Here is a 69,926-nt window from a genome sequence, read left to right on the forward strand (position 1 = left end):
AGGAGACAAAACCTCAAAGAATATGCAAAATGGGAAACTAAGATAGTAAATGACCCAATTATGCACTATAAAGCATAGGAACGAGGTTAATTCGGGGACTAAATATGCTCAAATATGAGTCACGTCAAACATCCCCAAACCGAACCTTTGCTCGTCCCGAGTAAAGAGGTGACAAAAACTAGGACCCTTATTCAAACTATCCTACTAATATAGCCGATGTGAGACAATTAGCGGGTCTCACTCCGCCCCTTCAACTTACAACAAGACAACCATGAGGTAGGATGCCTTCTTGCAAGGCAAGGTGGGGCTTGCCAAAATGGCGATACATCCAAGAATTAAAGCACACAAAACAAGTAATGGATGCATCTAGAAAAATCAATAGCCACCTTCCTCATCTAAGTGGCGGAAATTATCTACAAGGGAAGCAATCTAAGGGTACACATTCCATCATACATACGGTTTTTTCAAACTACTAAGCCTAGAAGGATACCAATAAATCACCTCAAAGTTGTGTCAAGCTAGGGTACCTTTGTCCTCAATTGTTAAATGCTTTCGTCAAGAGTAGACTGCCTATGGTGTTAGAAACACTAGAGGATCACGGAATTCCCCTTCTTGCCTAGACAAGAAGAAGGGTCGTCCCCTTTCTACCATGCACAAAAGTGGATTCGATGGAAAAGGGATCAATAAATTTTGAGTTTCATGTGGGATTTTGCTTTTGTTGTTGTTATTCCCCCCAATTTCTTGTGGCATTTGACATTTGAGAACACTTTATTTTTGCCATTTCTTTTGATGTTTGACATTTCAACACTTGACAATTTCAACTTTTTCTTGCATTTTCTTTTGAACATATTCAAAGCTACCCCATTTGTAGTGAGGGTGCTTATATTTGAAGCATAGGAGTTTTCATTTTTGTTACTCCTCTTTTCTTTTGATGCAATTGCAAACTTTTTGACTTTTCATTTCAATTCTTGAACTCTAATTTTGAACAATTTTTGTGCCCATTCCCTTTTGTTGACTAAATGTGGTAGAATGTGGAAGAGGGTTGCATGGTTTCAAGGGTCACCTTGGAATAAACGGTAGCCAAGGAGTTATCACACCACAAGGTACTCTTGACTAGGCCTTAATCCATGGGTCAAAGGATACTAGCATGACACATCCTAGGGTGTTTTACAAGTATTCTAACAAGCAAAGTCTTAAGAAGAAAAAGTATCTACAAGGGCCTTATATAAACTTGTCAAGCTTCCCAAATAGATGTTTTCACAAATAATTTCCTAAATGCAACTATATAACATGATGCAACTAACATTTATACAGCCTAATGCATATGCTTCTACCAACTAGTATGCTAAATAATCTAAATGCAATCCTATAATCACATTGTTTCATACCGCATCAATCAAAATAAAGCCACATAGTCATTAAGATAAAGAAGAAAAAGAAGATTGGAAAGATCATACCATGCGGTCTTCAATATCCTCATGTCTCGGATGTGGCGTAGTCGATCAATGTGAAAAAGGATATACAAACAAGCAAACAAGTATATACAATATATACAATTCTACACTAAAAAGGAATGAACATGTTTTTGGGTTTTTCAATTTTTCAAATTTTTATGGGTTTTTTTTTTGTTTATGAAATAAAAAGACATGTTTTTGTATTTTTCAAAATTTTTCAATTTTTATCATTTTTGTTTTATAAGTCATGTTAGAATTTCCCATCCCCACACTAGTATGGGCATTGTCCTCAATGACCAATACGATAGGAAATTATGCAAGCTATATGAGAATGCATGATTTCTACACTAAATGCAAACTATATGATATATAAACAGGTGAATGCATTCTAAACTATACTATATGATGCATGAATTTTTGTTTGGTTGGAGAGCATAATTTCAATTAACTCCCAATGCGTGTGCTTAAACTTCCCCAAACCAAATAAGACACTATTGTTAGTGTAAAAATTTGGGGGAGTTCATGCACAAAATGCTATGCATGAAACTAAACTTGTCATTTTGGATTTTACATGTGGGAACAATAAAAGACACCTCAATGGGACCGAGGTAGGAGTCCTTTGAGTGTTGCTAGGACTCAAAAAATTGATCAAGATAAAAATATTTGAAAATAAGAGAAATGAACAAAGCTAAAGGAGGTGTAGGAAACTCACAATGGATTGTGGCATCCTCCAAAAAGCTTGCTAGTCCTCAATTGTTGCCCATAGCGACATCACTATCATCATCATCATCATCACTAACTTCCTCACTAGTATCATCATCATCTACCTCCATAGACCCGGAGGCTTCACCATCATTACTTGAGCTTTGAACCTATTCTCCCTCATCTTCCTCTTCTTCTTCATCTTCTTCATCACTCTCAACAACAATCTCCTCACCACCCATGCTAGCATCCCTAGGAGCATTAGGAAAGAATACTTCCCTATCCGCCCAACTAAGCAAAGGACATGATGGGTCAAGAAGTCCTTGCCTAGCTAGGTGTAAGAGGGGCGGATATTGAGCTCTATAGGCATTGACTCGATCTTCATAAGCTTGCTTATGCATGTGTTTCATTAATTGAGTCAAGTAATCGTTACCTACCGCAACACCTTCGGGTCGGAATTCTTGGTAGGTGAACGGGTAGGGTGGAGTCACAATAGAGGAGGAGGGCTCGGCAATGGCCTCCCTATGTTGTTGCATTATCAACTCGGCTTCATCGGAGAGTGGAAGAAGATAGTTTGGGCTTCGGACATTGAGTCGGCAAATTTTGTTTGGTAGAATGAAGGACTTGGCATCTTTTGTAAGCCACTCAAATTTGTTGTCAATGTTATCATTCTTGACCCAATGGAATTTGTGAACCATAGTGGCTAGATCAATGAGGTGGCCTACCTTAACCGGCTTGTAAGTCCCATCTTTGTTGAAATCCTGGTTGAAGTGCTTTGCCAACCATGTTACCAATCCCCCATTTACTATAAAGGCCGCACCTTCCTTACCATGGTCGATTGTAAGCCACCTTTCGATTAAGAGTTGAAGAATATTGTATTTCTTGGTGAACTTCTTATCGACATTCAAGGTTGACTCAAGATAGATGAAATCAAGTTCGGTGAAATGATTAGTCCCCTTCCTAGCAATTAGAGTATTTCCCATAACCTTGTGCCACACCCTTATGCCCGGATGGTGAACATAAAGGGCACGACACTCATGGAATGATTCGAATTTTCTTCCGGTGATAGCTTTCTACAAAGGGGCGGGATCATATTTTGAAGGTTTCTTCTCATAAGTCGAGTCATTATCAAGAGCGAATACCTTGCCAGACTCATTAAAGGACATCTTTCTATCCACATTTTCAAGGCGGAATTCAATATTCCTTCGAGTCTCCACCTTTGTGACTTTTAATGAACTTAGAAATTCCAAGGTGAGGGAGGGTAGGTCAATTCTTGCATATCAAATAATGTAAGCAATCCCATAGACTCAAAAAAGTTATTGGTCCTTTCAAGGACACCCAATTTAGTCAAAGCATCTTGGCAAATAAACTTGGTGGGCAAAATCGATTTCTTAGCAAGAGACACAAAAATTTTCCTATGGGAGTCGGATGTGAAAGTTACCTCCGGATATTCTTGTAGTTGATCAATAACCGGAATAGGATTAGTAGCTTCCACCATAGGAGTAGGAGTTTCTTGAATTTCCACTCTTACTTGTTGAACCACCAAAGCTTTGGAAGCTTGAAGAGCTTGTTGCCTCTTTGAGAGAGTTTGTTTTGAAGGTGCCTTGTTTCCACCTTTAGTCCTAGCCATTGTTCTTCTCCTTGTATGTATCAACAACCAATGATTTGCTTGAATTCTTCTAGTATCCTCAAGCTTCAATGAATCCCAAACCGATTTAGGATTTTTTAAATTTGCCTTGTAACCCTAGAAAATCGATTCAACTTTGAGGATTTTGATGTTTGAATGGCTTTTTGTTGATAAAGGAGTAATTTGATTGAGTTTTGAGGAAGTTTGGGTTTGATTTAGGTGAATTTGGTTGAGGAAATTGAGTTTTATGGATGGAGGGATTGAGGGTTTTGAATGTGTGTTTGTGTTTTGAAAGAATGAAATGAAATGCAAAAGGAGGATTTAAATCCCGTGTTTTTGCAATTCATCAGTAGGAAACGAGCGGCAGGCACGGGACGCTCGGATTGTAGTTCAGTCGGCATTGGAATATGAAACCCGTGTTGAGACGAGCGTCTTCTGGAGGAGACGAGTGGATTCTGGCTTGAGACGAACGGATTGTTCTGGGGACGCTCGTATTCATAGTCAGAGTGAAATCCCAAATTTTGATGTAACCAGGACGAGCGGATTCTCACTGAGACGAGCGTCTTTTGTCTGAGATGAGCGGATGCTTGAAGAGACGCTCGGATCTAGTCAGTACCAAATTTTCCTTTTCAGCTTTGTCAAGACGAGCGTCTTACTGTCAGGACACGCAGATCACTTCCAAGACGAGCGGGTTCTCATGGGGACGCTCGGATTACTCCTGTACCTCACGGGTTCAGTTCCACCTGTGGGGATCTTCAAGTCATTTCTTCTTCATTTCTTTGTTCTTCATTGTGGGTGCACTACTAAGGCTCGGATAGCCTAGGCAATTGTTATCTCCACACTAGTCCAAACACTACACATCAAGAAACATTTAAGTCCCTCCCTCACTTTCTCTCAAAATGATAATCTTGATCAAAATGTAGAAATGTAAATCCAAAATTTGACAAAAAATGCAATACAAGAATAAAATGCGTGTTAAGGGGTTAGAATATTTACAAATGGTGGTTTAGGGAGGACTCCACCAAACTCTCATTCATGGATGAGATGTCAAGGGGGCATAGCCAAGGTGTTGTTGATGTTGCTCAACACCTTGCAGAAGTAGTCGAAGGATTGTTTATTGTCATTATAAAGATCTTCAATAGACCTTTTCACATTGTGTTCTTCATGGTGGTGATTTGGGTCAAGATGGTCACCAAAGCCTTGGTCTTGGGTCATAGCATTACCAATATAAGGATTGACTAACCCTTCAAATTCATCATCCCATAGACCGCATATTCCATCTACTTGTTCCCCAATAATGTTATCATGAGTTGTTGAGAATAACTCTTCTTCCTTCTTGTCATGGCCAATAAGGCCTTCTTCATTACTTGTTATGATGGATGGTGAGCTATTCAAGCTCTCATTCTTGTTGAAACTTCCTTGCTCTTTGGATGGAGCATCTTGGGTGTGATACTACAAATGTTTTGAGTTATTATTGTGATACCTTGTGATAAGATTGGTGTGGTTGATAATCGTAAATGGATAATTGTGTTATCATAAGTTGGATGGTGATCAGTTAAGTGGATGTTTATAAGTGTTGCGGTAGTAGTTATGGGCGAGCTTCGGGACGAAGTTCATTTTAAAGGGGGAAGACTGTAATACCCCGTATTTTGATAATAATTTATGAGAATAATTTATGTAATTTAATAATTAATTAAAGAGCATTTTTAATAATAATTGCAAATAAAACGTTAATTAAATAATAAATTAAGTATCCAGGTCGGGAATTGGGCTTAGCTAATAATTGAGCTTTGGGCCGTGTAATATGGATAAGTGGACCGAAAATTATTAATGAAGCAAGTCGGGAATTGTTTCGGGATTTAATAATAATATTAATAAAGAGAATCAAAATAAGTAAAGGTAATAATAATTATAATATTAATAATCCTAGTAATATTAGTGTATGATAATAATAAAATTAGTAAAGGGAGTATATGGTAATCCTACTTTTGGAAAGACTAATATAATGTGTAATAATTATAATTATATAATGGTAATAATAATTGAATAATAATAATAATAAGGTTATAATAATAGTTTTCTAATTGGTATCTAATGCACCTTAAGCATATACTATAAATACAAAGTAATTGTGAAGGAAATAATTCATAAATAGAAGAAGGAAGAGATCTAAAAGAAAGAAGAAAAGAATTAAGGAAGAGAAAAGCAAAGGAATTAACTTTTATTATCGCCTCAAGGTAATACTTTAAACCGTCTCAAGTATACACCTTGCTTTGCTATAACTCGTAAACTAGGCCACCGTAGGACGAGCCGTGACCGTGACTGTGACCATGGACCACCAGGGATTGACCATGACCGACCGTTGACCACCAGGGAACTCGGGAAAGGGGCTTTTCAGGCGGGTTTTGGGTTGTGTTCGTGGTGTTTGTTTAGGGTGTAACCGTATAATTAAAACAGAAATTTGGACCCATAAACGGACCTGAATTGACCTGGGCTTGGGTGGGTTGCGACCTAGACCGTGAGGCGACCACCGTGGTGGTGTCGTAGTGGTCGGAGTTGGTGGTTCGTGTGGTGTTTGGTCGGAAAACGCGAAAATAGGAAAAGGTTATGGGTTTGTGATTGCTGTTAATTAAGACGATGTTTGTGGTTGTTCTGGGTGTGTCGAAGGGGAGTCAACAAAATCACTGGAACCGCTGTGAGGCGGTGGTAGAAATGGTGGTGGCTAGTGGTAGCGTGGGGACTTGTGGTGGTCGTGGTTGTTGTGTATAGTATAGGCTGTGATGTCGGGTTGTGTGGGTGTCGGGTATTGGGTACGGTTGTGTGTGTAATACCCGCCCTTTTAGAGACCCTTTGACCAGCGTTGACTGACCTTGGGAGCGGGAATAGTTCTTAGAAGTGCGTGCCAAAACTATCTTGGGTTACGTGTTATGTGTGGTACTCGATAGAGTAGAGGCTACTCGATCGAGTAGCGTGGTTACTCGATCGAGTAGGGGGTCACTCGATCAAGTATGTTGGGTACTCGATCGAGTATCGAGTTTTCAGCGAGGGTTTTTAATCGCGTTTTGTTAAAACCGCAAATCATTTCCGCCTCATTCCTCCTATCCTTTGGTCGCCTCTTTGCCTTCCCTTCACCATAAAACCTCCATGGAAGCCCTTTAAAGGTCCTTGTGCCTTAGGAGAGCGTAGCTTGGGTCGGGTAGCGGTCTTTTGCCGGGTTTCTCCTTGTAGGTATGTTGTCATCATCATCCGTGTCCTGGTCTTTACGATTAGGGTTTGCTTGATAGCAATAGATGTTGTGTTGTGGTTATAGGTTGTGCTTGATTGCTGGATATGTCGTAAGTTGGCATGGACTGGTTGCAGTTGCTTAAAGGTAGGTTCGCCTACTCAGTTTCTGTGGATGGTCTAGTGTGTCGGTTGTTGCGGTTTTATTGTGGTTGTTGTGTGTTGTCGTATTCGTATTGACGGTTGTTGATTGATTGTGGTTGATGGTTGTGATTGCTTGTCTCTGGTTCTCGAGATGCGTTCTCGGCCGAGTGGAGTCACTTGCGGGAGTGGCTTCACGCCCTAGTTTCGCCCTTCGTGGAACCCACCACAGAAGGGGATGTGCACATTAATGGGACAGGGTTATCGCTCGGTATGATGAGCGGGGATTTGGTGGGTACGGCTGCGGTCCCCCACTGGCAGGGCTGGTCCAGTGGACAGTCGGTGACGGAGATTGATCGGTGTGGCTGTGCATGTGTGTGACTGATTGTATTGTGTTGAATTGTTAGGTGTTGTTGGTTTTGTTGTATTTTATCTCAGTACTGACCTTGTGTGGTTGTCTTGTTGTTTTATGTGTCTGCCGTGATCCCTTATGGTGAGCAGTCTGTCTTAGCAGGTGTTGAGGTCGTTGATAGCTGGAGTCCGGGCAGGGATGAGTTGTCACGAGATTTGGTAGTTATAGCGAGTAGCCTTTGAGTTGTATCTTTCTTTTATCGGTTGGTTTTAAATCACTTGTAAAACAATATAATAGTTCTTTTATCGACATTTGATTATTAGTTCCTCGGGCAACCGAGATGGTAATGCCCTTATATGCTAAGGAAGTCCTAGTTAAGGCTCCTCTGGATATGGGGGTGTTACAGTGTGGGGTAGTGTGGTTGTGTCGTGGGTGATTGGTGGTGGTTATAGGACACGGTGGAGGTCGGTGGTGGTCTGTAGTGTGGTAGTGGTTGCCGTAAGTAGTAGTTTAAACGTTGATTTAGTTTAGGTCGGGTTTTCGGTATTGGTGGCGTTTGTTGTTGTGATTGTTGGACGTGAAAGGGAGCCGATTGGGTGTTGCTACTGGTTGATTGGGATGGCTGGCCAGGTAAGTGACGGGGCGGCTATGGTGGTGTCTCACGGTGGTAGTCGGGTTAGTAGGCTGTCGAGAAGTGTTTGTAGACGTGTATGTATGGTGTGGGTTATGACTTAGTTTTTATGTGATTATTATATTGTGGGGGTTGGGTTTTAGTTTTAAGACGGGACATTACTAATTTTTTGCGACGGGTTTTTATTTGGGAGGTTGGGTGACTCGAGTTTATAAGTTAATCGGGTTTTGAATATAATTAATAATTAAATTGAGTGAATTAATATAATGAATTAAATAATTAATAATTATATTATATTATGATATATTTAGGTGACGTTTTGTGAGGAGCTATTTTATTGGATTGCGTGATTGGAGTGCTTGCTCTCGAGGTAGGATAACTACTCAACTTGTCTTACTATTTATTTGTTAAAAGGAATTGTGGAACTGTGTGGTTAATTGTCGTTGGACGAATTATCAGATGTGGATTATATGTCATTGTTTATAATTTGGTTATTGGTTTAGTCATAACGTAATTATTGGATACCTCAGACTCGTTCTGGGATGATTACTATTATTATTAAACATGGCAATTGTGTTGGATACCTCAGTGTTATACTGGGATGGTGGACACCTCAACCTCGGTTGGGATGGTGGATACCTCAACTTCGATTGGGATGGTGGATACTTCAACCTTGGTTGGAATGATGGATACCCCGGGCCAGGGATTGGCGGGATGAATGGGTGTTTCAGGTGATGAGCTCAGTTGTATTGGCATTATATATCATATCATTTCACTTTGACTTCTTGTTGGTTATTCCTACTCAACCTCGTGGTTGACAGTGTATTCGTGAACATTTGTGATGGACCATAATGGGGAGCAGATTTGATAGGTACTAAAGATTAGCTGACTTGGGAGCTATGGGATGCGTAAGGACTTGGTCAATCTACCTAGAAGTCTAGACCACATAGATTATGAGATCATTTTATTTATTTTCGCTGCGAGTTGTAATTATTTTATACTAAGTTCTAGTTGGCTAAGTTGTAATAATATGTAATCACAAAGTTTTAATTAAAGTACTTTGGTATTGTTGTACTTTGTTATTCACTACCTCGGGAAACCGAGATGGTAACAGTCTTATTTATTTGGGAATGTTTAGCTAAAGGCTCCTGAATAAATGGGGGTGTTACATTGGGAATTATCTACTTTCTTCTTCCATATGGGTGGTGATTCTTTACCCATAGCTTGTTCTTTGCATTGAGAGGCCAACTTCTTCCTATCACTTTCTCGGCTATAGTGATCAACCTTGAAACATGGCTCATGTAGTTGGGGAGCTCTCATTGTCTTGTCAAGATTAAAAGTGATTGTCTCATCCCATACTTCAAGTGTGAGCTCTCCATGTTTCATATCAATCACTGCTCCCGCGGTGTGCAAGAAAGGTCTTCCTAGAATGATAGGAATTTTGGAATCCTCCTCCATGTCTACAATAACAAAGTCTACCGGGATGAAGAATTTGCCAATTCTCACGGGCACATCTTCTCATACCCCTAAAGGTATCTTTGTTGACCGATTCGCCATTTGAAGCGTGATATTAGTGCACTTGAGCTCTCCCAATCCTAGCCTCTTGCATACCGAGTATGGCATGACACTTACACTTGCTCCAAGGTCACATAAAGCTTTGTTGATTGTAGTGTCGCCAATGGTGCATGGAATAGAGAAACTTCCCGGATCTTAGAGTTTTGGAGGTGAACTTCCTTGAAGAATAGCACTACTCACTTTAGTGAAAGCAATAGTCTCTAGCTTCCGGATGGATTTCTTCTTGGTAAGAATGTCTTTCATGTACTTTGCATAGGCCGGAACATGATTGATTAATTCCGTGAATGGAATTGATACTTCTAAGTTCTTCACAATCTCCATGAACTTTCCAAGTTGTTCATCAAACTTAGGCTTAGCTTGATGACTTGAAAATGGAAGTCTAATTACAATAAGCTCTTTCTCCTTTAGCCTTCTCTTCATTTTTCTTCTTTGAAACTTCTTTGGTGGGTTCTTCTTCCTTAGAGTTCTCCACAACTATTTCCTTGTCACTAACATCCACAATGTCTTCCTCAATTTGCTTCTTTGGCCCTTCATACCTTGTACCACTCCTCAAATGGATGGCACTCACCGACTCATGTCTTGGAGGATTACTTTGAGGTGGTAATTGCCCCTTTTGTCTTTGAGAGCTAGAAGATGCTAATTGAGACATTTGTGTTTCCAACATTTTGGAGTGGGCTAGTATGTTGTTGATGGTGATATCTTTTGCTTGGCTATCTTTTTGCATTTGAGTGAAGAATTATTGTTGGTTCTTTTGCATTTGGAGGACCGCTTTTTGAACATCAAAGCTTTGGTCATTGGATTGATTGTAAGAGAGTTGATTTTGATAACATTGGCTTTGGTTGTAAAAGGGCCTTTGAGCTTGATTTCTCATTGGAGGTGGGGTGTATGTTGGTTGAGGGTTTTGAATATTTTGGCTTTTGTATGAAAGGTTGGGATGGAATTTTGTATTCTAATTGTAATAGTTGGAATAAGGGGTGTCATTCTTGTATGCTTGGAAAGCAATTCAATTGTTCCCCTACATTCACTTTGGTCATGTCCCAAAGTTCCACAACTCTCACATACTCCACTTGGAATTGAGGATGATGCCACCATAGCATTAACATGTTGCTTGGGCGATTTGGAGGCCTCTTCAAGTTTAGCCATGGCCTTCTCAAACTTCAAATTAATGGTGTCAATGTGAGCACTTAGTTGAGCACCTAATTGAGTAATGGAATCTACTTCATGCTTTTCTCCTCTAGTAGCCTTCCGAGGCCTACTATATTGCGAGTTATGAACCGCCATTTCTTCAATTTTGTTCCATGTTTGATTGTCATCAACTTCGGTAAACATACCATTGGATCCCATATTGAGAATGTTTCGGGACTCTTCATATAGACCATTCCAAAATTGTTGTACAAGGAACCACTCGCTAAGTCCATGGTGTGGACAAGAACGACAAGTATCCTTGAATCTCTCCCATGCTTCATACAATGATTCCTCATCCCTTTGTTTGAACCCGGTGATTTGGGCTCTCAACATGTTAGTCTTTTCCAGAGGATAGAATTTCTTGTAGAAAGCAAGTGCCAATTTCTTCCAAGAATAAATACCAAGAGTAGCCTTGTCTAGGCTTTTCAACCATTGTTTCGCGGTACCAATCAAAGAAAAAGGAAATAAGACCCATCGAATTTGGTCTTTAGTAACTCCGGTTTGAGAAATCGCATCACAATAGTCACAAAAAGTCTCCATATGTGAGTGAGGGTCTTCACTAGGCATCCCTCCAAATTGACTTCTCTCAACTAATTGTATGAATGCGGATTTGGCAATGAAATTACCGGTTAATTGTTGTGGTGTAGGAGTACCATTTGGTAGGTTCTCCTCAGTTGGTACGGAATGTGATGAGAATTTAGGCATTGTGGGTTGATTTTGTGGTGGGTTTTGTATTGGGTTGTTCTCTCCTTCTCTTGCAAAAGGGTTGGTAAACTCAATGTTATTTAGTTGAATGTCCACAATTTCTCCAATACCTCTCAAAGTACCTCTAGCAAGTCTTCTATTGTTGGTCAAAGTTCTTTCAATTTCAAGATCAATGGGTAACAAGTTACCTTGTGATCTCCTAGACGTGCAAAATATCAAAGAACTCGAAAACAATTAGAATAACCTTGAGGAGATTGAGTTCCCCAAGGTAAAGAAAGACACAACTAAAAACAATTAAAGAAAATCAAATCAAGTTAACACCGTCCCCGGCAATGACGCCATTTTTGGTCCGGTCATAATCTTCATCGTCAAAAGCTACCAACCAAAACAATATTTATAACTTCACAAACTACTCTTAGTAAAGAGGCAAGTAAAGGTCGGATCCCAAGGGACGGGTATTGATGTAGGATTTTCAATTGTTAATGGTCGTGTCTTAGGGTGTCACGATTTGGGTTGAGACAGGAGATCAACTAAACTAATCAACAATATAAAAACAAAGTAATGTAAACAAGCAAGATGATTAAATGAGGTGTAAACAATTGATTAAAGGCACTAGGGTGTCATGGGTTCATAGGGGATTCATGGGAGTTGATCATACAAACATGTTCTCTACTAGATTCAAGCACTTATTGTTGTGATGGGATCGAGTTGGTGTATAAGCTTACAATCCCTAAGATGGTTTGGGTCCCAGAGCCTAATCGATTAGATTGTACAACACCTACAAGTCGACTTAGTCCTTATTCCTATTCAACTATATGCATGGTTTAATGAGACTCGAGTTGGTGTATAAGCTTACAAGTCTCATTGAAAAGATAGGTGATGGGTAAAAAATGCAAGGATTCATAGGCTCGCATTTCATCAAACATAACATGTGCATAAGTTGAAATCACAACAAGCAAGCAAATTAATTATGAAAACATATTAGATTAAGCATGAATCAATCCCCATGATGGTTTCCCCTAATTCCCCATTAACCCTAGTTAAGGAAACTACTCACTCATTATCAAGTTTAGCATGCTAACAAGGTTGTCAATCATACTAGCAAAGCAAAACATGATGAATAAATAAAAGTGATTAACAATAATTAAACAAGGTTAAGAGAGAATTATACCTATGAAGATGATTCCAAATAACAAAGCAAAGAATAATAGAAGTACTTGATTATTGATGGAAGGTTGTCAATCCTCCAAATAAACCCAAATAATCTTCTAATTACCCAAAATAAATGAAGAACAATAGAGAAATCAAGGAAAGATTAAGTATTGATATTTGTATTAAGACTAGATTAAAAATTAATTACAAGATTAAGGAATGATTAGAACTTGATTAAGAAAGTATTAAGAGAGTATGCTAATCTAAGTAGTACAATGGGGTATTTCTACTAAAGATTAGGTACAAGGATTAGGGTTACTAAGGGCTTAAATGACTATTAAGCCCTTAAGAAAAGTTGAAGAAATGCTCCTCTCGAAGGAAATGAGCATCTCCGTTTTGCTAGTCTTGGCATGATCCGTGCGTCTTGGGAAGTGGCACGGGCTCTCTGGGCTGTGATCCGAGCGGATAGTCTGGAAGACGCTCGGATTCTTTGGCTGCAAGACGAGTGTCTTGGCTGCGGGACGCTCGGATGGTGGTGGTTGGAGACGCTCGGATCATGTGTCATCCGCTCGGATCCACCGGCAGACTGCTTCTCTTCTTTTTTTCCTTCATAATCCGCGAGGATCATTTCGGGGATGCAAGGATCCTTTCTTCATTGTCCATTTCACTTTATTATCTACATAGGCCTTCTAGTATCGTCTTCTCTTTGATGCTTGATCATTAGATGCGAACAATTTAGCTCCATTTCGCCATGTAAATGCAAGGTTAGCACTCCTTTCCTACCAAGGAGACAAATCTCAAAGAATATGCAAAATGGGAAACTAAAGATGGTAAATGACCCAATTATGCACTATAAAGCATAGGAACGAGGTTAATTCGGGGACTAAATGTGCTCAAATATGAGTCACATCACTTGTATAGAAAAAAAACTTCTTGTGGGGGATAACCTTTCCCAGCGTTGACCAGCATGTCATTAAGTAAAAATGACCAGCAGTCAATCACGTTCGATGTGATCATAGTCTTAGCAGACAATGAAATAATGTCATCTTGAGTTAACATATTGTGAAATGAAAACACAACCAAATCCTCCCTGCCTCATTGAAACAAATTATATAGTCAAACAAAAAAACAAACAACGAATAAGCTTTTTAAAAATGGATATAATAACAAAAAAAACCAAGGAAAAACATAAAATGCTTACCCAATTCGTAAGTCATGATCGTGCAAAAAACAGTAATCAAGTACATTCTTCCTCCGCCTTAAAATATGAGCACAAAGCTCCTTGTACTCACACAAAAACTCAGACACTACAACTGATTCAGGATCTGGTGATTCGCACTCTAAATCACACCCTATACCACAATTTCCAAAAAAACGTATGCTCAGGCATAACGTCTGAATGCGGTAGATAAGTATTTATGACAGAGCTATCTTGGATTCTATCAATAACAAGAGCCTCGCTGAAAACTTTGTTAACAACGCCAGCCAAATTACTCAAGTCCAACAGCTTCACCCTCAACATCATTATTCTCAATGCTGACATTATTTGGCACCTCCTCATTCGGTTTCTCAACCGCTACATCAGGAATCTTATTTTTACCTTTCTCTCGAGAATAAACCACTTTATATTTTTCTGGATCGAACGCTACACCCTCATTTCTTTTATCTTTCCCATTTTCATGCTCATTGCAAAAACTTTCGTACAATGGTAGTCTACTTCCCGCCTGTTTCATTTCCTCAGCTTTTTCGCAAATAAAATTGAAATATTTAGTGAACAAAGAATTGTGGCCACTAATAAAAGGAGGAGTCAAAGAAACTAAAGTGGCTGTCGAAGAATCTTCAACTGAAGAAGAACCACACTCATTTCCCATTGCTTCCTTCCGTTGCGTGTACAAATGGAGAAATATCTCAACATCCCTCTTCATCATCAAAAAATAACTACACTACATCTTTACAATAACTACAAATCAGTCTTATTGTTAGTTATAGAAAATAACAAATTCATAAATTACACAAGAATGATTGGAACTTACATCAGCAGCCTTTGCTCGAATAATATCATCAGTATCAAAACAGTCAGGCAGTTCCAGATACTTTTTTCCAGGTTCAGGTTTATTAACAACAACTGCACATACCTCAGCAGCCTTTACTTCTCTTAAGCGTTTCCAGACAGGATAGACATCGTTGATATATTCCCCATTCCTTAACGAACCAGAATTGAGCTCTAAGGTACCCCTTCTAATAAAAAATTTCTCATCCCAATGCTTAATAAGAGGAGTCTCAGAAGACATTGTATTTTCCTTAAAACGCATACGATGAAAGTATGCCACCATAACAACAAGTATGCAACCACGTAAAGTAGACGACCCAGTTCTACACCGCTTAACACCATCGACTAATTTATCAAGCACATAACCACACCAATCCAAATGGTGGACATGTGAAACATTTTGAACCGCTTTAAGAATTGAAAAGTCAATTGCATAATTTGAAGGAGGAGTAAGGACAATGGACATAGCATAAAGGACAAACAACTTTCAAAATTCATCTCCCCCATCATCTCACATACCAGTAATTGCATTACAAACAGCAGGGATAGTAACATAATTTGTCCCTTCTTTTGAGCATTTCAAATCAGCTCTATTACCAACTTCAGACTCCCTGTTACGTTTAGGACCCATTTGTTTTTATCACTGAGCAACAGAATAAAAAAGTATCAGAATAAACAAATTTATGACAACAACTAATACAATAACTGAGTTTTTATAATACAATAACTACGTTAAAATAATACAAATAACCGACATGTAATGTTACAACAACTGCATTTGTAAGAACATCATATATAGAACAACTAATGTACACAACACCCCAATAAGTCACTCTCAGATACAATAAATAGGTTAAAGTAATACAATAACCGACATGTAACGTTACAACAGCTGCATTTGTAAGAATATACAATAACTAAGTTCTCGTATTAAAATAACTGGACTTGACTAAAGCTGACTTTAAAACACTAACCAAGACAATAACTAATTAATATAGTATAACTAAATTACTATATTACAATAACTACATCGATATATTACAATAACTACATCAATATATTAAAATAACAAAAATAATTTCAAAACAAACACATTATCTTCATTAGAATGCACACGAATTCACAAGAAAAGAAGAACATCAACAGTCAAAAATCAGATACAAAAATGAAAAAAAAAAAAAGAAATTACGAAACCCTAGAATTATGCGAAGACAATATGAAATGTAATTTAAAAAAAAAACACAACAAATTAAACTACATATTGAAAATGACTGAATAAATTGAAGAATAAACACAGAAAAACAAGAAATTCAAGCAACTAAACAAATAAACGAAAAAAATAGTAAGAAATTCAACCAACTGAAGAAAATTATTACCTGCTGAGACGAAATTGAAGATGAAGTAGAGTTAGTGTGCACGAAATTGAAGAACGACAAACAACGAAATAGAAGAAATTGAAGAATGAAGAACGAACAGCCAATTGAAGTGAAGATCGCAGTAGAAGGAGAATGATAGAGAGAAACTGTGAAGTGAGAGAAAATGACAAAACTAAAATAAAAATTGAGAAACCGCCTAAATGTTGAACTTACATGTGTTATATACAAATTGTAAGATTAAATCTCAGCCATTCATTTTAGTTTGGACGAGTGGTTCATATAGGTTCAGGTAAGTCCACCTTTTTGGTTGAGTCCCTAAGTCCTATTCTCAGACAATTATTTTTTGAGTGTAACATTAGCTTTATGAGTGTAACTTTAGTCATTAAATGCTTTAGGGGTGTAACTTTAGCATTTTAATAATGTAACTTTAGTTTTTTAAGGTCATTTTGCATTTAAAATTTGAATTTATATAACTTTATTGCATATTGAATTTATGGAATTTTAGTGTTTACGAGTGTAACTTCAGTCGTTTGAGGTGTAACTTTAGTATTTCACAGGTGTAACTTTAGTCGTGGGAGGTGTAACTTTAGTCGTGTGAGGTGTAACTTTAGTGTTTACGGGTGTAACTTTAGTCGTGGAAGGTGTAACTTTAGCTGTGGGAAGTGTAACTTTAGTCGTTTAGTATTTTACAGAGTGTAAAATTACTTGTTCGAGGTGTAACTTTAGTTTTTAGGAGCTGTAACTTTAATCCTAGGAAATGTAACTTTATACTAATAACCCTTCTTTCACCACCAACTCCACGACCACCACCATCCTACGACCTCCTACCAACCACCAAAGCAGCAGCACCACAGTCCCACTACCACCCCCACGACATCACCACCCAAGCCGGGCCCCACCTGACCCCACGACATCATCACCCCACACCACCACCCGAAACCTTCAATAAACCCCAAACAAACATAAAAAGCCAGATCTACTTCCCCCACCACCCAAACACCGCCGCATCTCCACCCACACCACCAGCCGCAACTTCCACGTCCAAAAAGCAACAACCAACAACACCACCAACACTTATTATCTCAGATCTAAAAAAGAAAAGGGGGAGGGAGGCGGGAGAAGAGGGAAAAGACGGAGATGGCGGTGGTGGTGCATGACCAAGCTTCAGATTTGAAAAAAAAAAGGAGAAAATGACGAGGTGGCGGAGGGGAGGCTTGCGGCGGCAAGAGAAGAGGGAGAAAATGAAGATGGCGTGGTGGTGGCGTCGACATGGTAGTGGCGAGGGCGGCGCAGGTGGGCCGGTGGTAGCCTGGTGGGAGGCCGGATTTATGAGAGAAAGGTGAGAGAGAGAGGGTGAGAGAGAGAGAGAGAGAGAGAGAGAGAGAGAGAGAGATATGGGTAAGATGTGAGCGAAGGAGAAATGAGAGAAAGGTGAGAGAAAAGTAGGGTTTGGTTGGTTTTAATCTTAGCCATCCACTTAAATCTAATCTCCACCACTCATCTATTAGATCCAAAGGCTTATATTAGGACTTATGGACTCAACCAAAAAAGGTGGACTTATATGATCTCTTCTCTATATATATATATATATATATATATATATATATATATATATATATATATATATATATATATATATATATATATATATATATATATATATATATATAATATAATATATAACATCGGTATAAAACACCTAACAATATAAGAATTAAGTACTTACAAGCTTCTTCTTAATCAATCTATAACCACCTCTGGAGCCATGAAAGAAGCTCTCTTTCTTTGAAATATTCTCTAGGTCATGCTTACTCATAGTTTTCATAAAATTAATTGTATCGAGTAACATAAGCATATTTCTTTACTTGTTAAGTGATTTCAAATAAAGTGATCCCAATGAGTCGCAGATAAATTACCTTAAACTTGTCAGACTGCCTATAAGTGATAAACTTATACCAATCTTCCTGGCTGACATACCGATACTTCTTTGTTGGTGGTTTCTTTTTCTTCTCCCCGGTCTTCTTGTTGAACAAGTGGTTCCGAGCAACCTTTAACTTCCATGCTCCGAAGGATTCCCCAATCTTTTTTTGTAGGTAACCATCATGTTGTTTGGGGACAGTGTAAGCTGCCTGCATATATGGTGAGCATATTTGGTTAGTTTCAGCTAATAGCACATATCGAATACTAAGATAATTTCATCTAAAGCATTTATTATTGTATATACATACCTTTATTCTCCCCCATAGCTTTTCCTTCAGGTCTTCACTCCACTGATTGATACGCGGCAAACCGAGAGGCACATACTCTCTTACACAATAACCAATCCAACTCGCAAAATTTGCAGCAAAGGTACCATCTGGCAGCCCCGTTAATTCATCCCATTGAAGTTTATTAGGTATCCCTTTCTCTATTCGTTCTAGGGAAACCCTATGGCGCCTTCGCCCAGTATCCGATTCCAAATTATTCTCATCACCTGAATCTTCTTCGCCTGACTTTTTTCCATCTTTTCTTTTCCGCTTTCCACCCATATCTAAACCAGAAATTAATAAACTACTAACTTTAAGCATTAAGTCAACATAGCGGAAGCACCGTGATCGGTCCGTTTCGTGTTCACAATTAAAGGTGTGGTCGTTGGGTCACGTCCGAATCAAAACACAATTTATAACTTCACAAACAACTCTACAATTAGTAAAGAGGCAAGTAAAGGTCGGATCCCAAGGGACGGGTATTGAAATGAGATTTCTATTGAAACTAGTGGTGTCTTGGGGGTGTCACAAATTGGGTTGATGTAGAAGGTCACTAACTAAAATAGCAATGAAAATAAACTAGCAAGACGAATTAAAAGGGGTGTAAACAATTGATTAAAAAGTACTAGGGTGTCATGGGATCATAGGGGAATCATGGGAATTGATCATACAAACATGTTCTCAAATTATAACCAAGCAATTATTGTTGTGATGGATTGAGTTGGGTTATATCTTACAATCCTAGGAAAGTTTGGGTCCCGGAGCCGAATCGATTAGATTGTACAACACCTACAAGTCGACTTAATCTTCCCTACTCAACAACATTCATGGTCTAATGAGACTCTAGTTGGGTTATGTCTTACAAGTCTCATTGAAAAGATAGGAGATGGTAGTAAATGCAAGGATTCATAGGCTTAGCATTTCATCAAATATAACATGTACATGAGTTGAGACCAAAACAAGCAAGCAAATAAAATATGAAAGCATATTAATTTAAGCATGAATCATTCCCCATGTTGGTTTCCCCTAATCACCCATTAACCCTAACTAAGAGACTACTCACTCATTATCATGTTGATCATGCTAGTAAGGTTGTCAATCATACCAACAATATTAAACATGATGAATAAATGAAAGTAATTAACAATAATTAAAAAGGGATTAAGAGAATTATACCTACTAATGATTCCAATAATAAAGCAAAGATAAAAGAAGTACTTGATGCTTGATTGAGAGGTTGTCAATCTCCCAACAATAACCCAAATAATCTTCAATTATCCAAAATAAAGGATGAACAAAAGAGAGATTTAAGGAAATAAAACTTGTATTAGAACTTGATTAATTGTTGATTACAAAACTAAAGAGAGATTTGATTGATATTAACTACTCTAATTATTGATAAGAAGAACATGCTCCTCTAATTAGACTAATGGGGTATTTATATTGGAAATTAGGGAGGATGCATTAGGGTTAACTAAGGGCTAAACTAGTAATTACACTTTTTAGATTGAGCAGGGAGGAGCCAGTATTTTCCGAAGGAAGGGCTTCTTTCTTTCTAACTTGGAGAAGAGGAAATCGCGTTGTAGAGGAATCCGGGCGGATTAGGGTCGGGACGGGCGGTTTCTGGCGATGGAACCCGAGCGGTTTGGAGAGAATCCGGGCGGATTGTGGTGATGGAACCCGGGCGTCTTGGCGGAAAACCGTACGGATTGTGCAGGTGGAGGACGGCCGGATTGAGGACAATCCGCACAGATTGTGCCTCAGCAAGGTTTCTTCTTCTTTTCTTCCCTTTTCTTCATAAATTCCTTGGGGATTTACTTGGGGACTCAAGGATCCTTTCTCAACATTGCTCATCTACTATCATATGTACAAAGGCCTTCTAATCTTGTCTCTCCTTGATGCTTGGTCATTTAATTTGATCAATTTAGTCTCGTTTTGCCATGAAAATGCAAGATTCTTACTCCTTTCCTACGAAGGGATCAAAATCTCAAAGAATATGCAAAACAAAGAACTAAAGATAATAAATGACTCAAATATGCACTAAAAAGCATGGGAACAAGGCTAATTCGGGGGCTAAATATGCGCTAATTATGGTCACATCAAATATCCCCAAACCGAACCTTTGCTCGTCCCGAGTAAAGAGGTGACAAAGACTAGGACCATTATTTTAACTATCCTAATAGCATATCCGATATGAGACAATTAGCGGGTCTCACTCCGCCCCTTCAACTCACAACAAGACAACCATGAGGTAGGATGCCTTCTTGCAAGGCAAGGTGGGTCTTGCCAAAATGGCGACACATCCAAACATTAAGCACACAAAATCACATAATGGATGCATCTACAAAAGAATAGCCACTTCCTCATCAAGTGGCGGAGGCACTAAAGAGGAACAAATTTAAGAGCATGTAATCCTTCACAAATACTAGTTTAACAAATTACTAAGGCTAAGAGGATGGCACTAAATCACCTCCAAATGGTGTTAAACTAGACTACTTTCGTCCTCAATTTCCAAATGCTTTCGTCAAGAGCGATCGGATGGTGGTGGAATGATGATCCCTATGATGCTAGTAGCATATGACATGACAAGTCTCGAATTCTCTACAAAAGTAAAGGTCATGGATCGTTCCAAGCTCGACCAAGTGGCTTAACAAAAAGGCTTTTTGGGAATGAAATGCTCAAATCTTTATACACAATGGGTGGATATGACTAGTATTCAAAATTGTCCTCATTTCAACTTTCACATTTCAAAAATTTAAGATGGGGTTTGTCCCTTCCGGGCTAGTGTCCTTTGCTTTCGCCAATCGCTTATTAGGCAACCGGTTAACCTCTAGACAATAGCTTTTCGGGGTGATAGTCACTCTGTCTCTGGGCGGCCGAATTCGCAATCGTGTGGGGTCCCAATTCAATGGATCCCGCACCAAAGCACATCGAAGTGGTACGCCTCCATCAAAACAACTTAAATTTCTCAACATTCAACAATTCATAACATTTGAGGTTTCCTTGGCATTAAATTACTTCCACATGACAAAATTCTTTGAAATGAGCACTTCAAGCTTATTGATAGAAAATATTTTTGGGTTGCCTTACCACAGGGTCAATCAAGGTCACCTAGACAAGTTAACCAAGTCCACATCGCATCACGGGGTTGGATAGGTGACTCACATGCAAACCCTTGACTAGGCCTTGGGTCGTGGGTCAAAAGACACTAGTATGACACTATCTAGGGTGTTTTACAACCATTCTAGTAGGCAAAGTCTTAAGTTGAACAAGTATTTGTAATGGCTTAGTTGCTCTTGTCAAAGTTCCTAATTAGGCATTTTTCAAAACTTTTATCTAAATGCAACTACATGCCATGATGCAACTAATATAAACATCCTAATGCAAGTGATTCTATCAACTAATATGACATATAAACTACATGCAAGTCCTAAATTCACATTGTTATACCGCATCAATCAAAATAGAGCCACATAGTCATTAACATAAAGAGGAAAAAGGAGATTGGAAAGATCATACCATGCGGTCTTCAATATCCTCATGTCTCGGATCTGGCGTAGTCAATCAATGTGAACAAGGATAGAACAAACATAATATATATACACAAGACTACAAAGGGAAATAAACATGTTTTTGGTTTTTTCAATTTTCAATTTTTTATGATTTTCGAAATTTTTCAATTTTTTTGGATTTTTTTGAATAAGAGTTAAATGTTAGAATTCCCATCCCCACACTAATATGGGCATTGTCCTCAATGGCCAAAATGATGGAAATTATGCAAAGATGATGCATGATTTCTATACTAAATGCAATCTATACTAAGGTACACTACATGATGCATGGTTTTTGTTATGACGGAGAGGATAATTTAGATTACCTCCCGTTGTGTATGCATTAACTTCCCCAAACCGAGTTAGACACTATTGCTAATGTCCAAGGATGGGTGTAGTTCATGCACACACTATGCAATACATGAAACTAATTTGTCATTTTGGATTTTGAAAATGGGAACAATAAAATGAGAACACCTCAATGGTACCGAGGTGTGAGTCCTCTATGGTGCTAGGACTAATCCAACAATGATCAAAATTAATGAAAATACAAGGTAACAAGACACAAACTTCTTTTTATGAAACTTTGAAAGATAAAGAGGAGAGATGAGAAAACTTCACTTAAACTTAGGTGGGTGCCTCTCGCTTGCTCCACCTAGTGATGAAGTAGTCTTCTAGACATCGGCATCATCTCCCTCTATATCGCTATCCCAAATATCCTTTGAAGCATCACTCAAACTTGGGTCCATGAACTCGTCGTCCTCACTCTCAAGCTCCACCGTGTCACCTCCACAAGAATTGCCACTCCCCTCCTCTTGCCTACCGTTCGCCCCTTCATTAGCTCTCTCCGAGTTGGGGAAGAGCAAATCCATTTGAGTCCATGAGGGGAAAGCTCCTTCCTCGCTAATCCGTCCTCTTCGAACCATCTCGTGATATTGAGGATAGAGGGCATAGTAAGTGTCCACGGAGGTCTCGTATTGACGGTAGTGTAGGTCTTGTAAGATTCCCGTGACAAAGTCATCACGGGGGAGGATGAAGGGGTTTGGATGGTTATACGGTTGGTAGGGGAAAGGGTAGGGAGGCACTTTTATCTTCTCATTTTGAGTTTGTTATTCTTGTTGTTGTGGTGGTGGATTTGGGGGTGGTGGTGCTTGCCTTGTTTGACTTGGGATGAGGTAGGATGGCATTGGGGACAAGTTTCCTTTTCTTGGGGAGATCCGTGGTAGATCGGCCATTGGAAGATAAATCGGATCGCTTCCTTTTGTCAACCACTTTATCCGCTTATCGACCCCCTCAAGGGTTATCCAATGGTGATGGACGAGAAGGAGATCTTCATTAATTCTCGTGTTTCCCGTAAGTGGAGTGTACTCATTGTTCTCATTGAACCTTGGGTTGAAGTGCTTTGCAAGTCTAGTAATGAGTCCTCCATTCACTATGTGCTTCATTCCATCATCATCCCCATTTCTAAACTTTGCCCATTCCTCTAGCAAAACTAAAGGTGCATTGAAGTGATACCCATTTGTCCCTTGAATGTTGAGGTAGGATTCCATAAACACAAGGTCTAATTGGTTCACAATGGCCGGATCTCGGCGGGCAAGTAGAGTGCCCGAAAGAAATCGATATGTAAGCCTCAAGATCGGGTTTTGGATATGAAAAGCAAGACATTCCTTGGTATGAATGAAATCCCGGCCCGTCATGGCCCTCCACAAAGGCTCAACACTATACTTTTTGGGTTTCGATGTTCGGGTAGGCGAAACATCGAGTCCAAACACATTCGCGAATTCTACAAGGGTCATCATCCTAGAAACATTCTCCAACCTAAACTCTATGCATATCACTTTGTTCAAGGTTGTAATCTTTAAAAAGCTCAAGAATTCGAGCACAAGAGACCGATAGGTTGGTTCATACATGCGAAAAAGGGTTGAAAGACCGAAAACCTCAAAGAGAGCTTCCACTTGGTGATAAATCCCAAGCTTCTTCAATGTAGTATGACATAAAAACTTAGTGGGAAGAATATTCTTACTTATAAGCCGGTGGAAGACTAATCTTTGCACATCATTGAGGAATTCCACATTTGAGAAGTCATCAAGCCTTGTAAGATCTACAATCTGTTCATGTTCCCTTCTTAAAGTGTTGAGATGGGAGGTAGAGGAACTTCCCATCATTCTTGGTCTTCTTGCACTCCTAAAAGAGGATCTCCTTGGTGCCATTCTTGATTCTTTTGATTTGTGAAAGGGTAAGGATGTTCTTTGTTGATTGAGTGTTGCCCTTTTGGAAACCCTAGAAAATTGGGGCTTTTTGATCTTGTGGGTTAAGAGAATGATTTGGGTATGTATGGGAGTCATAAGGAGGTGGGTTTTATAGTGCAAGTGGAAGGAATAGTGATGTGTCACTATATGTGTGGTGGGGTGTAATTTAATTAGGGAAAAGTCGGGTCAAAACAGCGTGGGAAGACGAGCGGATTCGTGCTGAAGACGCTCGGATTGGTGTTCCTCGGGACGGGCAGATTCAGGGCAATACGCCCGGATTCTGTCACAGCGAAAAATTCCTAAAATGTTGACGCCTCAAAGACGGGCGTCCCGAGCTCAAGACGCTCGGATTCTTTTTCACCAAGATGGGCATCTCCTTTTGAAGACGGACGGATTCTTCTACAGAGATTTTCCTTGAAATGCACAGGTAGAAAGACGGGCGTCTTTCTTCAAATCCGGCCGGATTCTGCAAGACGGGCGTTTTTCTTCCTAGAACACTCGGATTCGACCTCAGTCAAAAAATCTTCAAATTCTCAGCGTAGCTGGACGGACGGTTTTTCCTCTGAACGTCCGGATCGCAGCAATATGGCCGGATTCCAGAGGATCCGCACGGATTCGGGCTGTGAATTTCATCCCTTGACTTTTTTTCTCCTCTCTTAGATGCGTCCCCACACTCGAGAGTTTGTTCCTTCCTTCATTAAAAATTCATTAGTAACCCTCCCTCACTTACGCTCATGAAAAGAGTTCATGCTATTTATTAAAACAAATGCAATAAAACAATAAATACAAGTTAGAGGGTTAGTATATTTACAAGTGGTGGTTTAGGGAGGACTCCACCAAACTCTCCCTTAGATGGTCCTTTCAAGGGTGAGGAGCCCCGAGGTAGGTGACCTCGACCTCTCCAACAAACGCTCCTTCATAGTATGGCTTCAACCTTTGACCATTTACCTTGAACTTGCTTCCATCTTCCGCCTTGAGTTCGAAATCTCCATATTTTCCAACTTCGGTTATCACATAGGGACCCATCCATCTAGAGTTCAATTTTCCCGGAAAGAGTCGGTAGCGGGAATTGAATAGAAGGACTTTGTCTCCCTTGTGCAAGGCCTTTTGTCTAATTCTCTTGTCGTGAAGCAATTTCGTTCTTTCTTTGTAAATCTTTGCATTCTCATAGGATTGTAGTCGGAACTCCTCCAACTCTTGGATTTGAATCATCCTCTTTTGACCGCTCAATTTGAGATCAAGATTAAGTGCTCGGATTGCCCAATAAGCTTTGTACTCCAATTCGATTGGCAAATGACAAGCTTTTCCATAGACAAGCTTGTAAGGGGAGGCTCCTATGGGAGTCTTATAGGCCGTCCTATAAGCCCAAAGAGCATCATCAAGCTTTGTGCTCCAATCTTTCCGAGTCTTGTTCACAACTTTCTCAAGGATTTGCTTGATCTCTCTATTTGAAATCTCGACTTGACCGCTTGTTTGAGGATGATATCCCAAGCCGGCTCTATGTTGGACACCATATTTGGTCAAAAGGGATGCAAGCTTCTTCTCATGGAAATGCGTTCCTCCATCACTAATGATTGCTCTAGGAACTCCAAATCTTGGGAAAATTATCTTCTTGAAAAGCTTGGTGACCGTTTTTGCATCATCATTTGGGGTGGCAATTGCCTCCACCCACTTTGAGACATAATCTACGGCCACAAGGATGTACTTATTCCCATTGGATGTCACAAAGGGCCCTTGGTAGTCGATTCCCCAAACATCGAAGATCTCCACCTCTAGAATGCCCCTTTGTGGCATTTCGTTCCTCCACGAGATATTTCCCGTTCTTTGACAAGCGTCGCAATGAATGATGAATTCTCTTGTATCTTGAAACATTGTAGGCCAATAGAAGCCCGATTGGAGAATTTTTGCAACGGTTCTCCTTGCTCCATGGTGCCCACCGTAGGGTGATGAATGACATCCTTCCAAGATTCCTTGGGTTTCCCATTGAGGGATACATCTCCGGTAGAGCCCATCACTACACTCCTTGTAGAGGTTTGGGTCATCCCAAAAGTACCTCTTCACTTCGAATAGGAATCTCTTCCTTTGGTTGTGATTCAAGTTTGGAGGGAGTACCTTTCCAACAATATAATTGGCATAATCGGCAAACCATAGGGTGATGTGCCTTTCAAGTTGTGTTTGAATGGCCATCAAGATATCGTCGGGGAATGAGTCATTGATCGGGGTTTCTCCATTTTCATCATGAAACCGGATCCTTGACAGGTGATCCGCCACTACATTCTCGGCTCCTTTCTTGTCTCTTATTTCTAAGTCAAATTCTTGAAGAAGCAAAATCCATCTCAACAATCTTGGTTTTGCCTCCTTCTTTATCAAGAGATGTCGGAGAGCACGATGATCCGAAAATACAATCACCTTGGATCCAAGCAAGTAGGAACGGAACTTATCCAAAGCATATACAATGGCAAGAAGCTCCTTTTCGGTTGTGTCATAATTCAGTTGGGAGGGATCGAGGGTTTTGCTTATGTAATAGATGGCGTGAAGAGCTCTCCCTACCCATTGGCCGAGAACCGCTCCAACGGCATAGTTGCTAGCGTCGCACATAATCTCGAAAGGTAACTCCCAATTCGGGGGTCGGATGATTGGTGCCGAGATTAGTGCTTCTTTGATCCTATTAAAAGCTTCAACGCACTCATCAGTGAATTGGAATTGGGCATCTTTAAGCAAAAGTTGAGTGAGGGGTTTTGCTATTTTTGAAAAATCCTTTATGAAACGACGATAAAAACCCGCGTGACCGAGGAAACTTCTCACCCCTCTAACATTTACGGGAGGTGGGAGTTTCTCTATCACCTCAACTTTAGCTTTGTCGACCTCGATGCCCTTTTCCGAAATCAAATGACCCAAAACAATTCCTTCATTGACCATGAAGTGACACTTTTCCCAATTTAAAACAAGACTAACATCTTCACACTTTTGCAACACAAGAGAAAGATTATGCAAACATGAGTCAAAGTCCTTTCCATAAACACTAAAATCATCCATAAAAACTTCCATTATGGTCTCTAGGTAATCGGAGAAGACACTCATCATGCATCTTTGGAAAGTGGCGGGGGCATTACTTAAACCAAAAGGCATCCTCTTATATGCAAAAGTGACATAAGGGCATGTGAAGGTGGTCTTATGTTGGTCATCCGGGTGTATGGGGATTTGGAAGAATCCCGAATACCCGTCAAGGTAACAAAAGAATTTGTTGGAGGCTAACCTCTCAAGCATTTGGTCAATGAATGGTAAGAGGAAGTGATCCTTTCTTGTTGCGGAGTTTAATTTCCGGTAGTCAATGCACATACGCCAACCGGTGATCATTCTTGTGGGTATTAGTTCATTCTTTTCATTTGTCACTACCGTAGTACCTCCTTTCTTAGGTACCACTTGGACGGGGCTAACCCACAAAGAATCCGATATGGGATATATGATTCCCGCATCAAGTAATTTCATGACTTCTCCTTTGACAACTTCTTGCATGTGGGGGTTCAATCTTCTTTGAGGTTGAATGGTAGGTCTATGGTCTTCCTCTAGATGAATTCTATGCATGCAAAAGTTGGGACTTATCCCCTTAAGGTCATCTAGACTATAACCTATAGCCTTCTCATGTTGTTTCAACACATCAAGGAATTTTCCCAATTGGTCATCATCAAGTCTATCATTAACAATCACGGGTTTGGTCTTTGATTCATCAAGGTAAGCATATTTTAAATTTGGGGGAAGGGGTTTTAAAGTGGGGGTTTGTACCTTACTTTCCTCATTTGGAGTTTCATTGAGAATTTGCTCCATCTCCATTAGACATTCCATCCTCATAGCATACTCAACTTCATTTTCGACCTCATCATATTCAAGTTCCATGATGGGTTCCTCTTGCTCTTGAGTTTGTAAAATCTCTTCTAGGATGGATTGCTCATCCTCCATGGGTTGACATGCTTCCACTAGAATGTTATGTACTAATTCGGATTGTGCACGAGTAAGTTCCTTGTTAGCTAGAGCGGCCTCAAAAAGATCCACCTCCAATTCCCAATACATATTGTTAGCCTCACTTGCTTCCAAGGATTCCAATGCTTGCATGGGATCCTTGAAGTAAGGTATACTCAAGTGGTCCTCTACAAAACAATCTATAAAATCCATCTCGCACAATATCGAACAACTTGAAAACAATTAGAACAAGCCTTCAGAAGTTTAATTCCCCAAGGCGAAGAAAGACACAACTAATAACAATAAAAAGGAAATCTAAATCAAACAAACACCGTCCCCGGCAACGGCGCCATTTTTTATCGGTCCGTTTCGTGTTCACAATTAAAGGTGTGGTCGTTGGGTCACGTCCGAATCAAAACACAATTTATAACTTCACAAACAACTCTACAATTAGTAAAGAGGCAAGTAAAGGTCGGATCCCAAGGGACGGGTATTGAAATGAGATTTCTATTGAAACTAGTGGTGTCTTGGGGGTGTCACAAATTGGGTTGATGTAGAAGGTCACTAACTAAAATAGCAATGAAAATAAACTAGCAAGACGAATTAAAAGGGGTGTAAACAATTGATTAAAAAGCACTAGGGTGTCATGGGATCATAGGGGAATCATGGGAATTGATCATACAAACATGTTCTCAAATTATAAGCAAGCAATTATTGTTGTGATGGATTGAGTTGGGTTATATCTTACAATCCTAGGAAAGTTTGGGTCCGAATCGATTAGATTGTACAACACCTACAAGTCGACTTAATCTTCCCTACTCAACAACATGCATGGTCTAATGAGACTCGAGTTGGGTTATGTCTTACAAGTCTCATTGAAAATATAGGAGATGGTAGTAAATGCAAGGATTCATAGGCTTAGCATTTCATCAAATATAACATGTGCATGAGTTGAGACCAAAACAAGCAAGCAAATAAAACATAAAAGCATATTAATTTAAGCATGAATCATTCCCCATGTTGGTTTCCCCTAATCACCCATTAACCCTAGCTAAGAGACTACTCACTCATTATTATGTTGATCATGCTAGTAAGGTTGTCAATCATACCAACAATATTAAACATGATGAATAAATGAAAGTAATTAACAATAATTAAAAAGGGATTAAGAGAATTATACCTACTAATGATTCCAATAATAAAGCAAAGATAAAAGAAGTACTTGATGCTTGATTGAGAGGTTGTCAATCTCCCAACAATAACCCAAATAATCTTCAATTACCCAAAATAAAGGATGAACAAAAGAGAGATTTAAGGAAATAAAACTTGTATTATAACTTGATTAATTGTTGATTACAAAACTAAAGAGAGATTTGATTGATATTAACTACTCTAATTATTGATAAGAAGAACATGCTCCTCTAATTAGACTAATGGGGTATTTATAGTGGAAATTAGGGAGGATGCATTAGGGTTAACTAAGGGCTAAACTAGTAATTACACTTTTTAGATTGAGCAAGGAGGAGCCGGTATTTTCCGAAGGAAGGACTTCTTTCTTTTTAACTTGGAGAAGAGGAAATCGCGCTGTAGAGGAATCCGGGCGGATTAGGGTCGGGACGGGCGGTTTCTGGCGATGGAACCCGAGCGGTTTGGAGAGAATCCGGGCGGATTGTGATGATGGAACCCGGGCGTCTTGGCGGAAAACCGCACGGATTGTGCAGGTGGAGGACGGCCGGATTGAGGACAATCCGCACGGATTGTGCCTCAGCAAGGTTTCTTCTTCTTTTCTTCCCTTTTCTTCATAAATTCCTTGGGGATTTCCTTGGGGACTCAAGGATCCTTTCTCAACATTGCTCATCTACTATAATATGTACAAAGGCCTTCTAATCTTGTCTCTCCTTGATGCTTGGTCATTGAATTTGATCAATTTAGTCTCGTTTTGCCATGAAAATGCAAGATTCTTACTCCTTTCCTACCAAGGGATCAAAATCTCAAAGAATATGCAAAACAAAGAACTAAAGATAATGAATGACCCAAATATGCACTAAAAAGCATGGGAACAAGGCTAATTCGGGGGCTAAATATGCGCTAATTATGGTCACATCACACCGTCTAAAATAAATGATCACACAGTATACCTAAAAATATAGGCGTTGTTTAACACACAATATACATAAAATAATAGGTGTTATTTAACACACAAAAAACCTAAGATAATTAGGGGCTAATATCACAACTAAAAAAGAAAATAAAGACATTAAGTTAATGAGACGAAGGAGTAGGGTTTATTATTACTTCTTCAAAGAGGGAAGTTGGGCCCGGTCTGGCGATGACGAAGGGGACGGTAGAGGCAACGGGGATGGCGACGGCGACGGCGACGGAGAATACTAGTGGTTCTAGGGAAACTCAGTGTTCGAGGGTTTTAAGTGAGCGAGGAGAAGGTTTGCATGTGTGTTGGTTGAAGAATGATTTAATTAAAACTAATAAACACGGGTTAAGCCAAACCGCCTTCTTTATTTTGCAATGTGACAACGGTTGATTAAAAACCCGTAGTTGTTTTCATTATAATACAACGGTTGGTGTGTAACCGTTGTCTTTTATCTTTCATTGTGTCCAGTTTTTCCCGCCAAAAAATAAAAGCATCTTCCATATTTTAAAAACTTCTTTCCTTAATTAGTTAATTAATGCAAACTAGTTTTGGAGCCCGTGAAAATCACGGGTTCGTTAATAATTTATTGTTTTAATCGGCTTAAAGATTAGGGTAAATTTATTATTACTCCCTTATATAATTCACTTTTTGAAACTTACTCCCTTATATAAATTTTTTTCGAAACTTACTCCCACTATATGTAACTTTATTCAAATATTTCTCCTACATTAATTCTTTCAGTCACATATAAAAGAATATTTCGTCCAAAATTTGAAATTTGGTACTAACTCTTGTTGCTTACAAATGTATTGTCCTTTACCTTATTACATTACCAATTTAAATTAATCTTCGTCCTCCCAAATTCGTCAAACACCGATAGATAGCTTAAGGGATTTAACAAATTTTGGAGGAAGAAAGTTGATTTAAATTGATCACATAATAAAGCAAAGGGAAATACAATCATAAGCAATAAGAATTAGTATCAAATTTCAAATTTTGGATGAAATACTCTCTTTTTTGTGACCATAATAATTAAATGGGAACAATATTTGATAAAAGTTATATATGGTGGGAGTAAGTTTCAAAACAATTTATATAAAGGAGTAAGTTTCAAAAAGTGGATTATATAAGGGAGTAATAATCAATTTACCCTAAAGATTATGCAATACAAATGTTTTTCTTAACCAACTATAACAACCCGACCTGCCACCGTCGTAATACACCTCACCTAAAGAGGAGATGTTCGCCTTTGCGCCAGTTTTGTCCTCACTTAAGCCCAAAAGCACAACCCCTTGTTACTAAGTGGTGGGTGGAAGCCCTTATAAACATACACCATCCTCATATTTTCCCGATGTGGGACAACTCAATCTCATAACCTCTTGGGGTGTTACAAACTCCCCCACTTAAACAACACAACGTCCCCGTTGTGTCCGGAGGCTGACCGCAGCCAAGCCCAGAATCCTCCCCCGCTAGGTGGGTGACCCGGGTACTCCTGACCATAGGCTCACCACACGGTCGCAGGGTTGCTCTGATACCATTTATAACAACCCGACCCACCACCGTCGTAATACACCTCACCTAAAGAGGAGATGTTCACCTTTGGGCCAGTTTTGTCCTCACTTAAGCCCAAAAGCACAAGGCCTTGTTACTAAGTGGTAGGTGGAAGCCCTTATAAACATATCACCATCCTCATATTTTCCCGATGTGGGACAAATCAATCTCATAACCTCACGGGGTGTTACATCAACATATATTTAAGCGTTAGTTTAATTTCTCTTTATTGATTAAATGAATTAGAGTTTTTACACCTGTAATTATAGATGGATAGTGAAAATAATTGCATATTTGATAAAAAAAAGTTAGGCAACATTTTTAAATTATTTTGTATGTGTTGCAAGCACGAACTAAATTTTCAGTACCTAATAATGGATATTCTTGTATATTACAACAATTTTATATTCCCTCAATTTCAATGGATTTTATACTTTTAAAAATTTTCTTTCATATTTTAAAAATATCTAGAATGCCCTGTAACACCAAATAAGTAAAAAATCAAATATTTGTGTCACAAATTATTTTCGCGTACAATAGATTTATGGAAAATAGTAAGAGAGTGAAGTAAAAGAGTATAACTTTATAATTTAGAACAATTATTGGTAAAACTGAGCAAAATTAGTTATGCATCTTATGAATGACACACATAACAAATATTTAGTTCTATACAGTATGTCACATAGGCGCTTCCACTTTGTTCAACCAAAAATATAAATAAATAAACATTCTTATACATTGTAAAAATAATTAGCTACAACTCAAAAATATCTCCTTAAACAATATTGGAAAAAATGTATAAGCTTATTGACTTACTCGTATAATCTTTTACACACTTTGAGTTATTTGATTTGTGACTAATTGAAGTCTTAACAAAAAAATTAAGGAAAAAAAGGTGTTACGTGCAACATTAGTGCAGCAAAGATAAACTGTGTAGAATTCACAAACTTTTGACAAAAAATCTTCAAGAATTGGCGGATGTAATGTCTTATGTGGCTTCATTGAGATTTATACTACTACTACTACAAGGTAGTATCCCGTGCTTCGCGCGGTCTGTTTGTATATTTTGTTATTGTTAATTGAAGGAAAAATAATATAACTAATCTAGCTATGGCATTTAATATTTTACATCAAAATAAAATAGATTAACTTTTTTCAAATCTTACTTTTACGGGTTTTTTTTTTGGTGGAATGTGAAACTTCTCATTAAAAATTTGGCAAGTTAAGTACAGACACCAAACTATATCAATTTCATCACAACATTACATAACTTAACACAAAATGACATCCTGAACCCATACCATATCCCTACTTGGAACTTTCTCCAGTTTTAACATATGCATTCTCCCACGAAGTACATCATGGATACGCTTTCGAACATTCTCAGGCCGAGGAACCCAGTCACCTATTCTGCACTTGTTACGTCCCTCCCATATGTAATACACCAAACTAGCAAGAGCAGCAAGAATGAGTTTCTTACGTAGCAGGGATCTTCCTCTCCATTTCAGGCTGTTATCTTTAATATCCGTAGTCCAGGAAAAACCAAGCCAGGTTTGCAGCAGCCGTAAGCATCTCAAACTAAAAGGACATTCAAAAAACAAATGCAGGGATGTCTCCTGCATATTCCCACACAGGAAGCATACACCATCATTGATCACACCAAATTTAGCCAACCTATCTTTGGTAAGGAGTCTACCTTGAATGAATAACCAGTTAATGAAATTCACCTTGGGTAGAGCCAGCCTATTCCAGACATAAGGTTGCCAATGAACATTTACCTGAGAACCAGAGAGCCATTTATAAACCAGAGAGATAGAATAGGGGACCTGCAGCCACTAAACAAAACCAGGAGCAAGAATATCCTTGACTTTGTACAGTTGCCTCCAAGTCCAACTAGACTGTATAGAAGGTGAATACTGCCACCAATCATGCTGCTTTATATAAAGATGATGCACCCATCTTACCCAGAAACAATCCTTTTTATTTGCAACCCACCAAATGTACTTCCCAAGGGTGGCTATATTCCAATTATAGCAATTAATAATTCCAAGTCCACCCTGAGCTTTGGGCAAACAACACTTATCCCAAGCAACTGCAGGCACCTTATGGTGCTCATCAGAAACAGACCACAAGTATGCTCTGCAAATGCTCTCAACCTTATGAACCAGCCTACAAGTACTTTTACGGTTTTACTTTAAAGTATTTTTAAAGTATACAACATTTATTTGAGAATAAATAAATAAATGTGTATACCACCTATATATTTTATAAATGGTGTATATAACTTTTATTTGAGAATAAAACAAAATTATCATTCCTATTTTTTCACCTCTTATAACACAAATGTCGTTAATAATCAGTATTTTTTATAGTGATTATCCATATGCACCTCAGCCTTCAGGCTAGGGTGCACATACCTACTCTTTAATCTTTAACACGGTGTGTATACCCACTTGAAATCATGCTATTTCTCATTTTTTTCAATTAAACAAAAGAAATTGTACACAATAGTACTATATATAACTCAATGCTAAGTTATGTTGTAAAACCCTCAATTTGCATGATACGGTTTTCAAATTTTGTTATCATAACTCTATATAGAATCCAATGCTAAGTTATGTTGTAAAACCCTCAATTTACAAGATACGTTTTCAAAATTTTGTTATCATAACTCCATGGTGTAAAAATATTTAAATAGTATTTTGACAATTTGTAATTTGTAAGAATATACTTTTTAGATACATGCAAAAATAATTAAAAAATATATATACATACTCGACTCTTACAAAAAATTGTATGTATTGTATTTTTGCATATATCATATAAGGTTTTGTTGTTTTACTTTATGACACAGTGTTTTTTGGTTGAAAATTTAATTCACTATTTAATTTAACTATTTGCGTGTATTTAAATTAAAGAGTAAAGTTTTAACACATTTTATCGTTTTTAGCAATACACATAATATAATTATTTCTACGGCGAGCACAGATTCATTGAATTCAATATTTTAATAATTCTAATGAAAATCATATTCATACGAAAGCATTTTTCACGATAAATTTTAAAACTTTACTTTCGTAATTCTTCTCAAAATATTTTTAAAATTAACTATATTATTTATTTTCCTTAACCTAATAAATAAATTTATTAAATTGTTGTTGAAGTTAATGCTACATTAATACCTGTAATTAATAACTATGTTGTCATTAATGGTTGTATTTAAGGCTGAATATGCCACATGTCGTATCCACAGCTTCCCAACCCAGTTTTATATATATATATATATATATATATATATATATATATATAGAAATACAACCATTAATTAGTCCACCATTTTAGGTTGAGTCCATGAGTCTTCATCTAAGACATTGAATCTTAAAAAATCGATGGTTGAGATTAAAAGATAAAAGACACACAATTCACACTACCTATGCATAATTAATTGTTTGTCTCTTTTACACCAACTAGTCGCTGCGCCGCGCCCTACCGGGCGCGGAGCCTCGATTTGACTAACATTTGTTATGTTTGTAATGGTAATTGGGTTTAATTAATGTGTGATTTGTTTTAAATTGTGAGGTGTTTCTTTTTCATGTAGTTGCCTTCTACCATTTACCAAATTGTGTGGTAGTATTATACAACTACATTGGACAGGTCAAATGTTATAGAACATCGCTGCAGCTAGACGCATACGTATTGGAAAGCCGTGTTTATCATAGGATTAAACCGTCTTGCCAGAATTTAGTTCAGAGAAAAGTACGAATATTTACAATTAGTACAACCTAGGCTATCTTACACGGTAGATGCTTTTACCGCAAAACTTAAGGTTGTCTAGTTATCATATGTTACTAAACTTCTGCTACAATCCGATCTAACTGTCTCAAGGGTAACTAACCCGAGATGTTTCGTGCTTATATTTGAAAATGTGCCTTGGAACAGACCTGCTTCAAAATGAGTCAAAATAGTCTTGGCATATTTGTTGTTTAGGTTAGAGAGATTTTGTGGAGCACCCACTTCAATTCTTGAGTTCTATAGAGAGCTTTAGTAGGTACGACTTGAACGTACAGCTTAGTTGTCTTAAATTTGTTTGCAATGTCTTTGAGATAGGCCTGTTTACCCTGCATTGAATGAATGCATATGAGTGGTTAGTCAGCGATAAATTTATGTTGTACCGTTAGGATGCCTTTTTAGACTGTTATAAGGGTTACTGCTGAATGCATGTGAACTGCATGATTATTTACGTAATTAAATCAGAATATTTGGGTTGTGTGACTGTTTTGATATGTGGGGAATACACAGGGGTAGAGATTTCTATTTCCAAAGGTGTATAGGTGTGCTGAAGATACATGTGTTCTACAAAACTGCGTTTAAATTATACCTGTTCAGTGAGAGAGTGGAAGGCTGCAGCTTTCATTTCTCAAAGCATTTCTAAATTTTCAGTGTATGCAGATAGAGTATACTCTCCAGTCCCGTCTGCAACTTGAAATGTTGCTGCCATTCTGTATATGCAAAACATTATGTAATTAAGGAGTTAAGTTCACAGGATTGTTTGTTGTGTTGTGAGTTTAATACCTTGGAGTGGAAACTACGTTGTCCTGCAGACAATCATTACACAGATATGCGACTCCTATCTCTTCAGCGTTGCCAGTGCCACAATTACTACAACCATGGTACAAGTGCACATCTTTAGGGTCAAACTGGTGCAACGTAACATGTAGCCAGTGGTGTTCTTCCTGTAAAGTGTTGTTTGCCTGTAATTTTAAAGAAGTAACTGTTTGTTAGCGGCTATCGTATGTAATCATTTTCTGAACATCACCGTCCATATAACTCTAACGAAACGCCTAGTAATGTAGGATTACATTATGAGAAGTGTTGCTATTTAGTTATAATATATATTACACTTACACTCTTTTTGAGGAGCGTTTCAATTGTTGTTTTGGTACGATTGATTTCTGGAAGACGGACTTCGAAGACATGTTGTCTTTTTGCAGCTAGCAGACTTTTATTTTGCTTGGCCCTGTAATTTTACCAATTTTTAATTGTGTAAAGTGTAATTAGGGTCATGTTTATTGATGCACGAACTCTTACCAAGTCCTGAGTAATTCAGCCTCTTCTCCCGGCGGATCTAACATGATGAATGTTGAATGCGTGGTCCAAAGGGAAAATCCTAGAGTTGATGGCATTGTTATGTCAGTCATGAATAACTGCTACTGCTATTCTAATTTCGTCTTCTTGGGTTATGAAATTACCTTTTTGGTAGCTTGGCATTAGAGCTGTAAAGGCTACCACAGGAAAGCTTGGTGCTATGGACTGCAATGCCAAACATTCTTGCAAAGGCAGATCTGACCAAGCCGTTATTATCATAATCTGTTCATGGCTGCACATGCAAATTGCAATTTTAAAGTTTTTTTTTATATATAGGTTCTGTTTATAAAAGTGGATATTATCATCAACTTGAGAATTCACTGACCTGTGATCGAAAATCATTACTTCACAAGCATCGGATGTCCGCTCTTTGTTGGCATTGTTTTGGCAGCAGCGGTCAACATATATAACTCCTAGCACATCTAAAGTTTAAGCTGTAATTAATTATGCATTCAATAAACAAAAGGTTTTTTAAAAAACTGTCTTTTTGGGTGCGTGTGCATGTTTGCGTATGTGTGTGTGTTTTAAGACTCGGACTATGCTGTATAGTTTAGTCCAGTTTGGCTTACCATAGCGGTCTTCAAGTGCTACTTTTCTGGGTATTGATCCAATTAATATGAAATTAGGTGCCTTAGGAGCTTCTTCACCAAATACAGGTTTGACAATGGTATTTATGTTAAAAAATATGTCATAAATCTGATCATCAGGATTCTCTGAAGATGCATCAATGTCTAACTTTAGTTTTGATTTACAGATGTCGTATTCCAAGTTGTCCTGAATAACGCCTTGAAAAAATTCTAACTCATGCTCGTGTAGGAAAGTCCTCATTTTAGTACCCTGGAATGCACGTAAATATTTTTAGGTACAGTTTTTTAATGCATACAGATAGTAGCCTGGCTATGCCAAACAGAATGAAATATGAGCAGGGGTAATTTGTTTCAACAGTTTTGGTAACAGTTTGTTTCGGTGAAACCTAATCTATGGTACATATTAGCTGTTTAGGATTTTTAAATATAGAGATTGTGAAGATTGTTCTAAATCTAGTACCTGAATAATTATAAGTTAAGAATTTCCGTGCATAGCTTTTAAACTCTTTAATTATAAAATGTGTTAGACGTTGTCTGCCGTTGGTTCTCAAAGTTAGTAGGGGGCCTCTACAGTACCGTTGAAAGTCCTGCGTTGCCTCAAAAGAACCTAAATATGAGGCTACTAAAATTAGACGCTTTGTTGAATTATGTTAAATGAAATTGAGTAAGCTATGTCAAACAAGCCCAAAGCGTAAGTAACCTTCTGGAAATACTCTGACACAGGAAAATTATGCAATCAATCAGAGACACACCTAACGCCATCTTTTAGCATATGACCGAAATCATGTCAGTACCGACAAAGATGAATCTACGTGGCTTACCACCGTTTTTACATAAACTGGCTGCACCCTTTTATTTGATAGTTAACCATGGGCTAATTGACTAAGTCTCGTCTAGCTATTAAGTTAGTTGGTATATGGCTGACATATTTATAACTGCTCTTAACAATTCCGTTCATACCTGATCCTAGGTAAATGTATAACATTTAGATTGTAATTTAAATTCTTAAAATTACCTCTTCATCTTGGATTGTGATTATTTGTAGCTCCAAGCCCTGGCCATCTGGTTCAGAATGCACATTTGTTTTTTCAATAACTTTAGCTCTAATAGTGTAGGGGCCAGTTGATCCAGAAAGTTCCTTGATGTGCTTTCGCCGAGGCCTCATGATGAGCTGCATAGATTTGCAAGCGCCAGGCGATTAAAAAACGGGTAATATTTACTAAAACAAAGGGTTAAACAATTGTCAAAAGACATAGTTGTAAGTATATATAATTATGTGGCAGGCATATTGTGGTTATCATCCAGGTATGCAAGCCATAGTGTTGGTAGTTTCTACATACATTTTGTAATACTATGCTATAAATGTATTTCTACGAACGAACTCATGCTATAATTTAACACCTAATGTAAGAGCAAACGAAGTACGCCTTAGATAAGGTCGAGAATTGAAAATTTTGGTTTAAGGAATAACTGTTTGTAGCTTACTGGTTTCTGATAATCTCTTATATATTTTTGACTTAGTATTGTTTTGATAATGGCAGAGAAGCTCCCTTTCTCTTATTTTTTTTCTCTCTTTCTCTGTATATATATATATATATAGAGGCAAGATCCGGTGAGTCCACCTATATATTTGAGTCCATGAGTCCATAACACAATATCACGCACCATACAAAACAATATCACGAATTTTTTTTTTTCAATTTTTTTTTCCGGAATTTTTTTTTTTTTCAAAATTTTTTTTTTCGAAATAGTTTTTTTTTTTTTTTTTTTTTTTTTTTTTTTTTTTTTTTTTGTGATATTGTTTTGTATAACGTCTGATATTGTATTACAAAACAATATCACGATTTTTTTTTCAATTTTTTTTTCGAGATTTTTTTTTTCGAGATTTTTTTTTTCAATTTTTTTTTTTCGAAAAAGTGTTTTTTTTTTTTTTTTTAATGTAAGCTGTGATATTGTTTAGTATAATATGTGATATTGTATTACGAAACAATATCACGATTTTTTTTCGAAATTTTTTTTCAAAAACTTTTTTTTTCAGTTGTGATATTGTTTAGTATAACGTGTGAAACTGTAAGCCGTGATATTGTGTAGCATAATGGGTGATATTATATTACAAAACAATATAAGCTGTGATATTGTTTAATATAACGTGTGATATAGACGTGACTCACTGATTTCGAGAAAGATAGGGTGGACTCATGTGATCCTAATTATATATATATATATATATATAGGGTCGGGGTCACAAATTAACCAAAAGAGTGCGGTGCGAACCGTACGAACTAGTATATAAAATTAAATTGGACGTTTCCACGACCCTCCCCTCTTTAATCAAACGTTATCCTCCTCCTTCCTCTTATTCCATATTTACACAATGACACATTCGCACATTATCCTACTGCCGGCAAGCAACGTTTTCATCGTACCTCCGACGACCATCCCAGTTTTGGCTTTCGCACCACCGGAGACCAACCTCGATGCCCCTCTTATCACCCAATAGTTCCGATTACCTTCCTCTTTTCTCCCTCTTCTGCAGCTTACTTTTACTCCGGCAAACACCGCCGGCGAGGAACGATGTCGGTGCGTCATTAGGCCCTTTTCCCACCACTGTTGTTTGTTCCGACTGCCAAACACCTTCCGCCTCTCAGTATTCATGTAGATCTACAAAAAATTGAAGAATTTCAAACAAATATTGGTAAGTTGAGCTTGTCGGAGAATTCTGATTTTCCGTTCGCTGTAGCCGGAATCGTCTGGGGTAGGGGATGAGCCTGATTTGTGGTGGATGGTGGATGTTCACCGAGGGTGCGACGGGTCAAGTGGCAGGTGTTGCGTCGTCTTTGTTGTGGGAGAAGTCGCAGGCGTGGGTATGTTCGTTTGCCGATGACAATGCCGGTGATGTATGGAGGTCTAAGATGGAATACGTGAGTATTGGAATGTGGGTAGATCGTTTCAACAGCTCGATGGCTGTGAAATATGTACACAGCCTAAAAACATGTCAGTTTGGTTGTTTAGAAGTCTATTACACATCTCATTATCTATCTCCCAAGCAAATGATATGTCCATGGAACAAATTGCAACAACTAGGTAGTTTCAACAGCTCATTATCAATCTCCTAAGCCTGAAATATTGTCAGTTTGGCTGAATTCTTGCCTGAAAAGGGAGGAGGATACCCTTTAAACATATCAAAGCCAAAGAAGATTACACTATTTATCGCCGAGCCTGTGATTAGTGACACTTTCAAGGTGACTGAGGCTGGGAAAGTCGTAATCACTATTGAAATCAAAGTTCTAAGAAGAAGCTCCTTTACGTGTCCAAAGTTAAGGTTTTCGAGTGATCGTCCTAAGAAAATTTATTTTAGTTCAGAGACATAGTAATTCTTGGTCATATGTTTTTTTTGGTGTTGATGGGTACAGGAGGGTGCATTGAATTTTGATTTTACTATGGTTGTGATGGAATTTAGTTTTGTTTGTTATGGATTGTTGAAATTTAGAGGATATATACAGATTGTTACTATTTGAGTCTTGAATGTATGTTATGTCAAATGCTACATTAATCATTACGACTCATCGGAGAAGTGTCGTGTCCAGCACGTATCGGAGTGTCACGTGTCGAAGTGTCGGTATACGGTTATTTTCCATGAACTTTTCAGTTTTTGGTGTCAAATAAAGGGTCGAAGTGTCAGAGTATTCATATAACATTTGTGGTAGCATTAATATAAGATGGTAGTTTGTATCTATTAACTAGCAAATGATATGTGTCTAGAATGCTAATGGTTTGTATCTATTAACTTAAAAAGTGAATTCAACTAACTAAAGGTATGTATGTAGTAAGAACTTAAAAAAAGTGTATTTAGAACTTAAAGATATTAATCTAAAAATTAAATGTATGTATATAGTAGAACTTAAAAAAGTATATATTTATCTGTGAGTTAAAGATATGTATCTAAGTAAGTTACAAAAAGCGTATCTAACTAACTAAAGATATGTATTCAAGAACTTAAAAAAGGGTCTTTTACTAAAATAATCATTGTGTCAAAACTATTTACCAAAATAACCATTTTACGCAACTATTTTCCAAATTGCCCATTATTCATTTCAAACAAAAAAATCCCCCTTTTTTTTTGCAAGATCACGTGCTCCAATCTTTCTTCCAGAGGCTCATTCATCGTACATTTCCCTTATGTATAATTCACAAAATCATTGCATTGCATTTCATTGGCATAGTCTTGTGGAGTACTGGTGGTCTATCGCTTTGGGTATTACATAATACTCCGTAATGATAGTATTTTCAAATTCCATTTATACTCTTTCACCTCATATTAAACTCCCTACCACCCGCCTACAGATTTATCCGATATCTTCTATGGTTACTTTGGTAAATAATTTTGGTAAAATGGTTATTTTGTTGAAATACCCTAAAAAGAGTGTATCTAGCAAGTTAAAGATATGTATCTAGTAACTTACAAAAGTGTATCTAGCTAACTAAAGATATGTATCTAGTAACTTAAAAGAGTGTATCTAACAAGTTAAAGGTATGTATCTAGTAACTTAAAGGAGTGTATCTAGCAAGTTAAAGATATGTATCTAGCAAGGTAGGGTGAATTGTATCCAATCTATATTCGCAAGGTCATCCAAAATCAAAGTTTTCAACTTTGGGAACTCGAGTTTGGATCGTCCCCGTAGAAACTCTTGAGATTGTACAACCTGTTTAGCGTCAAGAACTTCAACCGAGGAAATATGATACTATGTTCACCAATCTCTGATTCTTCTATTTCTTCATGAGATATGATTTCATGGATCTCACCACAGTCGCTTATACTTGGGTTTTCAAGCGAACAAAATGATTAGATTGCTTTCTTTAAACGGTTTGAACCAATTTCCCTACAACATGGTAATAATACATGTATGCAAACGAGCTCATCTTGATCATCAACATGACAACATAAGGGTTTTGCACTTAAACCCATAATCATAAGTTCATAACGTAATATTCTTACTAGGCAACATAACTAGAAGGAAAATATGCATATACACTTACAGCTTCAAAGGCATATACACTTGCGGCTTCAAAGGCAGAGTTGTCAGGGTTGGAAGAATTGGCCTCACGGATAATTAGGTCACTAGGGAGACGAAATTCATGCATCATCTAATTTGTTTTGGTTCCTTTCCGGCATTTCATCGGTAGTACACCAGAGATTTCTTCAGCCCCACGCACTACTACCCTTCTCCGTCGTTCGAGTATATGGGCCTGTCTATCCCGGTTGCTTTCCAGGAACCCGACCCCGTCACTCTGTCGGGTCGCACACTGTTCCTGTACTTTCTCCCCCTTTTGCAGTACAAATAATACTCTTTATCTCCCACATTGCAGCTTTCTGTCATTTCATTTTGTTATAAAATTTATTTAATTCATCAAAGATTAGCATTACAAATTCAGTCGAAATATAGTAAAACGGGCTGACAATTGTTTCCCACGACCACCACTTACGCTGCCCAGACAACCACTCTAGATACACATGTTAGTATCTCAGATACACATATTAATACTCCCGGATACACAAATCGATTTTTGTATCCAGATTACAATGATGAATCCTGCACTAATCACCCCACTAATTAAAGAATTAGCACATGGTAAACATTTAATTAAAAATTGTAATATAAGTATGATTATTCCAACTACAAGTTGTATTAAACAAAATAAGTATTACAACCACCACACAACAGTCTTTCTGATCAGTTGTTTTAAAATAAACACAAATTCTTGTTTCAGACGACAAGAAAACAGCAGGCATGATTCCTAGAGTTTTAGTCATAAGCGAATTTTGAGGTAGGCACTAGGCATTTACGCAATGTAACCGCTAAAACTACACTGAAAATTAAGGCTGAGCTGCAGTTAACTTGTTTAATTCAATTCACCTGAGGTTTGGGTTATAATAAGTACAGAGTAAGATTTATCGTGCTATCCATTTTCTATAAAAGAATTTACCAAATTTGAATCTTAATTACCGATTTTCATAAATAATGCCGATCTACCCGGTCTTAGATGATCAAAGTGGTTAATAGCTTAACCATTAGGTTGGAAATTGGTAAAATTTGAGTACACTAAATTAGCTCTAATATCTGACACCAAGTGGAATTAGTAGATAGTTGCGCATGTTCTTAAGCGCAAGTAGAAACTCAATTTTTTCTTGATGGACAATACGGAACTTGATCCTAAGAAAGCTGGTAAACCAACAGGATGTATTTAGACGGAAGTAAACATCGACGACCATGTCATTATCCCAGATTTGGACCCAAATACAGACTCACCAGACCAGTTCCTTGAAGATTATGTCTCGAACATAACCAAGACCCCAAAATATTATGTGTATTGAGCAATCTAAACATGTGTATCTCGCATCACAGACGTGTGTATAAAAAAAGCTAAAGTTTCGTACCTACCACCCAGCTCTCCCCATATGCCCATCGGTCAAATATCAGGAACAAATGTAATCCGACCATTTCTCCTTTCCCCTTTCTTTCATCTGCGGTCGTTGACACTTGACATCTCCTACCCATGACAACCACTCACTCCAGCGCCCCTTTGCCTGCGACTAAAACAGCCAGTGACATTTCCGGCATTATCAACAATGACATCTCCGGCCTCGTCGTTCTCTCTTTGCCACAACAACTCCTCGCCGCCGCCTAGCCATTAGACGACTGGCAAATCACTGCCACGTGAAGCAAAAACGACCATAGCTGCAATCCAACAACCATCCTATTCTAAAATTACACATATTCAATCCCAGATCTACTAAAATTTTAGTTAGTTAACACCGTCATGAAAGTCGTTAAATATCTGTAATGGGTTAAAAGTCACGGTGGTCGGAAATATATCGCCGACAATCGGAAAAGGGGATGGCGAGGGAGAAGCACAAGAAAGTTGATGTGGTGAGAAATAGGTCGCCGACATCGACGTAAGGTTGTCGGAGGAGGTACCGGTGTATGGGTGGTCAGAGGAGGTGTCGACGGGTCAGTTTTACTGTGGTGAAGGTATGCGTGACACTTGGAGAGTAATGTTGAAGTTATGGGATAAGGTGGACAGTGGTTAATGGTTATAGTTTTAATCCAAGCCGCTCATTTGTCTTTCAATCTAACAGTTCTAATTTAGTTCGTAAGTTCGCACCGAACATTAAGTTAAAATCAGAGGATCCTATTTCATATATATATATATAGAAATAGGATCATATGAGTTGGTTTTTTGGTGAGTTACCCTCCGAATCAACCACTAATCTATCTAAGATGGATGGCTGAGATTAAATCTTGTTTGACCTATAAATACCCACTTTTCTCTCAATCTCCCTCATTATTAGAAAAATCAGTCTCTCTCCTCCTTCTCCCCCTAAATAATCTGAACAAAAAAAAAAAGAACGACGACGACATCGATCTTCATCTTCTGAAGGAAAACCCAAAAAATCAACAGATCGCTCATAAATTGCTAAACTTCATCTTCATCATCGTCATTCTAATTTGTCGTCCATCAACATGATTCCACCGTTTTGTTTTTTTAATTTGATTTCGTTTTACTTAATTTAAGTTATTCATGCTCTTTCTTTTATATTATTTTGTCATTGGCGGACTATTTGGCGAGATTGCAATTGTGGAATATGTTTTTTTCTGTCAATTTTTTGTATGTATAAGTTTGATTTTCGTTTTGATTTTTGTATTTGTTAATTTGTTGAAGCTAACACTTCATTATGTCAATTTCGAAAGTTAATTAAATACTCGACTATTATGATTGTAATACTTGAATATTAACATTAAAATACTTGAATATGAGTATAAAAATAACCACATATAATTTTGAGAGCAGGTATTCTCGTTTTTTTGGGTACATTATTATTCTCTGAAATAGTCAGTTATTGTATTGTGTTAGTTCAATTATTTTAATGCATTAATTGGATTATTGTATTTCATTTTGCATAGTTACCCCATTCTACAAACTATGCTTCTACTTCTCTAGAATTTCCAGTTATTTCATAGTGTTTTTATGGTTATTTCATAACTTATAGGTGGTTATTGTATTTCAATTGCATGGTTATTTTCAACTTATGCCCTTTTTTTGTTTTTATTTCTTTTAGCGAGCTTTCGCTTTATGCTGGTTCAACCTTCATCAACAGACAAGACATGATTTTCGTCGGGAAGAAATATTGGCGGAAGAATGGTGAAAAAGGACACAATAGTTCAATTATAGTTATTGTAAAGTTCAATCACGGTTATTGTATAGCTCAATCACGGTTATTGTAATAGTTATTATAGTACGCAATATTTCAAGCATGGTTATTGTAAAATTCAATCACGGTTATTGTAATAATTTAAGGCAATTATTATACGACTCGGATGTATTACTCTGTTTTTATGTTGTAAAAAAGTGTTGCTTCTGTCAAATTCAGATTCCAATTCATCTTCATTCTCTTTTGTTGCAAAGTAATTCAATCGTTTCATCGAAGAAAATCAATTATTCTTTTGAAAATGGCTAGGTATTCAATTAAACAAGATGAAACAAACAAAAGACAGAAAGTTGACTATATTTGAGTTGCAGCTCAATACAATAACATGAGTTATACATTACAATAACTGAGTTTCTACATTAGAATAACTATAAATACCAGAGAACATTATTCTCAGTAAACAATTGAGTTAACTATAAAATAACTACGTTTCTTTATTACAATAACTGAGTTTCTACATTAAAATAACTATACATAGCAGAGAACATTATTCTCAGTAAACAAGTTATTTTATTACAGTAACGTAATTATTCTATCATACAACATCAGTTATTCTATTACACGACGTCAATTATTCTTCCATGGAGCATCAATTATCCCCGTTCAACGTCACTTCACCTGCAAATTACCAAAAATAATGAAATCTAATCAGAATTTATTGTAATCAACAAATTTTCTATTGAATTCGTTCTTTACTAATGTTATTAATCATGAAATCGTAAAAAGACAGAAATTTGATGAGTATTTGTTATGCTCATCTTGTTTTTAAAGAAAATCGCGGAAAAAAAAAGAACACAAAAATCTGATTAGTATTTGTTTTTTTGATTCACCAATAGCTACGAAAATCACTGAAATTAGTCGATTATTAGCTACGAAATCTTCATACCTTCGTTTTGATTTGATATGTTAGGGTTTTCCGAAATTGCATTATTAATTGAAGAAAAAACTGATCGTTTCAATTAAAGTAATTGAATTTGTGAACGAATTTGTTGTAATTGATTGAAATCACAAAAAAAATTGGGAAGAATTGATGAGATTGTTGATGAATTTGAAAGATTTTGATTGATTTTGTTGATGTTTTTGTTTGTAAAGAGAGAGAAAGGAAAGAATGGTGGAGAAGGAGGTACTGCGCGCGATGAATTGTTTGTGTGCAACTAATTTTAATTTGTTAATCACTTGTATATATATATGCGGGGGTAACTCACGAAAAGTGTCAAACTCACCGGATCTTGCCTCTATATATATATATATATATATATATATATATATATATATATATATATATATATATATATATATATATATATATATATATATATATATATATATATATATATATATATATATATATATATAGATAGATAGATAGATAGATTTATATATATATAAATGTTTGTTGTTTCAGACAAATAATTAAAAGTATACTTTTGATATTGTTCTGCAAATTAGGCTTCAAGTAATTCTATTGTAAGTTTCCCAAGATATTGTGTGCCATACAATCTAAGATGTAAGTAGGGCTACCCTATAAGTTTAAGCCTTTTTTTTGGGTGGAATGTCACTTGTTGAGTATTGTATATAACTTTCTTATTTCAGGGGATTGTGTTGGAAGCATTGATTGTGGAGCTGCCACTTGTTGACCATTGCATATAATTCTCTTATTTGAGGGGATTTTATTGTAAAGAGGGGATATGTAGTTAGTTTTGAACTTGCTGGTTAGATGCAGGGTTATTTTAGCTGTCATGGTATGGTTTGTTTTGGTTTGTGTTGTTAATGAATTAGTAATGTTATAGGTGCTTCTGTGTCTGAGACGGCGAGCTACTGTTGGGAACTAATATAGTGTGTTTTTCACTGTAAGCGTGTAATCGAAGTAATTTATATGCTAGTTGAAGCGCTATTAAGCTTACGTTAAACGGGTTTTGTTGGAGTTATTTTTAACTTTATGTTGTCAAGGTATATTTTATTTTTTTACTTTGAATGTTCAGGTCGGCATCGCACAAGTAATCCTAAAGTAGTGCAAGATCATTACAGGATTACGAATACAAATGTATAGAGATGTTAGGCTAATAGTAGTAACATAGTTTTAATTAATTAATTAGCTGATTAGTAATAGTTGATTGCATAAATAAAGATCAGGATTGCTGAACACATAGTGATAGAGTTTCCTTAATAAGTGCGTCATTCATAATTTCCAAAAGTTCACATTGTTTTTGGTAGTTAGGATCGAAGAGCAATAGCAGGATGCTCTTGGATGGAACACATGGGTAGGTAATCTAAAGTGTTCCCAAAATATTGCAGACGCCCTCTAGCCTTTATATGTGACACCCTCATTCATTGCAGAAAAGTAAACACATAATTCTAGATAAAAAACTGCATGGATATGTTTGTAATAGGTTAATTTGGGCAAAAAACCTGTAATTTTTAAAACCGAAAACGAAACCTAAACCTGTTATAAGAATATCCAAATGGGAAGGTGTCAAACATGCAAGGTCTAAAATAAATCTCATAAATAAAACATCGCTAAAGTCGCGAAACAAAGTTATACAACCCAAATATGAAAGAGGGAGACATATGTCCCTAAAAAGTATATGACATAAATAGTGTTTAACGATCACAATAAAATAAAGCCAATCTAGGTCCCAAGGTTACTTTGCTCGCTAGCTCGTCCATGTACCCCATATATGCATCACCATACCTGTCGATCGCATTTTATACAAATACGAAAGCCACAGTCAGTGGGGAGTAACTCCGAGTTCTCCCAGCCACGAAATGTCATAATTAATATAACATGTAAACATAAGAATATGAATATGAATAACACATAGCCTTAGCATATAGATGCTAGACAATCGTGCTTATCATGTGAACAACAATATAACAACACATAGTCCTAGCATGTGAATACTAGACCGACTCCTACTACGCTATCATGTGAATCACATAACATCCAGGAATCCAAACTCTATCAACCATAGCCGGCTTGCATCTCACCTTCTATGATTCATAGAATCATCAAACAAGAAAGGACAATATATCTAGAGACAGGCATAAGTTCCTAGTACAGTCAATAGTCACTCTGTAACTCGAGTCTATACCACGAGGTAAGGTAAACACCCTAGTACTAAACCTGCGCAGACCTAGCGACATGCGGAAAATACCGCATCCAAGACCCATGATCACACACATGAGTACCCCTAAGGAGTCCACCAAAGGGTTGGCTAGTACTTAAGCTGACCACATACTTCTAAGAGTACGTCAGGAGGTCATGCCCTAACTTGGATATAAACCCACCAAGCTAAGACACAAAGGCTATTAAGCCGCAAACATACACTCGTCAAAGACTATAATGGCCTATCTATGACGAAGGCCGAAATACTCACCTAGGACCTAGTCCCAGCTTGAATACTTTAGCCCGCACCACACAAGAAAAGTAGGACACCCAATTAACCATAAGAGGGGCAAAGAGTCCAAACTTGCACACACAAATGATCATACACACCCTAGCATATGAAAGGCTACGCAAGAGCATATTCAGCTGACAATCGAACAATATCTCCAATATCAATAATGATCCAAATTCCAACTAACCAACAGTACCATAATCCATGAGAACAAGCTAAAATGGCAAAGAGGCAACAAGACTCAAGCATAAGGCATCCAAAGCATCCAACAACCAACACGTGAAATGATAATTACAAATATCAAGGCATAACATAAAACATCCAATAACAACCAATCTCACCTCAAAGACAAATCCTCGACCCGAGTTCCGCGACGGGTCATCGGTCACATTGAGGCTGACCGGTTTAAACCTAGTTTGACCAAACTCATTTGGTCAAATTGGCCCAGCTCAGAGTCTTGGCCTACTTTGGCCCACATCACGGTAAATTAGTACTCCCATGATAAAAGAGTCTCAACACACCATACACAAGTGTTAGAACCAAGGTTAAGATGCATACCCAACAAGACACTCAAAACCCAAACTATAACAACAAGTTTAGTACTCGACTATAACAAGGGTCAACTTCAAACGGTCATAACTTGAGTTCTAAATATCTAAATAAGGTGAAACCAATTGGAGATGATAGCTTATCCTCTTACGGTTCTAACGGTAGGTCATAAGCCTCAAACAAACAAGTAACGAAGAAGTTATGACCATTTTACGAAAACTGGTCAGGCATAAACCGCAGCCTGCGATAGTGGCCGGAGCCTGCGGTGGGTTCCGGAGCCTGCGGTTTTCCCCTGCCACCGGACTGTTTGCACGACAATTTCCTGCACTTTCCCAAAGTCGATTTCTACCAATTTTTCATCCCAAATTCCTCTTAAATATACATGTTACAACAATAATGCCTAATAGAAACCACAAGAATGTAATTATCACATCTTGATGGATTCAAGCACAAGATTTTGACGCAAAATCAAACAATTAATTCATCCACACATCACAACTTTACCCAATTGAAAATCAATGTAACAACATGCTTAAAACTCTTCAACCAACCATGAGATGGTTTCTCATACAAACTCATTCAACAACAAACATGTGAAAAACGAAACTAACACATTATCAATCACCTAAACACTTAACAAACAACAAACACAACATCTATGTGACATTAAATCGTCGAGTAACTCGGAATAGTTACCTTAAGCTAGCAAAGAGACAAGTAATAACTTGAGAAAGTTTCTAAAACCCAAAATTACTCTTCATCTTCAACAATATATGAGTCTCCTAACTCATCTTCATATTCTTCACCTTTAAGAACAACAAAAACACAATTATTAAGCTTAAATTCGAAAACCCTAAAAGATGCGTCTTAGAACAAAATTGGGGGAAATGAAAATAAAGCTTACTAGGAGATGAGGATTGATGAGAGGATTCCAAATATATAATTTTTATGAGATTTGGTGGAGAAATGAAGGATTTATGGTGGATTTAGGGATTGTAAGGAGGATTTTTGAGATGAATTTGGTGTTTGGAAGAAGGAAGTGATAGAATGAGAATTGAGGAAATGAAAGATGAAGAGGAGACCCATGGAGGATGGAGGGTGCATGGTTTGGGGTAGGGTGTTTGGGTGAGTTTCAATTGTTTACGTTTTGGTTCGTTTCGTCGGAAATTAGAAATATTCGTCGAACGCGATTTCCGAGAAAATTAAAGTTCTTAAACACGATTTTACTAAAAGATTAAGTACGCATATGCCCAATATCCAAACTCGTTTACCCAACGACCGTAAGAAATGGGAAAATCCCAATTTTACGATTTTTATCCGAAATCTATTTTATTAAAGGAAAAGGTTTAAATATAATTTAAATCACTTTTAAACATTTCTAAACTATCAAAAATAATTACATTTCTTCAAAATAAAATAAGATTATATTTCATCAAATAAATTTTATTTCAAATAAATTAATATTAAATTAAAATAGATTAAAATATTACTTTTAAAATATAATAACGGTCTTCAAATTTACGGGGTGTTACATTATAGCACCACAATTTGTAGTAGAAGTGGTTAAGAGGCGCGTCGCCTAGGCTTGTCTGCTAAGAAAAGGACACATAGTTAATATTTACAGACATGCTGTTTACTAACAGCGGTGATTCTACAGTAGGTTTTGGTTAATTGCTTGCTGCCGAGCTAGCGATGGCCTTCTTTTTGTTTTGGAAGGAGATGTAGCAGCTGCCTTTGCATTGTTGCGCTTTGGGGTGGTCTGTGTAGGTGTTTCTGGTGTGGCAACAGTAGTCTTTTCCACTTTGGGTGCTTTGAGGATAGGTGCGGCTGGTGCAGGAGACACTTCAATCAGGGTAGTGTTGGGGACGAGTGTGGTAGATGCTGGTGTTGTTTCAGAAACAGCAGCGTCTGCAGATGCTGCCTGTTCTTCAGCTTAACACTTGTTATTGGTATTTTCTCAGTAATGGTCATTGAGGTTGGAAGTTTACGTAATGGTGGATATTCAGAACTAATTTGTACATCAATCAGTGTTTGGTTTGTCGGGTTCTGGACTGATTCCCCAAATTCTAACTGCCTGGCTACCTTTGGAGTTGGTTTTGCAGGAAACATGTCTATCTCTTGTTCTTTTGGCACTACATCTGGCCTTTTTTCAGTCGCCATGGTTATGGGCGGGACAGCTACTACTTGCCTTAGAGCCCAATCCAATGTATTGTTCCTTGACAGTGCCGTCTTTGGTGAAACTTCAATTATGAAAGGTTGTTTTTTGAGGGACTCGGAAACTTTACCAAATGTTGTGGTGTCCTCCTTTAAGAAATAACAAAGTAAAAGTTTAGGGGAGGTTGTGTTAAGGAGTAGCGCGGGATTAGGTGTATATCAGCTGTTTGAGTTGTTGAATTGGTGTATATAGGGCGGTAGTAAATGTGCTACACATGTAAGGGTTATATTATTGTTGTTTTCGCAATTACAAAGGATTATAATGCGTACAGATGGCCTTTACGTGGAGCCGCAATCTAATATGGAAAATGCGTAAAATGAGTTTTGCTGCATACCGAGTGCTGAAGGTGGAATATATCTGATGCAGACATTTGGAACAGAATTGCAGTGTCTGCTGTAAAAACCGTTATTTCTAATTGTTCAGTGCCATCAGATACTACACAATTGAATGTGATCCTGCATTGTAATGTAAAGTTTTAGGTAGAATCTGGGTGAGGTGCATGCATCTAGCGTTTGTGTTGATAATAAAAAGGGGTTAGCTTACCGTGGCTCAGACAATACTCCGTCTTTAGTACAATTCTCGCATTTGAAGGATTCTCCAACTGCATAATCTGTCCTTTTGCCGCAGTGGGAGCATCCTAAGTATGCGTTAATTTTTTTAAAATCTGGAGCAGGTATGGTTATATTCAGTTTGTAGCGCTCATCCTGAAGTGTGTTCTTGGCCTGTTTGATTGACATGTCAGTTATGTGTGCAAAAGTACTTTTGCTATATGTAATTAAGGCAGCAGTTGTATTATTTCCAAGCAACATGTTTACGCTATGTTTGTAATTGAGGGATTGTTTGTGTAATTCTATTAACCAGTGTTTATTTAGGTGTTATGAACAAACAGATATGTGTCATCAGTTGTGTGCCCTTTTGTTAATACCTTTTTATTTTTCAGATTATTGAGGTTCACAATGGGAATCGGCATGTTAGGATCCCTCACTTTGTTGATTCGTGTTTGAAGATCGGTCAGAAGTTCCTTGCTACGACCCACCCTACAATCAACGGTGTTACTTTTACAACATGCTGTGGGATATTCACGCACAAATAGCACGATTTGCAGTAAATGTAAAAGTTGTTCGTGTTAAAGTGTCATACCATTCTTTAAGGTTATCTACCTTAGGCCCTATAGGGCTTGCATCAATTAGCGTTGACATGGTGCCTGTCAAAGAGAATCCTGCAGTATACCTGAAAAACTAACATTAAAGTTTAAGAGCATTTTAAAAATTTATAATAGCAAAACCAGCTTGTAATACCTCTATAGGTAGAAACCCGTAAACCTGTGAATCCAACAACTGGTAGTGAGGTAACCAACGATGCAAGTTGGTCACATTCATTACCAGACAGTTCATTCCACACAGATACTACAATTGGTTGCTCAGCCCTGTTACATATGCGACGGTGTCAGTACCGAGGTGCGGTTACAGGTCTAGCCATGTATGGAAAAAATAGAGACATTACCCATGGTCAGTAATTATAATATCTCTGACAGTGTTCTTACGACCTTGTTTAGAAGTGACTTCTCTCGCGACTGGCTCCACATATAGTAGTGTTCCAATGACATTTGTAAGGCGTGGTATAAATATGCATGCACAAATAATATTTTATAAGTATGTATAAACAGCTGCGCAGGCCTTCATACTCACCAAATATGTCATAAGAGGTAGCTGTCTTTGGTACTTGAGAGACACATAGGTATTTTGGGAGGCATGATCCAGGCGCGGACAGTGGGTGGATGAATGTCTGGCGGCCAAACCCCATTGTGTAAGGCAGTTCAGTAGGATACCGCCTGTATTGGTCTGGCAATGGTCTTATGGGAGCATTTGCGATCTCATAAACCCCATTGGAGACAAGGGTATCTTGGTGTCCCGAAATCTGATCCCCGAACAATGTGCCTCTCATTTTATTGCCCTGCAAAGCGGGAAGTATAAGTCATTCCTGAGATATAACTACACATATATGGAATGTCCAATGTAAGATGGCTTCAAGGTATCTAGGTCTACAACGACAACATGCATAATAGGCCTGAATAGGACTGAATATCAATATTCAGAATAAGTAAAGTTAATTCCACAGTTTTTCAAACATCCGTATAAGTTATGCTACACTCAATTCACTTTCTACCTATTCGGTAGAGAGAACGAAAGAAAGGGACTTTGAAGACAGCTGTGTGAATGTGCCTCTTAAATCTTTAAAACATAAGGACTTAAGTTTGTGTTCAAACATTAGAGTTTTTTCACAAATTAAAAAATGCCATATAAACACCTTTAGCATGCAATGTATAAGCAGAAACAATGTCTGTTAATAACACTTATTGATATAAAAAAGTATTGCCTTATCATCTGCAAAGAGCACCAGCATGCTGGTAGAGCACATCTCTTGCAGACTTTTGGGGTTTCCCTTTCTGAACAACTTTTACTTTGACCTTGTAATTTGTGCTGTTGCTGTTGAGAGAGTCTAGGAACACCCTACCGTCTGCCATGATACTTTCCTGGTTAAGAGGTAACATAACTATATGTCAATATTAGAATTGTACAGTTACTGTGAGCCTTTGGGTGGTTGCACCCTGCAGAAGGTAATAGGAAGACGTTACTTACAAACTTATTGTTTAAACCGTATGGGTTTCCTTTAATCTCTATTTTTAAAAAACTGTAGATTAAACATGCTTAATGGGAGGTTGAACCTTAAAGGGAATTTTCAGAAAAGATTACAACTATAATTGTCATATTTACTTCCATTTACTTTAATTATTCATCAACTGAAGGCCGTATACCACAATCACACAGGAATCAATAGTAAATACGGTCTTTACTGTGGCTGGTTCATCCAAAATTATGTATCGACTTTCATAATTTCCATTTATTGATGGGAGTGGTAGAAAGTTTTTTCTATTTTAATAATACAACAAATACATAAAGAAAGATAACAGCTGCAAAATGAGGGAAAACACTTGAACATCTCTAAGACTGGTTTATATCAGTGACTCTGTTTGATCACAACTAATCACCAGTGATTTTTATTTACAATTAGAAAACGTAAGCCATCAACTCCTAGTTCCATGTATACGATGAGCGATTTGCTGCAATTTGTTCGGCAAAGAAATGCAGAGTTAAATAAAAAAAACAGAGGTGACTGGTTTGAAGCTCGTATCTAGAATACACTGCCGTTTAAGGGTGTTGGTAACAGCGATTCCTCTCTGCAAATATCCCAAACTTGTTATGCAAAATAAGGTGTGTGAGTTTGTTTCTGGAGGGAAGAATTGAAAAGCGGTCAATGCTACACCTTTAAGGAATTGATTGACATACAGTGTTAACCATTACTCTAGCTAGTACACAAAGTAGGGTTGTAGTATTGGATTTTTGAGTATATTCAGGGATTTTGGTATGATAGTGTGAGTATGTGTTATTAAAAGTAATTGTACTTTCGGTTTGTTGTTTATTTTTATTTGCACAAAATCTCATTGAAGACGGCACGTATCCGTCACTTTGGAGTGACGGATACCATTTTCTCTCACAAATGACCAAAATAGAGGAGAGTGGGAAGCACATAGGGGTGCCCCCACCTTGTCCCCCTATCCGTTTTGTGAGTGGCATTGCCCGTTACTTGCTCCGACCCGTCTTCAGCAAGACTAACTGTTTTATTTGTTCCGTTGAATTGCCATCTATTTTAATTTTAAGGTGTATCATTCGTTTGTTATCTATTCTAATTTTGCGTAAATATTTAACAAATAAATAGATTGTACAAGCAATAAAAGGTTTTTTATTTAATTCTTTTGTTTCATATGTACTGATCATTATATAAATAGTAGGTGTTTTGTTTTTTTGGGAATCGAGTTTTATTGATACGTTGTACGTTTTATTTTATTTTGTTTACGCCTATCCGTTTTTTTGAGGGGGCGTGTATGTTTGCACGTAGCTAATATGTTTGATGTACTTTTGAATCTCTACTTTGTTGTTTAATATTTTTACTATTGTTATTGATATAATCTTATGCAGCTAAGTTGCTATTCAGTTGTCTGAATTTTATACACTTGCAAATGCGACAATGTGCCTTGTTTGCTTTAAATCAGCTAATTTTTTAAGCGAGTAAAGCTACATTTCGGAGCTAAATATACATAATTCCTTGTTATTGACATGCTCCATCGTTGAATTTTGCATTGAATCTTTCTTGCCGCTGCTATTAGTTGTTTAAATTTGGGAGTAGTTATTTCTTTAGTTTCTTCATTTGATCCGGGCCATTAGCAGCGTATTTTGTTTTATCAGTTTTATTGTTTTATTTATAACTATAATTTCCTATCTATGTTTTTTCTTTTTCCTTTTTGTTAATCCGTTATTTTAGTAGGCCGATAATGGCCGCCTTTTTTTTTATCTTGATTTGATAAAGAGGTTTTTGTGTTCTTAAAAATACGCTACCAAATGATTTCTATTTTTTTATATAAAAAAGCCAAAGGATCAACCATTAGTTTGTTTGGTGCACTATCCCGCCTGATCGGAAATAACATAGGTTGGGATAGTTCGCTAAATAATAACATTTGGTAGACTTAGCAAAATAACAGCAACAACACCAAACAAACCTAAAGCTACAATATAGCAGCACATAGTGTACGCGTGACGTTCCTACTTTCCTGGGATTTCAAAACACAATCGGTTGATTGGAAAATGAAGTTTCCGAAGCCTGATGCAGGTTGCCAGGGCATACATTGGACGGCCACGGCATACTTTGTGGGCACAAAATTGTCACACCATTCACGTTAGTGCAACATTTACCTACAGATGTTGTACAGGAAGGGGACCATCAGTTATTATTGTCTAACAAGTCTGGGAATATGGCAGCAGAAAACATGTACGCGCTTAAAGCGAGATTTAGTTATTTACCTAGCAAGTAACTGTGGCTATATAATTTCGGCAAGAGAAAGAGCATCGTAAGACACTACATTTTTGACAAATGTGGCCGGCACTGCTTCGGGACCTGGGACTGAAAACACAGTTACTTGACTTGCTTTCCGCGCTCTTGAAAGTGCAACATAAAGCTGCCCGTGAGAAAAGCATGGTCGTGGTAGGTACACAGCAACCTGGCTTAAAGTCTGGCCCTGGCATTTGTTCACCGTCATTGCAAAACTGAGTTTTAATGGGAACTGATTCCTCTGAAATTGAAAAGGGTAGTTAGTTGAAGGACCTGGCCTAAGTTTAATACGTGGTATGAACACATGATCTCCTGTATGCTGTCCAGTCATTATTACACATTCAATCGAGTTTGGTAAAAAATGCTTGTAGACCAGGCGGGTCCCATTGCATAAACCAAATGATGGCTGGAGGTTCCGGATTAAAATTACAGGACAATTTATCTTCAATACAAGTTCGTGAGGACTCATTCCACCAGGATTAAGCTTGTTGATAAATTCGGCTGGGTAAACCGCACAGTTGTCATCTAACATCGAATCATGGCTTGTGTAGGTTACAGGCTCACCTGGGAACTTGTCAATAAGGACGCTGTTGATGGCATCAACATCTTCGTTAAGTGGGGTCAGAATTGCCCGGTGTGTAAAAATGTTAGAATCAAATGTACCACTATGGTAGAGTTCTGGGAATGCAACTAAAGCCAGATCACTGATAGGGTTTACATTGTCGGCGTCCACAACCTGTACAAGTCCAGCAGGGAGTTCAATATATTCATGTTCTTTGGTTTGTAACTGACCGTTTCCAAGCGATTGCAAGAACCGTGCAAATTCCGATTCGGACTGCGCGCGTATGTTTTCAGTCAATCTAAATTTTTGAAGTCGTGGCCAAAGAGGAGAACTAACCAAACTGGCTTCAACCACTTCTTGTTAAGACTTTCTGGGTAGTATTGGAAGTGTTTGCCGAAAATCCCCCCCAAACACGACTACTTTGCCTCCAAAAAGCTGGTTTGGGTCACACAAATCCCTGAGAAGAATGTCAAGAGACTCGATATTCTGCCTTTTAGACATAGAGGCTTCGTCCCATATTATCAAGCTTGTAGCAACTATCAATGCTGCCAAGCTACTTTGTTTAGGAACGTCACATGCCAATGAAACTTCACATTCCAGAGGGATTTTGAACCGTGAATGGGTAGTCCCCGATTGGGATGTTTTCTTTGCGCGATGCTGATGTAGTCGTTTTCGGCAAGACAATTTTCCCCATAAGACGGACTTCAGCATACAGTGCGTTGTAAAGGAAGGTTTTCCCAGTACCACCTGGACCGTCCACAAAGAATGCGCCCGGTTTAGACTTCTGGACATGTTCCATGATTTTTGTGAACGCTTCTTTCTGAGCATTATTAAGTTGTGCCTTACACAATTTACATTCCTCTGGTATCGGTGCATTAAGGGCATCTACTATATCTCTGGTACGTCTAATCTCATCATCGTTGCATGTATCTAGGTGGTCTAAACCAAATGTTGCCATGGTCTTGCCCATTGCTTCTAGGTACCACTCAACTACTCGTGCCGTAAGTTGACTTACTTCCTGAGGTTGGTCTGGGTATCTATGGCGAAAGTCTTCAGATAATGAATCATAATGTGTATCCCATAACAAACAAGGATCTTTTAGGTGGGAAAAAATGAGCAAAGTTGAAAACAGGCGCCATAGTGCTGCAGGCATTTGCACTGCGCATGCTTCTGCCATGCACAACTCAAAAGCGTCTTGTTCTTCTAAGAGACCATGTCGGAGTGCTGCCTCTTGGAATGTTGCACACGTATACCCTTTCACAGTCTTTAATGCTTCGAATGACGTAGGGCCTCGGATGTGTAGAAGCAATAACCTTAAGAAGAATCTTTCGCCTTCGGCCGGCGCCACAAAAACGAGCCTACCAATCACAATTACCTTGTTCCTCCGTTCTTACCAAGTTCTAGTTCCGGTGTCCCAGCGGAAGTGTTCTGTAAATTCGGCGTACAGAAGGCGTGGGCAGCCTTTTGTAGCACTTTTCCTGAAAAATTCAGTTAGGGGAGTGCGTGCTTTCTTTTCATCAGCAAGAATATTAGCCAAGTTATCAGTTGGCCTGAGCCGTACCGTTTGCATGTTGGGGAGGTGAACTTGTAGGGGCATCACTGGTGGGTGGCTTTCAAATAGATCAAATCCAAAGATTCTCCATGCTGCTTTGCAGGGAGAAACCCATCGCCCTGATTGAAACTGCGAAATTTCATCCATTGTCTTAGGGTCATTACTATTCGTAACACTGAAAGAGATTCTGTCATGACCTTTGTATATGTATTTGTATAAATATTTGACAGCATGCATTGTCGAACATACTTCGACATTCAAGTGGCAGTCGAATAGGGATAGTAAATAGGGGTTATAAGGGATTACCCATCTGTTATCCATTTCGTGTCCTCGAATCGGCGTTGTTTTTCCTGTGTCGCGCCTCCTATATTCCGGATAACCAGTAATATTGGTTGTAGTAGTAACCGAAAAGGACTTTGGGTACTCATATTTGTATTTGCCAAAGGTCTTACGATGCTTCATGCATGAGCAGTCAGGGTTGACCTGGCCACATGTACCGTGCATCATGTGTTTCAGCACAGTCTTACGTAGGCCAGGGTTAGCTGTGGTTGGGATTTCAGCACAGACAAATTTGTCAAAATCAGCAGGACATTTCAGCCTATATCCGTCTTTAAGTATGATGAGGAAATGCACGTGAGGTAGGCCTCTTTTCTGGAATTCAACAACATACACGTAAGCAGCCACTTCTCCAAAGATCTGCTTTTCAACTATTTGCTTCTTAAGAGCCAAAAGCTTGGCCCGGAAAACTCTAGCTACTAAATCTGGTCGGTTTTGTACCTCTTCTCCTGGAGCAAGAAGTTCTTTTATTTCAGGCCAGCCAGCGTTGCATGTCATAATGACAAAGAGATCAGGCTTCCCAAACCTATGTACCAGGGCCATTGAATTGAGATATCTCTTTTTCATGTCTCTAGGTCCACCTAAAAAAGTAGGTGGCAGGATTACTCTTTTACCTACATTTGTTGCGCGGCATTCTCCATTTCCAACAGTATCAATGATTCCCTGGTACAATTCAGCTCTTATAGTTTCTTGATTGTTTCTGAAATAATCGAGCCTTGTAATCTCTATCTTAACATACATATCAATCACATATTATTGCAGACATCGGCCACCTCTTAATAGCATATTTCCGGGGCGGTTTTGTAGCTTGTAGCTGTAATATTGTCGGCATGATATGACTTTATCCTTGGGACCATAACCTTGTTCTGTGCCTGTGTCAACATTGTGTTCCATTTTTTAATTTAGAACGTATATATTGCAATTTCTAAAACAATGTTAAATATGCAAGGTTAATTTTAAAATCTTTGGATAGGTACATACGGCGTAATTCATTTTCTAAGAGGCCCTCAACTATCTGGGTGAGTTCTAAGGGAGCCCTGGCATCTGGCATTTGTCTTTTTGAGGTAGACATGTTTGGTGTGATCTTTCGAAGGCCCTGTACCCATCCGCATTCTCCAGCGGCAAAAAGCAGTGGGTACTGCAAAGGATCATAACATCCATAATAATGCATTATCCTGTGTGCTTGATTATCTTTTGCAGTGACAGTTATGTGAGGAGTGCTAGACTCGCTAGAGGATGAACTTTCAGTCCATATCACAGCAACCTCATCTGACGTGGGTGTGTTATACACCCTTTGGTCTAACGCTATATTTCGGCTTAGCAGTATATTGGTATTTTCATCAACGGGTAGTTCTCTTAGGGAACGAAAAAATCGTGCGTAAGGGTTTAACTCGGTTATTTGCATTAGGATGTTAACTATATCTGGCCTTACCTCTGGAAAGCAACCTGAACGATTCAGCGCTTCATGGTGGCCATCATAGAAATAGAGCTGCAGATATTTTGGCCTACCATCGTGTAGGAGCACATTAGGGACGTGATGATACATCTGTCCATGAAGCTCAAAGACATAGATACCTTTGTATGTGGTTGCATGGAAGGTCCCGCCTATTGAACTAAATGCAAAGAGGTTGTTGTACATCCTTGCAAATGTTCGGAAGTGAACGGCGTCTTCATCAAAAGAAGTATACAGTCTTACCAGCTCAGGAGGGTAATCATTTGTAGGTAATTGAATTGTACCGTCTGCACAGCAGAAAAAAGTCGTTTCATATGCAAGCTTATTCACCAAGCACTTTGGACAGGAGCTGACGGTCGGCAGTTTAAGTGGTTCCAAAGGCAATGGATTGTCCACATGTGCAGGAGGTAACCCTGTTAAGAAAGGGCACTACAGTGTGTAAGTTTAAGTATTGGCTACTATTCTCTAACATCCACATTACTTGTAGATCAGTAATAGAGCTTACGCAATCGATTGATTTGGGCTCTCCTTCTCTTTTTTTGGCGTGGTGGTGGCAGTGTTTCCGGGGTGTCCCTGCAAACAAAGGATATGGGCAATCTGTAATAAGTATCGTAAAAACATAAGGAATGTAAGGTGAACGCTATACCTATTTCTACTATCAAGCTGTCGAAATGTTGCTCTTGATCGTTTCCCACGCATCACTGGTGTAGGTGGTGGAGCACATAGCCTGTTGTTTGTATATGGTGGCAAGGCGTTTGAGGTGAAAAGATACTGCATCGATAGTAATGCCAAGTTAATATTTAATATAGGTAGGTAGCGGGCCATGAGTTGAGCAACGCAACAAACACCCGAAGGTAGTAATTAAGGAACCTGACTCCCAGGATCCAATTACAAGCTGCTGTAATATCAGAAGGGAAACATACTAATAGTCATGTAATTATGTAAGCCACTCAGTCTATAAATGTATTATGCACCTTCGGACATGCAACATATATACAAAGAATACCATACGACACCAATTTAGAATTTAGGTGACACATGCCATAGCAACAGTCCCGTGTAATAACTAAACTTGATTTCAGACGTGCTTTCTATTAATCTACTAAACTACCCCTTTTTAATTTAACGAACTTGTTCTGGTGTAAATGGTTTTAGTTTGTCCAATTACTTGTTAGGCGACTATTTGTGCATCGTTAAGCGTTTGATTTGTATTTTTTTGGGTACCGAGGATACGTAGGTTCCAGATGTGGCCTCAACTATTCCTATGGTTAATGAAGTAATTTCTTCTTTTTAAAAAAGTTTGATTGTATTACTTTCGCCATTTTTTTTTTATTATTATTTTTGGGTTACCTGTTGGTTGTTTTATTGTTCTAGTAAGAGGGTAGGTCCCTGTTTACGTGGGGTAGGGTAGCATAACCAAATTTAAATCGCGAAAAAATATTAGGGGTGACTTATAAGCATTACTAAGTTTTTATAATGTTTTTTAAAAGAACAACATAAGTAGTATATTCGATTAGCAAAAAGGCATCCGCCTCAAAATACATCACATTGAATGAGCATACATGCAATATAGCTACAGCAAACCACACATTTATAGTGTTATAACGTTACAGTTCGATATTTCGAATGCCTAGGATAAGTACAAACAAAGCAGAAATCGATTACACTTAAAAACAGTTAAGCAGCATGGTGCCAAAACTAAACATATTCCATGCTGCTGCTACGGTTACCCATACCATTCCTTACATAGCTAGCCACTATCCTTTTTTGAAGCGGTCAAACATTTCTTCAACATAATTAGAAACTCTAAAGTACCGGGGGACTTAGCTCTTGTAGGTCGGACGTGGGATTTGTGCTCACAGGTTGAACACAATTTGATTTTTTTAGGGGGTGGAGGAGGACCATCAGGAGGAGGGATTTGGAAAGCCTTAGCGCGTGGAGTTGTAGCCCCTTCCTCAAGGAGCACACATGATGGTTCAAACTCTTCCTCTATGCCTGTTAGTCATGCCTTTGAAGCAAGGTAGGTTTCTCGTGCTAGCGCATAGTAAAGAATGACACGATTAGTGGCTGGAGTATCATAGTTTGCATCTATGATTTCAATGTTAAGTATTGGGGCAACATATTCAATCACTTTCTGAGCTAATTCATGTTTTGCAGCTTCTGGAAATTTGAAACAGCCACTAACCATGTCCTTTTTCCCACTAAGTACCCCAGGCAGTGACACGGTAATAAATGCAGTGTACCGTTCCTTCCCATGGCGAAGGGTATCCATTGTAGTACAGTGAATGGGGAATTTTTCAGTCAGGTGCCTTAACAGGGTAACATAGTCAAGTGTGACTACTTTGCGGGGTCCTGGCAAGGGCTCCTGAAGTTCCTCATTCAGCGGGAGGTTAGTATGGCCCTTCATAAGTTCTTCTAACTCTCGCTTTTTCAGGCTGTAAAGGCCGGTAAACCTCTGTGACAGTTCTCTTTTGGTGTGGGTGAAGTCCTTGACAGTGACATTATATTTAGTCATCAGATCGCGGACAGCCTGCATAGCCGCATGTTCACACGACTCTTCAGGAGTTAAGGCTAGACCGCCAGTGTATATAAAGGCAACTGGTTCACCCTCTGTGCGGATTGAAAGGTGTACGCTATTACCTCCTTTGGCAGCGTAGCGATACTGTGGGCTTGAGAACCGAAGGCATTCTGCCACCTGCTCTAGCAAGGGTTGGAATGGTACTATTACTTGTATAGGTGCAGGACCTAGGACCTGTGATTTTATAAGTTTCCTACATTAAAAGACTTGGGAATAGAAAAACTTGTAATGTCCTATCTATAAAATGAATAAACAGGCCTATGGGAGACAAAGATTGTTAAAACGCAATAGGTGTATAGAACAGGACTTCATAGTTCTGCAATGGTATGGGGTTGCAGGAAGACAACTGTTCATTTTTTTTTTTTGGGAGAAGTTACATTTACATTTTAAAGTAAGGTGTGCTATGAGCTAGCATTAGTATGCACATTTTATTGCTTATCATATATACACAACTTAAGTTTGTTTGTACAATATTTTTCTCTGTTTTCAGTACACATTATGCATTCGTTTATTCTTTATTGTCCCTTTTAAGGATAAAACTTCAGGCCATGGTTATTGATGTTTCGGTTAGACAATTTATTTAGCTGGCCTCATCTACCCTACTATGAAAAGTCGCAAATTTGTAGTTACACATTAAACATGCTACACACAACATAACGCAGACAACTCATTCATTTTTAGGATGCATTTTCCTCTTAGGTAGTACTTGCAGAAATTCCACAGACACGAAAGAAAACACTTTCTACTTCTAAGGAAACGGTAACATACTTACCAGAAAACATAACCTAGACAGTATTTTACTTTAAATGCAGTACGTAAAGGTTTGTAGAGTACAATAAAGTGTATACGTGAATGTATATATACCGACTAATAAAGTGCGAATAGGGTAAATTAAGCACATAAGCAGAGTATACCTTTGGTGAGGCAGAAGAAGAACCTGGTGAGTTCCTAGCTATACTTTCCCAACTCCCTTGCATTTTGCAAGTTTTTCCTAATTATTTGAGCCTGAGTACATAAAATAATTACAAGGATAAATCCCCACACTTTGTTTATATATATATATATATATATATATATATATATATATACACAAGTACAATGTAATGTTAGGTGTAGAATGTAAATAAAATAATACACTCACACTATAGTTTTAACTACAGTCGCTATTCTAAACGTATACAAATTATAGGTAAATACGTAAAATTTGGGTTTAAGAATTACCCATTACATATGTCCAATTGAATATGAATGTCTAGTTAGCCTTTTTGTATACAAAGTGTCCTTTATATCGTTTTAAATTTAATAAGAAATTCCCTGTACCGGTAAAATGAAATTTATTCAGTAAAGCTTAGTCATTTCGAACTGGCCCGTCTTGCCTCAAATGCGTGTATATCTGTGTTCGGACAAATCGTCTGGTACATTTGGTACCATCAACTCTTAAGATTTAGTTACTTAAATCATGGGCAAATTGATATGCTATTGTTTGTTAGGCTCAAAAGAAAAGCAGGGCTATTATGTCTTATAAGTAGTACTATTGTTCAATGGTAAGATAACTTCTTCACTATTGTCCACCCATCTATGCATGATTCAGGGGATTGTGTTATTTTGATACAATGTGATATGTTATGGTGTCTTACGTGATGCACATGGTACTTTGTTCTTTTTTTTTCCTTTTTTTTTTCCTGAAAATATTATATGAGGTTTGAGCAAACTTGTAATCTAACTAAATCGGCAGTTACAATAGTAATCACCAGTTACAATAGTACACACTCTCTAGATATTATAGAGTTTATGTAAAGTTTGCTTGCGTGCTCTGAGGGAACTCTCGCGATATTATTATGTTGAAGTAAAGTTACAGTTTTTTATATTCTTAAAGGTTTAATTTATATTAAAATAAGTATATATTTTGATAGTAATAATAATAATTATAATAATAATAATTATTATTATTATTATTAATGATAATGATAATGATAATAATAATAATAATAATAATAATAGTAGTAGTAGTAATAATAATAATAATAATAATAATAATAATAATAATAATAACAATAATAACGATAATAATGCTAATAATAATAACAATAATAATAATAATAATAATAATAATAATAATAATGACAATAATAATAATAATAATAATAATAATAATAATGATGATGATAATAATAATGATGATGATAATAATAATAATAATAATAATAATAATAATAATAATAATAATAATAATAATAATAATAATAATAATAATAATAAATTAGTTGCTTGTGTTTTAAAAAGAAACCCCAAAGCTGTAAATCTTCAAGGATCCTAAAGCGATTTGGTTAAGTCAAATGTAAGGACCGAGTGGTATTTTCTTTACATTTAGTCGGTATATAAATGTAACAAACAAACGTATAAGTCGTCAAGACCGCAAGAGAGTAATTCCAAGTAATTAAATATAGAGTATGCCTTTGTAGCGAATTTACACGCGTATTTAGACAAACGTGCAATTCCTAGTGGCATTTCATGAATGGGTCCCATTTTCATTTGAAGCCATGCTCCTATATGCAGCCAGCAGTGAAAATTGCGACCACTTTTAAAATTTACAAATGCAAATGCAAAATCTGAACAGTTCAGGGTGTAAATTCGGTAAACCAGATTACTTTGGTTCTCTAAGCGCCCAAAAATTCTAAACCGGCAAGTTGTTTAGCTAAAAGAGACAATTAGCTGCACTTGTTTTAATGTTTGTTCACCGGGACAATGTCCAATGTCCATTACATTAAACGTATTTAATGCAGGCATTTAAGGATAGAATAATGGGCGCAGTCCTCCGCCAGCAGCTGTTCCCACAGCTGTTAGGGTAATGATAACTGTTGCGTGGAACGTACATTCCTGGCGGTATTATGCTGAGGCACTGATAGCGTTGTTAAAAAAAATAGCGAGATCATTGTCGCGTACTGTGCGCGTATCTGTTTAGGGAGGGTTAGGGGGAGGGACATGATCTTGAACATATCAGGCCAATGCTATTCTGCAGCTTATGTAAATGACTCAAGAGTTGCAGTAAATTCTTCATGTAAGGCCTTGTGCATCTATTTTAAATTCCACTTATACGGAATATGCATATACAGGTCGACGTAGATGCAGTCTTCAACCATTTGTGAATAGACATTGTTCATTCTGCCTAGTAATTTAAACCAAAGTGTTACTAAATTCAACGGGTGATGCTATGTAACTTTCAAAGTTATGCAGGTGGCCAGTGTCAATGGGCAGGAAGGTGCACACGGCAATTATTTCCTCTCTTTTTTCAGGAATTGTTTTTTTTAAAGACGGGGAAAGCACACAGACGTTGAAAGTATGCATCTGAAATAAGTGTAAGTAGCGCGTGTGAAAATAAGGTAAGCCTATTTAAACGGCTAGATCAGTATACCTGATAAGTGTAGTGCACATATTCCCATAATAGCAGACCTCACTATGCGGGATAGGTTGTTGTATACACTTAGTGGTAATATATAAGCGTCTAACGTGAGATGTTTGGAATCCCTTCAACAGTCTCACTGCTTGCGGCCTGTTTTGCGCACAAACAAAAACTCGTAAATGGTATATGTAACAGTTCTATTTACAAAGTCAGGTGCGAAAAGTAGCAGTAGTGTCAGGTTCTTATCCAGGAGAGTAAACAGATATGACACCAGAAATCAAAGTCAATGCTAAAGAAGCATACAGTGCAAACAGCAAACCAGAAGATAAAAGTTACCATTGATAGAACGCTTGCATACATTGTTCAAAAGCACATTTCAGAAGTTCTTAAAACAGATTACAGTTCTGAAACCAAAGTCGATTCACTTTCCACTAACCAGACACTCTAATTTACAACTGTCATAGAAGTGCCTAAATTCCCAAAATAAAGGACACCATGCTATCCTTGGCACGACAGTACAAAATGTTAGCAGACGGGAAAGGAAAGACTTTCCTACCCAGTAGAGACCAAAAACACAGGAAACTACTTGTCACTAATACATTACTATAATTTACGTGCACAAGAAACACCCCGAAAATCTTCCAAAAACAAACAACTGCTAGCTATATTAGAAGGCCAATCTTCCAGTAGTTAGCCTCCAGTAGTACTTATTTGCGTAGTTATTTGCTGAAACTCTAGCAGTCGGAGTCATAGTACCCCTCACTGCCCGAGTTTCAGAATCCCACATATTAAAGTCATCCATAACCTCAAAGCCTTCCTCATCTGACCACCCCGCCTCTAGTTGACGGTGGAATTCAGCTTTTTCCTCGTCATTAGTAAAAGCCCTGCAGACACAATACATTTGAACCACCCTGTGCTCACGTTCAGCTGTTATCATACCCTTGACATTTTCAGTCACTAATTGCTTATTATAATCAATAAACACTTTTGATGTTTCGGTTCCCACCAAGAACATTTCAGCCCAAGCTTTACAAACCTCAGCCACATTCCGCTTATCAGCCTTGGCAAGCCTATCAAAGACATTAGACATAACCACGCCTAAACCAAGTGCTGGATGGTGAGTTGTAGCACCATCCTCTGGTTCAGCTTTCTTTACATCAGCATTTGTGAATATCTCTTTTGAATTGAATTGATCCTGCTTCCAGTCAATGTAGCCTGCCATGAACTCCTTTTTGTCTTCTTCATCTAAGTAGAAAAGGCGTGTGCATGTAAACGGTTCCATATTAGCTCCTTTTTTTTTTAGTTTTTTTGATGCTGTGAAGTTATGATCAAAATAGGTTTATGTTGAGGGATAGATTACTGGAGGTTGTTTAAGTTTATATAGTAGGTGAGAGGACAAGTTTAATAATGACTGATTTTGGCAACTGAAGAGCCACAGATGACATCACCCTAGCTAACTTCATTCCTTTGAACAGTGTTGTCTTGTCAGTAGTTGGGATTTTGATAGTTTCCCTTCATTTTTTACTATTCAGTGGAGTTTCTGCACTGTTTCTTCACGTAACTCTTCATTTTCTTGATAACTGCAACTGTTCATTAATTAGGATTGACTTTTGTAATATCGCTGTGATTAATTATGGTAACATTTCGAATTAAACTCGTGGTTATGGATTACGGTTTCTTTTGTTTCTTTTTTTCTTTAATTGTCATTAAGTTTATAGTATTGTTACATTTGCGGTCAACCGTTACTAACACTGCTGCTGATCAATATGCATAGCAACTTTTAAATACACGACGCTTTTTTTTTCACAAGTTGAATTTGATGTAATATCAGCTTGCAACTGTCCACTGTCGTAATAACACTGCTATGTCAATGATCCAATACGGTTAATAGGGAAATATAAGTGTAATGTACCATACATTATGTGTGTTTGTGGGTTCTAAATATTATAATGCGCATTGTGCTAGCCTTAGATTAATTTGTTGCTGCACAAGGAGCTATTACTTGTCAGAACACACACTTCATTTCTAAATCTTTAGCTGAACTTGCAACTCTTCCCGAACTTCATGATAGCCGCACTCGCATACTGATATGACCTAATCGTTCTGCTGAAATTGGTAGCGTGTTTTAAATTTTCACGTGCATCAACGTAATAGGGAAGGACCCACATATCTAGATATCTATATATATCTCTCTCTATAAATAAACCAATAGTTTTTTATATATATATATATATATATATATATATATATATATATATATATATATATATATAGAGAGAGAGAGAGAGAGAGAGAGAGAGAGAGAGAGATAGGTTCAGGTAAGTCCATAAATTTGGTTGAGTCCCTAAGTCCCATTCTTAGCCAATCATTTCTTAGTGTAACTTTATTACTTTATGAGATTAATTTTACTCATTTATTGATTCATGAGTGTAACTTTTGTCTTTAAGGTCATTTTGTATATGAAAATTTGAATTTATAAACTGGAATTTATGTAATTTTAACAAAAGTATATGTAACTTTATTTTTTTACGAGTATAACTTTAGTCGTTTTAGTTGTAACTTTAGTCATTTTAGATGTAACTTTAGTCGTATGGTGGTTTCTATACTTTTACGGGTGTAATTTTACCCCTTTTAAGTGTAACTTTAGTCATTGGAGTTGTAACTTTAGTCAGAATAGTGAATTGTATGTGAAAATTTGAATTAATATATTTTGTTATTGTAACTTTAGTTCTTTCAAGCGTAACTTTTGTCCTTCAAAAGTGTAACTTTAGTCAATAAAGGTGTAATTTTATTAACTAACGAGTGTAACTCTAGTCCGTAATTTTGTAACTTTAGTACTCAGAAGTGTAACTTTATGCTAACAACTCTTCTTTCACCATCACCACCATCCTACCACTTCCTACCCCAACCACCACAGCACCACCTCCTTCAAACCGCAACAACCAACAACAACATCAACCACTTATTATCTCAGATCTGGAAAAAAAAACAAAAAAAAAAAAGAGAAGGACAAGGCTGCACCACGCACCACCAGCCCACTCCCTCCACCACCTCCAAACCGGA

The 69,926-nt window shown here is 37.7% G+C and overlaps 3 protein-coding genes, 1 long non-coding RNA gene and 1 other non-coding gene across 5 annotated transcripts; 1 reads left to right on the forward strand and 4 right to left on the reverse strand.

Moving 5' to 3' along the window:
* Positions 1 to 11,115: 11,115 nt before the first annotated feature.
* On the forward strand, positions 11,116 to 11,222 carry LOC141597851 (small nucleolar RNA R71). The gene has a single exon (XR_012523065.1). It is a non-coding gene; the product is annotated as a small nucleolar RNA R71 (small nucleolar RNA).
* A 21,924-nt stretch (positions 11,223 to 33,146) lies between these two features.
* On the reverse strand, positions 33,147 to 36,289 carry LOC141595229 (uncharacterized). Its single transcript, XM_074415196.1, has 4 exons — positions 36,254 to 36,289; positions 35,941 to 35,993; positions 33,840 to 34,044; positions 33,147 to 33,653 (listed from the first exon to the last, which is right to left on the reverse strand). The coding sequence occupies exons 1-4, from the start codon at positions 36,287 to 36,289 to the stop codon at positions 33,147 to 33,149; spliced, it is 801 nt and encodes a 266-aa protein (XP_074271297.1).
* Positions 36,290 to 36,292: 3 nt separating this feature from the next.
* Positions 36,293 to 42,749, reverse strand: LOC141595230 (replication protein A 70 kDa DNA-binding subunit B-like). Its single transcript, XM_074415197.1, has 10 exons — positions 42,645 to 42,749; positions 40,149 to 40,268; positions 38,623 to 38,778; positions 37,590 to 37,857; positions 37,346 to 37,442; positions 37,125 to 37,252; positions 36,964 to 37,042; positions 36,781 to 36,892; positions 36,448 to 36,626; positions 36,293 to 36,374 (listed from the first exon to the last, which is right to left on the reverse strand). The coding sequence occupies exons 1-10, from the start codon at positions 42,747 to 42,749 to the stop codon at positions 36,293 to 36,295; spliced, it is 1,326 nt and encodes a 441-aa protein (XP_074271298.1).
* A 9,973-nt stretch (positions 42,750 to 52,722) lies between these two features.
* LOC141594373 (uncharacterized) lies at positions 52,723 to 53,230 on the reverse strand. The gene is made up of 3 exons (XR_012522157.1): positions 53,179 to 53,230; positions 52,964 to 53,075; positions 52,723 to 52,760 (listed from the first exon to the last, which is right to left on the reverse strand). It is a non-coding gene; the product is annotated as an uncharacterized LOC141594373 (long non-coding RNA).
* A 3,741-nt stretch (positions 53,231 to 56,971) lies between these two features.
* Positions 56,972 to 60,173, reverse strand: LOC141595232 (uncharacterized). Its single transcript, XM_074415198.1, has 3 exons — positions 58,939 to 60,173; positions 58,158 to 58,857; positions 56,972 to 57,718 (listed from the first exon to the last, which is right to left on the reverse strand). The coding sequence occupies exons 1-3, from the start codon at positions 60,171 to 60,173 to the stop codon at positions 56,972 to 56,974; spliced, it is 2,682 nt and encodes an 893-aa protein (XP_074271299.1).
* Positions 60,174 to 69,926: the final 9,753 nt, after the last annotated feature.

Source organism: Silene latifolia, chromosome 8 (assembly GCF_048544455.1).
Source record: "Silene latifolia isolate original U9 population chromosome 8, ASM4854445v1, whole genome shotgun sequence".
NCBI lineage: Eukaryota > Viridiplantae > Streptophyta > Magnoliopsida > Caryophyllales > Caryophyllaceae > Silene > Silene latifolia.

Excerpts from the sequence above, each read along its gene's own strand:
- LOC141595230 (XM_074415197.1), bottom strand. The coding sequence starts at position 42,749 with ATGCATGAATTTCGTCTCCCTAGTGACCTAATTATCCGTGAGGCCAAT. Across the intron at positions 37,253-37,345 it reads GTAATGATTTTCGATCACAG|CCATGAACAGATTATGATAA; the intron begins GTCAGTGAATTC and ends TTGCATGTGCAG. Across the intron at positions 36,375-36,447 it reads AACGTAGTTTCCACTCCAAG|AATGGCAGCAACATTTCAAG; the intron begins GTATTAAACTCA and ends TTGCATATACAG.
- LOC141595229 (XM_074415196.1), bottom strand. The coding sequence starts at position 36,289 with ATGAAAGCTGCAGCCTTCCACTCTCTCACTGAACAG. Across the intron at positions 34,045-35,940 it reads AAATTTAAGACAACTAAGCT|GCTGGTTCATAAGGTTGAGA; the intron begins GTACGTTCAAGT and ends AAGTACTTGTAG. Across the intron at positions 33,654-33,839 it reads ATAAAAAGGATTGTTTCTGG|GTAAATGTTCATTGGCAACC; the intron begins GTAAGATGGGTG and ends TCTGGTTCTCAG.
- LOC141595232 (XM_074415198.1), bottom strand. The coding sequence starts at position 60,173 with ATGTATGTTAAGATAGAGATTACAAGGCTCGATTATTTCAGAAACAAT. Across the intron at positions 58,858-58,938 it reads GACACCGGAACTAGAACTTG|GTTATTGCTTCTACACATCC; the intron begins GTAAGAACGGAG and ends ATTCTTCTTAAG. Across the intron at positions 57,719-58,157 it reads TCGGGGACTACCCATTCACG|GTTGTGGACGCCGACAATGT; the intron begins GTTCAAAATCCC and ends GGACTTGTACAG.